This window comes from Stegostoma tigrinum, chromosome 44, assembly GCF_030684315.1.
Source record: "Stegostoma tigrinum isolate sSteTig4 chromosome 44, sSteTig4.hap1, whole genome shotgun sequence".
Classification (NCBI taxonomy): Eukaryota; Metazoa; Chordata; class Chondrichthyes; order Orectolobiformes; family Stegostomatidae; genus Stegostoma; species Stegostoma tigrinum.
In genome coordinates this window covers 3720473-3792561 of record NC_081397.1, presented here as the reverse complement: position 1 = coordinate 3792561, position 72089 = coordinate 3720473, and the positions used below count along the sequence as shown (strand labels likewise).

Genomic DNA, 72089 nt, shown 5'->3' with positions numbered 1-72089 from the left:
TTATCAATAGAATCGTGGAGTCACGAAGTTATAAAGCACGTACAAAGACCATCAGCCCAACTCGTCCATACCGATCAGAATTGGTGGCATTTGCCAGCATTTGGCCCGTATCCCTCTGAAAACGTCCTATTTTTCTAACCATCCATATACCTGTCAAATGTTGTAATTATCTGCATCTCAAGCATCTCCTCTGGGAACTGGATCCATACATGCCCCGCCCTCTGCATGAAGAAAGCTGCCCCTCCTGTCTCTTTTAAACCTTTCCCCTCTCACAATAAATCTATGCCCTATATTTTTGGAATCTGCTACCTTGGCTGCAAAAATAAACCTTGTCTGTTCAACTTTATCCATGTTTCTCATGATTTGATAAACCTCTATAAGGCCACCCCCAGCATCCAACACGTCAGAGAAACACCACCAGACTACTCAGTCTTTCCCTATTATTCCAAAAGAGGACAACAAGCATTTTTCGGCGTCCCTATACGTTTAAATACTATCGTCCTCCCCCATTCCATGTATGACTAACCTGCAATTCAGCAATTAATACAATTCCTGGCAGAATTAAAACAGAGGCCAGTCGATACAAAGATATACAATCCATCCGTGATTATATTCACGCACCGGGAACACCAATGAAAGCAATTAGCGTGTAGCATATCTTCAGGATACTGTCCGCCAGCTCATGCATTTTCGCAGTCAAGAGATGTATGTTTATTCTAAAAGCAACGCTGTTCTATTCAAATATGTGACAGTGGCATTCCGAGTACTTTAATTCATACCGAATGTATCACCAAGGGAAAGCTGAACTTGCGACTTAATTCGCCTTAATGAAAACTAAACTGGCAGTTTGCTGATTGGAGTTAACTCCCTGATGGAATACAAGCAACACAGCAGTGGGACTTGAATAATCATGTTAATTAAACAGGGGGGGAAATATCCACAACAGCGTCCTTTTATCACGTAAATTATTCCAGTTCAGTTTCTGGATCTGAAATTTTGTTTTCTTTTGTTCTTCTGTGAAATCCTTGCAGTACTTGCTGCACGGAAATTTATTGTTCATTACAAAGAATCCTTAAGAAGTTGTTGCCAAATTTCCTACCAGAACATTTCAGTGGTATATGTGCATGTGTAGTGCTGTAGGGAAGGATGGATTTTATATATTCTGTCCCGTTCTCGATTTTGACACTAACAATTTCTAACTATTCCTTTGTTTAATTTCCTACTGCCTTGGCTGTGCCTCTGCTTTGCGGTTTTCAGTATTCAGTAATGATTTTTTTTTTCAAAGGTAAAGCACGTTAGGCTCATTACTGGCATTTAAGAGGCAACCACATTGCTGTCGACCAGGAGGTACATGTCTAATAGACTGATAGAAACGGTAGATTTCCTCCCCTCGAAGGTATTCCTGAATCAGGTAAATTGAGACAACAGTCAATGAAATCTTTGTGATGAATATTGCTCTTACCTGATTCAAATCCCAGATTTATCAAGCACATTTAAGAACATAGAACATAGAACAGTACAGCACAGAACAGGCCCTTCAGCCCACGATGTTGTGCCGACCATTAATCCTCATGTATGCACCCTCAAATTTCTGTGACCATATGCATGTCCAGCAGTCTCTTAAATGACCCCAATGACCTTGCTTCCACAACTGCTGCTGGCAACACATTCCATGCTCTTACAACTCTCTGTGTAAAGAACCCGCCTCTGACATCCCCTCTGTACTTTCCTCTTTCCAGCTTAAAACTATGACCCCTCGTGTTAGCCTTTTCTGCCCTGGGAAATAGCGTCTGGCTATCAACTCTATCTATGCCTCTCATTATCTTGTATACCTCAATTAGGCCCCCTCTCCTCCTCCTTTTCTCCAATGAAAAAAGTCCAAGCTCATTCAACCTCTCTTCATAAGATAAGCCCTCTAGTCCAGGCAGCATCCTGGTAAACCTCCTCTGAACCCTCTCCAAAACATCCACATCTTTCCTATAATAGGACGACCAGAACTGGACGCAGTTTCCTTTTTGACATGAGTGTATTCAAAGTCAGTCTACCTTCAAAACTGAAGCAGACTTTAGAATTATTTTACAAGTTGAATACCAGCTTATTTTGTAATACTCTTTCAAGGGCTATCGAGTTCTGCTGATTTTCGCAATTAACCTTCCGAGGCAGCAGTGGTCACAGTCGTAAAAGACAATTGCATCTCAAACCCATACACTCTCCAAGGGGACACATATAACCCGGCATTCAGTGTAGCATCTGAACCTCATCGAATGGCACCAGCTCATTCAGTATCTTTGTCTTGTGTAATAGTTTAGGCTAATAATACACTTCAAACAAACTTCACCTTCTGGAAACATACGCTGAAAACACTATAGACCTTCTGACACTTGGAGCAGCTGTAAACAGCTCGATTGGCTCCAACTTGCTTCCAACCAAATCTGCCTCATTGCGTGGCCTGTACAACAGTGACAATTAGTTGACAAAGAATGCAGAAACATCAATCTGTCGGACTGTTCGCCGCCAGTCTCCTGTTGGGATCATCACGGGAGGTGTCCTCAAAAGTATTGTAACTTTTCAACTTCTACCATCCTGGCAGCGACGCTCTATTCCTGCAGAATCAACAGAGGCAAATATGCTAGAATGATCAAATCCTGCCCTACTTAGCCCGAGCATTGATGAGCCAGATCAGGGGATGTGTCTGAGATGACTGAATACACGTGAACTTGAGTGAGCAGAACTGAATAACAATGACATTTAAGGATTCAAATACATCTGAAAATCGTTCGAGCCAGCTAGAAAATTTCAGAACCGTCAGAGCTGGAAGAAAAGAAGATGATTGCGGTTGAGGGAAGCTAATGCTGTCAGTCACAACTTCCCAATTCAAGTATTCCTCAGCCACATGTGTTTGGCCTAATCACACTCAACTGATGGATCACATTCGTAGTAAACTTGGAAAGATCTCATCTGTCCATTTCAACTGAGGGCATTCAAATGTTGTCCGAAATGAATGGCATCTCGGATCGTGAATCAACCCATGCCTGTGTGCTTAATGAGCTGCACAACCTCCAGATTTGGACTGGTCCTTGTCGAGTAATTTTCACTCCAAAACATTGTAAAGAATTTGTGACAGGTGAATCATTTCCTCTTGTTAGACACATAGTGCTATAAATGTTAATTGTCTCACTTTGATCATTCTCATAGTGAATTAAGAGCATTACTCGAGACCTTTGTCTCCGTGAGCAACTGACTTCCTGAGCCGCTTCAAAGGACATTTCAGATTCGTATTGCTTATATTTCTGGAGTCATATGTAGACCAGTCCAGCTCAAATCAGGCAGATTTCCTTCTCAAAATCACATTCGTGTACAATGTGTCATTTAGATGAGCTTTCAACTGTTATCAATAACTCATTCAATTAATTTATATCTAATTAATTATGAATTTAATTCCAGACTTTACTGAATTCAATTTGACATTTTAAAAAACGTACTTGAGACTTATTTTGATTAGCGATGAGGCACTCAAAGGCGTCCAAGATCAGAACTCCCCGAAAGTGACAACACAAGGGGATAATGTGATAATGAAGGGGGATTGCACACTTGTTTTCATCGTTGGATCAATGATTAAAGCATTGGACCAGTTAATACTTGACACATAACTTGACACATCACTTATTCCAGGAAAGAATCATGAAATACAGATCTATTTCGGAAATCATTTTATCATCCATATAATTTCCTTGTAATTCCCTCCTTTTCCACATGAAACCGCATGTCTCTTCGACCCTATCAGGGCTGTTGTTTTGTCCTTCCCATCGTTTGTCTAGCTTCCTTGTGTTTGCAATTCCACACAAAAACTGGAACATCTCAATGCTTTGCCACTTGTGTTGTGTTTTGACGCAGCTGAAATGCAAGTCACCTATTTTAGCCGCAGTGGCCATGAGATTTACTTTGTTGGTCCAGCTAATTCAATTTGTTTTTAAATGTTCTACATCATCTTAAACTGACCTTCTCCTCATCCTTTGTGATGCAAGCCTCGAAATATGAATTTCATGTTAAATAATGCATTTTATACATTGAATATGAAATATTGAACACATTGGTATAAACAAGGGTCCCTGTGAGTTCAGTGAGCAACATTTTGATTTTCTGTGTCTCTGAGATGATAATTAAAACGTCATTTTCCTTTTTCTAATTGCGGTGATTACATGTAATCACAGAATGTTCCACTACAGCTTAAGCACTTTGGCTTTTCGAGTTTGCACCAGCAAAACTAAGGTTAATAACTCTCATTACACTTTACTGTAAGGTGTGCATAGGCTTCAATGTTCTGATGTTCATTTAAATATTGTGTCCGAAAATATGGGGTTACCCACCTCTGTTACATTACCACGAAGTGCATTTTCATCTCATCCACCCTCGCGATGAAAAATAACCCCAACTCCCCTCTTCTTGGTACATTATTCCATTAAATGTTTGTGCATTGTGAAAGAATTTTATTTATGTTTATCTCAGATGAACAGCAATATATAACTCAAGAGTCAAAAGTCAAAAGTTTGCACATACTTCTACATCGCCCTTTTGAGTTGAGCTTACACAATGCACCTACTACTCAGGAACGAAGTATTTAAGGACCAGTTGCACTTTGAGCTGGACCTTAAATTATGTGTTCCTGAGTTGTAGTTGCATTGAGCTGTCTCATGAAGTATCTGCATGGGAACAGTTGCTTCCATCCACGCTCATTCGAAAGGAAGAACACAGGGAAAATAGCATACCGTATGATTCTCTTATTTTATCATATTACGATTCTAAAAAAAACCGTTAAGCCCTGCACTTGACACTTCAACCAATAGTGCTACTGCTATTCAACACCAGTTGATATGGAATAAACCCGCTCAAAATTTCCCTGACACCGCAGACATCACACATTAGTTCAGTCACTCCGGCACATTTTATTCTTCCTTAAATCGGGAAACTAAAGTGGTTTTTTGGTTTCCCTGCGGCAAAAGCATAGCTAAATTAATTTGTTTCAAATTTTCTTCTTAATATACAATAACAATTCATTTGTATTTCAAATGAGTTGTTATACCGAGACACGAGGGTGCTGCAGATAACAAGGTGTAGAGCTGGATGAACACAGCAGGCCCAGTAGCATCAGAGGAGCAGGAAATCTGATGTTTTCGGCCTAGACCCTTCTTCAGAAAATGATTCTTCACATTATCTGGCGTGCAATGAATCTTTATAAATCAGAATGAAAGATTATTTCAATACAACATTTTTTTTTACGTTCAGTAGCTGGTATGGGTGGGTTCATGTAATCCACGAAAAGGGGAGATGAAGGGATATAAAACTATGGATCATAGGCACAAAAGTCTCATCACAAAGGTGGAAGTATAATTTTAATCTATTTTTCAGCTTCTTCCAACCCATGCAATGCCGACAGTGCTGAAAACGGCCATTTGGCCCATCAAATTTACCCTGACCCACTGAAGAGCATTGCTCCCTGTCTCAGGCTCCCAACTTCCCCTCAATTCACCTAACTAGTACATCTCTGCATAATGCTGGGTAGTTTATCCCCCTGTGCTGTGAGAAAGCAGTGCTAAACTCTGAACCACCGTGCCATCCTTCAATGACATACTCATTCACAGGGAAAATATAACTCTGATACAATGATTGCATCCATATGTAACCGACTTACACCATTTTCTATTCTTTCATTTAAAGAAAAAGTTCTTTGTTTCTGAGTCATTTGCATGAAACTCACAATTCTAATGGTCTGCAATTTCTCAGTACTGGGTCATTGCGACTGTTGGTAGGATTGGTGGGGAATTCAGGGCAAGCTTTACTCGTGCTGTTGAAGAGGGATGAAGCTAACATGGGAAGGAGGTGGGATCCTGAGAGAAGTGTCTGCAGCAGAGCTGCACTTGGAGTACTAGAAGTAATGATAAGTGAGTCAGGAAGACAGACAAAGTACAGCCAATGAAAGTAAAACCGCGATTGAGATCATCAAGGCTGAATGGTACATTCAGTGCTCAGTTTTGGAGTTGGGACACAATGTCTTTCACAAGGCGTTGGTGGAACAAGTTCTTGAATATTGTGGACAGTTCTGGTTGTTGAGCTAAAGGAAGGACATTATTAATCTGTAGACGATCCAGAGAAAATTTACAAGGATGTTACCGGAACTGGAGAGTTTGAGTTACAAGTAAAGGGTGGGTAGTCTGGGACATTTTTCTCTGGAGCATAAGGTGTTGAGTGAAGTCCTTCCAGCATTTATAGAACAATGAGGGACATCCACCGGTAAAATAACAAAGATCATTTCCCTACTGAAAGGGGAGGGGTGGTGTTCAAAACTGGAGGGATTTTGTCTTTTTTTCAGTTCATATTCAAAAGATTTGAAAAGGACCTGCTCGGCAACTTTTTTCTTCACACAGTGACTGGTTCTTGTTTGGAATGAACCGCCAGAGGAAGTGCTAGATGCAGGGACAGTTACAATATTTAAAAGGCATTTGTATAGTTACGTGAACCCTAAGGGTTTAGAGGGATATGGGCCATCTGCAGGCAAGTGGGACTAGTTTAGTTTTGAAAACTTGGTCGCCATGCGTGGTAACAACGTGTAGGGCTGGAAGAACACAGCAGGCCAAGCAGCATCATAGGAGAAGGGTTAGTTGGACCTAAGGGTCTGTTTGAGGGCTGTTTGACTCCATGGTGCTCTGTGACTCTCTGTGACTCTGAGTCTATCTTATTGCACCCAGTCTGAAGAACAAGGCAGATAAGTTGATGTCACAAGCGAGCACATGGAAATATATTCTATCACTCAGATGCGGTCAAGGTAGGAGAAGGATTTACAGATCAATAATGCAGAATATAAGGGTTCCAGGCAAAGCAAAGAACAGATGGCATCACATTATTGAGCAGCTTATCACTTTGGGCAATTAGAAAGGATGACATCCTGGAGATTTCCTCAAATAAAAGCACATGGGCAGAGCTAAGAAAAATGTAAGAATAAAAGAACAATTCTTCAACGGAAAATCCTGGTCTTGTTCATTTTTCATTTTGTTTTTGAATGGAGTTTAAATGGTTGGAGTTGAATGTAGGCCCCCAACTAGTCTGAGTGAAATAGGGTAGCAGATGCAGAGGCAAATTTCAGAGAAGTGTAAGTGTAAGTGTACAACTTTTCGGATGAAGGGTCTCGGCCCGAAGCGTCAACTTTTATGCTCCTGAGATGCTGTTCGACCTGCTGTGTTCATCCAGCTCCACACTTTGTTATCTTGGATTCTCCAGCATCTGCTGTTCCCATTATCTCCGACCACACCCTTCATTGCTGACTTCAGCTCCCTCGGACCCGACCCGCTGACCGCATTCCTTGCACTGGTGCGTAGATACGCACGGAATATGTAAACCCCAATCAGACAGTCACCTCAGGGTGGAATCGAGCCGAGGTCAAGAGCAGTGTTAGCCGGCATTGCTAACATTAGGGGCAACGAGCTGCTGGCTCTTTGTGGTCTTTGTACACACACTGTCTAACACAGATAAACACGAGGTGGTGTATGTTGGAAGAAGGAAACTTTCAGGGTAGTGTTGAATGTGACAAGACATGGTAAGCTCAGAGAATCTGTAAAGTGAGCTAGAAAGGATGATCAGGTAGTTTAGAAGGAAGACCAGACTATTGTATTTATCAATCGTGGCATTGATTATGCTGGAGCTGCAGTTGAAACTATAAACTTTGGTTCAATTATAGTTGGACTCTGTAGCCCTGGCCAGCACACTGCAGGAAGTAGGCGACAGCACTTTGAGGGAGTACACAGGAGCTTCACCAGGATGTTGCCTGGGAAGGAATAGTTTAGCTATGAAGCGAGTTTGGATAAGATCGGTTTGTTTTCATTGAATTTGCAGAATATTGAGGCAGACCTGATGCAAGTATAATACATTATGAGGGGTACGCACACAGTGAATAGACAACAGCATTTTCCTCAGTTGAATTATCAATAACAATGAATATTCAATCAAATATGAAAGGTTGAAAGTTTAGTGTGGAATTGAGAAAACAATTCTTATCACTGAAAGGGCGGTGGCTGTCCGGAATACACTGCTGATGAGGAAAGCTGAGTCGAGAGTCCTCATAACTTTTAAGAAGAACTTGGACATGTACTTGTAGTGAGGCAATGGGTGGAAAGTGGCCCTAATGTCTGCCATCATATTTATTATTCTTCAGCTGTTCAGACTTGATTCGTCTCCGTTGCAGTGTATGATCTGCAATTCTACACACAGCTTTCTCCAGATTGACCTACTATAAATATTGACAACTTGTACCTGACGCAATTTAATTTCAACACAATAGCGAGGCATTACCATTCACACTGATGTTGTCGTTTGGGGTTTCTGCGCAAGTATTGATGTATTCAGCTCGATCCTGCTTAATTATTGTCAAACTCCACTGGGGTTCCTGTAAATACAGACACATAATCTGTCAACTGAAGAAAACGTTAATACATCACCTGGTAAACAGGTCCTGGAAATCTCTGCATTTACAAACACACAGTACCACATGAGAATCTCACTCATATATTGACAAGTTGACTGCATAGGATCTAAAAAAAAAACAAAATCACACATTCAATAACAATATTCGACTGGACTCCTGCTGAAAATAATAGAAATGTCTGTTTGGTCTTGTTAAATCCTGAAAAATACCTGGAGCTGAAGAAATACAGACACACCATGAAAGACTCATATTGACTGACGCATTTCCACACTGCCTGTTAAATGGCCAGCAGAATGGGAAGGCAATGGCCGATTGGTATTATCGTTAGACTATTAATCCAGCGACCTGGGTAACATTCTGGGAACGCAGTATTGAATCCCACCATGGCAGATGGTGGAAATTGAATTGAATAAAATATCTGCAGTCAGAAGATTGTCAGGGAATACCCATTTGGTTCACTAATGTTGCCTAGAGAAGGACACTGCCATTTTCTATCTGGTCTCGCCTACATGTGACTCCAGACCGGCAGAAATGTTAAACCACTCTGGACAATTTGGGATAGATAGTAAATGCTGCCGAGCCAGTGACGCCCTCATCCTGTGAATGAAAAAAGGAATTCTGCAACAATGGACACATTCTTCACAGGCCCCTGTCAGTGCTGTTCCATTATCACCTGAAAGCATTGAGGGTTCATCTATTATAAGTTCCATAAGATTGCTTGGGATTCTCTGCAAGCAGTCATGCAACACAAAGAGGTTTTACTTGAATATTACTGAGGCTGGTAGCTTATTCTAAAATTAACGCTCTCATCTAATTACCCTTGTGCTGTGATAAAGCAGACAAAGTCGCCAGGGAATCTGCTCTGAGAAGAGACAAATAGCTGAGGCAAAATTGTCAGTATTCACGGTTGGAGTTGGGGGCAAGGGATGGGAGAGTGGGCTTTGGCTGGATCTCAACAAAGCGCATCTGTAAAGCCAACCCTGTATTCTTGGAGCCCAGGGTCAGGTTCTGATTTGGCAGATGCTGGAATAAGAATTCAATGAACATCTGGAATGAAGACTGTAATGTCGATTTCAAAACCATCATCGATTCATTGAAAAAAAACTTTCAACAATATTATCGAAAGTTTCCCAGCACGTGACTCCAGACCGAGCCTGACCTGTGAGACCTAAATTGCCATGTCAATTCATCTGCAAACTGCCCGAAAATATATTACATGGGGCACTGTCCTGGAATTACGCATTGACAATCCCTCACAGTTTTGGACTCTGTATAAAACTATCAAACCCGCTGCGTAAATGTGAGCACTGTCAACCCCGTGCATCATCGTACAGGGTTAAATGTGCAGTTGTCTCATGGAGATGCGGATACATTTCCAGTTGGATAGACAAGATAATGTGTTGGCCCTGCCTTACTGTTCGCAGCTTGTCTGCTTTGTCAAGGGCTGTTCACAAAATATCAGAGCCTCCAATAACAGCCTCTGACAATCACAAAACGTGAGCACACCCTCAAACCACTCCAACATCCTGTGTGTTCTCATTCTTTTTTTTATTTTAAGCAATGATCCTCTGATTATTTTTGTCTGTATTACAGAACAATGGCTATGGAGGCAAAGACAGCAGAAGAAAAGTGCAATGTAATGTCGTTCCCAAAATTTGTGAACGTGGGGATGCAGAGGGATAACTTTGCAGAGTACAGAATGTTCAGCATTGGAGAGCGGAAGTTTCGGACGGATGGTGAATACTCAATGGGATGTGGGGTTGCAGAGGAGATAAATTCAAAGGAAGGTGATGTGAGGAAGGTTCCAGATATCTGGATACCTCTGAGTTGTTGCATCTTATGGACCTTGATGCCTGAAAGGAAAAAGAAAATGGTTCTGGTTAGCCAAGTGAATGAGTCAGATGATGAAGTCAAACTGTGGCGTGATGCAGCGCTGATCCAGTATGATGCGGTGCTGTTGGGGGGAGAGGTGAAGTATGCATACGATGCTGGGTGGCACTGAGTGTGGATCTCAGGAAGTATCGGGAGCAGCTGTCTGTGGAAGGTTGAAAATTATGGATCCAAGGAGGATTCAAAGCAAAATGGATGAAATTTGAGTTGGGTGAGTCTGAGCCAGAGGCAATAACCGAGGCATGTGATATGTCTGTGGAAATGAGTTTTGGCAAGGAAAGCATTTGATAAACTGTTATTGGTTAATCCATTGAACTGTAAATGTGAACAAGTTGTGAACTTGGAGTGACTTAATCAAAACATGAACGTTTAATTCTCATGGAATGACTCAAAGGTGGTAAAAATTTAAGAATTGCCTAACACAATATGTTCAATTTCCCTTATGGTCAAATATCTGACCATTTCAAACTTAAAGATACATAAGGACTCGAACTGTAGCTTCCTGTGACAAGTTGTTCCAAAGACACTATTCTCTTAGAGAAGAAATTCCAATGATCTTAGTCTTAAATTGACTTGCCTTTATTCTGACACTGTCCGATGAAGGGAAATATCTCTCAGTGTTTCTCCCGTCAAGTCCCTTCATCATCCTACATGTTTCAATGCCTCTCACAATTCTAAACTCCAATGAACAGATTCCCAACCTCTTTAGCCTTTGCTCACATGGCAGTCCGTCCACACCAGGGATGGTGTATCTGACGCTTCTCTGAATTGCGTCTCAAGTAATTATATATTTGCTGAAGTGAGGAGACTGCAACTGCTGACAACACTCCAAATGTGGTCTCACCAGCACTCTGCAGGAATTGTTCTTCAGTCTTCTGAACCTACCTCTTTGAAATATCGGCCAAAGTTCAATTAGACTTCCTATTACATGTCACACCTTTTTGCCCATTTTCTGTGTTTCATGCACAAAAGCACCTATGTCTTTCTGTGCTGCATCTTTCCACATATCTTCGTCATTCAAAGAAGATTTTGTTTCCTTGCTCTCCCTTCCAAAATGAATGACTTCTCATATTTTCCACTTTGTTTGGCCATTGCTTGCCAATTTACTAAACCCATCTGTGCACCTCTCTGTAAACCAGGTGCATTCTTCTTGCATTCTGCCTTCTCACCTGTTATTTGGTCAGATGAAAAATTGTCAAAAGTGTATTTGCTTCCATTGATCGAATCATCAATACAGATTATGAATATTTGGGGTTCCAGCACTGAGCTCTGTTGAACCACTTTTGAAACAGTTCGCCAACCTGAAAAATAACTACACAGCACCATTTGTTACTTCCTGCCAATTATCAATTTCACAATCCATGCCAATGTGCTACCTCCAGCACTGCGGGCTCTTATATCTTAACCTTTTGTGAGGCACTTTCTGAAAAAGTCTTTTGGAATTATAGCGTTAATCTGATTATAATATTTTGACTTTTTTTTCAGTTCAGGCTTCCTCCAAAATGTAAAAAGAATTTTTCAGAAATGACTTCACTTCCATGAAGACATGCCAAATCTGTTTGATTGAATTATCATTTTCCAGTATGCTGCTAATGCCTCCTTAACAATTGTTTCTGTTTTTTTTTCAAATAGAGCTGTTCAGCTAATAAGCACAAAATAAACTTCTCTTTATGCCTTGCTGCCTTTTTTTTAACAGTATGACACTTTGGTTTTAGAATCCACTGATACTTCTCTTGAATTCACTCCTTGTTTTTTAGTAAAATTAATACCAATGCATCTATTATCGCTGGAGCTACTTTTTAAAGGATCCTACGATGCAAATCATCAGGGCCCTGATGATCAGGTTCTTCAAGACACAGCTTCCACTAGCCAAATTAGGTATGTTTTTTCAATACTACTTCTTGAGTGTTGATACTTAATTCCTCTCATATTCAGCAGCATTAAAGGTTTTCTTGAAGATAGTACAAGCTGCTTTGTGTTTTCTGGAAGAAACACATAAGTTTATTCAGGACTCTGTGTTCATACCCAGGCCCTCAGAGGAACAGATTTCCAACGTGTCTAGAAAGTGCCAATGTCTGGAAGGATGTTGATGGCATTTGTCAAGGCAACTTGGTGAAATTAAGTAAAATAAGGTTGGATGCGGAAAACATCTCCAAGATGGCAATCAATCTGTTAGAGTCCCCTCATCCATCATTCCTGAATAAGTATGTAATTTCAGAAAGTGGACAACTGTTAGAATGTGAAGAGCTCCCATACACGTGACAGATGTAACTATTGGCTATTGGGCAGAGTAGAGTAGAGTAGTTCAAGAGATTAGTGACAAACAAAAAAAAGCAGAGCTGATTCAACAGGCAGGTTGTTTAGTACAAAGCACAACAGTTTATATTCAGAAATAAGGTACTGTGCATGGCATTAGGATCCAGTGAATAGAGAAGACAATGAAAGCCTATGATGCCAAAGTCAGACCTTATTTTATTTAGTGTATTGTACAAAAGACAATTCTAAATTATCCTACCTAATTGTCAGAAGTAATCATTTGACATAATTATCTCTCTGGAGATCTGATGTATGTATTAATACAGATTACATTTCCTTAAATTAATCATACATTAGAACATAGAACATAGAACATAGAACAGTACAGCACAGAACAGGCCCTTCAGCCCACAATGTTGTGCCGACCATCATACATTAGTCACAGGCCTTCTGAGCCCACAAGTCATGTTTCCTCAGAAATGGTGAAACCACCGATATTGCTGTAGAAGGAGATTTACTATCCATTACTTGCCGCTTTTTGCCTTCCTGGTAAACCATTCAACCTACGTCTAGCTGGCTATAATTTATCTTTGTTAACACTACATACTGTATATTTCAAAATGTCAGTGTTACCAGAACAATGTGAAGAATGATGCCTAGACAGTTTGCATTTTTTTTTCCTTTGGCCTAGAAGTACTGCTGTTGTAACAATAATAATATTCCATAAATATCCTCTGCAAACATTTTTGCCGGCTGTCTGTCAGTCTGGCAATACGATTTGGAATGATGAACGCAGTAGCATGTTAAACGTTTGGGAAAGTTCTTGCTTTGTAATGTATTCAAATGCTTTTGATAAGTATCTTCACCTTGATTTCAATTATGCATTGCAATTTAACTGAACTTCTCTGTCCCTTTTTCAGCGAACCTGGTGACTGTTTTGATTAACTTATGAGGAAACTGTGGTCTTTCCAAGTGCATCTCTGCTTACATGGTGGCGATGGCAACTTCGGATTTATTGGTCATTATCAACTATAGTATAGTATATCGTATTTTGAGTTATTACTTTGCATTTTCCTTCCTTTCCCACACACCTGTGTGCAAGCTCATAGCATATATGATTGCCATGAGTTTCGATTTAACTGTTTGGTTCACCATTTCATTCACGTTTGACAGATTTGTGGTGGTCTGCTGCCAGAAGTTTAAAACAAAATATTGCACGAAAAGGACAGAGACCACAGTGCTAATAATCATCTCAGTCTTGATCTTGTTAAAGAATATCCCACTTTTGTTTGCATATGTGCCACAGCAAATCATTCACAAAATTCAGTGGGGCTGCCAATCCAGTGTAACTTCCTTGACTTCAACTCCAGGAATAGCGTTTGTCTGGTTCTACAGTGTCTAGATTGCTTGGCTTCCATTTCTCATGTTTTTGTTTAATTCTTTAACCATTCACTGTATTGTAATGGCAAATTGAACTCGCATTGAACTCTAGGGTCACAGAAATGAGAATCAAAGCAATTCAGAGTTGAAGAATCCGAGAAAGTCTATCATTTAATTGTTCTCAGTATCACTCAGTTTCATAATGCTTTGGTTGAGGTATTCCACGAGTTTGGTCATGACCAGACTTGATTATTACCGAGGTGATTTCAACAACCCTAAATATATCGCAATTGAAATAGGAAATATACTCAAGTTGTTGAGTTGTTTCCTGAACCCATGCATTTATGCAATCATCCAGAACAAATTCAGAGAAGAGCTTAAGACTGTGGTGAACTCTCTGTGGAAACAAATTCTCAGATCAGTTGAAAAACATGTTCATGAAACAAATCTATTTTAGGTGAAATTCTTTGTGACTGAGACTTAATTTCACATCGTTTTCCACAAAGGAATTTCCTTCATCCCCCCAGCTGCAAAAAAATGCTTTACACAGAAATTTCTGACAATTTCTATTGGACATTTTATGTGCGTGTTACTTTCTGTTATTCATGATCTTTTGTTTAAATTTTGCAGATAACATATCCATTTAAGGTATTTTCTTTTAAAAAATCAGGGACTAATTTTAAAAGAAGAGGCTTTAGTAATGGCATTTAATATGAAAATAAATGAACCTATTAGAGATACTGAGATCAAATGTGCCTGTTTATACTCGTGGTCAAGTTTATTACTGTCTGCAAACCACAAAAAAACACTTATTCAAACTTGGAAACTGCATGTTGTGTGTTAATATTGCACGAAATGAACCCGCGTCTCTGGCAAAATTACACAGCGAAACGCCATACACGAACCTTCAAGAAAGGTAAAACAAACTGCAAAGAACATGTCCTTTCTTGCTAAGAGACAGCAAGAATTGCAGGTGCTGGAGTTAGAGACAACAATGTGGAGCTCGAGGAACACAGCAGGCCAGGCAGCATCAGAGGCCCAGGGAAGTTAATGTTTCGGGTTGGGACCATTCTTCAGAATTTTCTTGGAATCCTGGTTGCTGTGCAATGCTGAGTAGGAGTGAGTTTATTGAACAGCCACAGGCAACAACATTTGTACATTCTGCTAAAGTGCACACAGTTATGGTGGCTAGAACATTCATTTATGGCTGCACTTATGAACCATAGATTGATGGAAATATCTCAAATTGGAGTGATCAGTTCATCGCAATACTTTTTTTCGCGTTTTTTTCCCCAAAACCCTTTCAGCACTGCAGCCCTCAGAAACACTTACATCTACTTCATGAATGCATTTAAAGTTTTTAATTCAACTGCTTTCTGTGCTTGAAACTCAACAGTCACTGTTTGAAAACATTGTAATCATCTAGGTCCCATACATCCGACCCGATGTTGTTAACCTCTGAACCATAATTCCAGTTGGCAGGAACATGGCTGAAAAACTCACCAGCTTGCTATGTTCTCACCCAGAAAACAAAACGTTCATCTCTACATCCTAACATTTCTATTTGATTCAGCAGGAGGAATTTTGAGTCTGGTCCTAACCAAAATACTTAATGCCCACCCATTGTTGCTCCACTGAAATTATAGTGTGCTATCTTATTTAATGTTTGCCATTTTTGTGGAAACACCAAATGTGCTAAAGCAGGGACTCGTGTTGGAGGAAGGTAGTTGGGGCTGCTCACGCACATTTTCATGCAGATACATTATCTGTGCACGCTTTCTCTCAGTTGATTAGAGCAGGGTCACGTGTCTACACCATGGAGTCATGGAATCATACCACACAGAAACAGGTCTTCTGTCCAACCAGCCCATGCTGAACACAATCCAAACCTAAACTAGTCCCACCTGTCTGTCAGTTGTCTGTTTTCCTCCAAAAAAATATTTTTCAAGTAATTATCTAAATGCCTTTTAAACCTTCATTGAACAGATGTAGCCGACAATATCTGTAAATTATCCTAAAGAACACATAGGTATGATGCCTAAAACATTCAGTGATGAGAGCGCTTATGAACTGAAGTTTCATGGAAACATTTAATGTAGGACTGATCAGATCAGCGCAGTACTACTTTTCCGCATTCGCCCCACGCCCATTCATCCCATTAGCCCTCAGAAATACACACAACTACTTCTTGAACGCATTCAATGTTTTGACCTCAATTTCTTTCTGTCCCAGTGAACCCAACATGCGCAGTTTTAAAACCCCCTCATCATCTCATTCCTAAACGTCTTAGCCGATGTATTAGATGGTGTACCATAGTTCCACTTCACAGTAACATGGTCGAAAATCTGATCAGCTTGTTATGTCCTCACCCCTTGCTGCAGACAGAAAGTGATATGTGCTGCCTTCTTTTACAGCCGCCATTCACGTTATCTATGCCCCTCACCATTTTAGAAATCTCTGTAAGGTCACTGTTCAGCCTTCCACGCTCCAGTGAAAAAGACTTCAAGCCGATCCAGTCTCTCCTTACAGCTCAAATTCTCCATTCCCCACAGCATCCTTGTTAATTTCAAACCTCTCCAGCTTGATAATGTCCTTCCTTTCACTGGGCACTGTGTTCTGTTCTCCAGGAAAGGCCTCATCAAACCCTATCCAACCCCATGGTAACATCCCAACTCCTTTACTCAATGGTCTGAGCAAATGAAGGCAAGTCTGCTAAATGCATTCCCAAGCAATCTATTTTTATGTGATGCAAACTGCAAAGAATTAAGTACCTGACTGTTTAAGAGTCTTTGTTCTACACTACCCAAGGCCCAACTTTTCATGGCATTTTCCTTGCCGTTTTTTTTTTACAAAAAATGCAAACTTTGCATGGATCCTAATGAAACTCAATCTGTCATTCTTCAGAAATTTTACACAATTAATCAATCTTTGGAGTCTTAACAGACCTTTTTCATAATCCACATTAACAGCAATCAGGGTGTCATCCCCAAACTCACAAACCATTCCTCTTATACACTTACTAAAATCATTTAAATAAAAGAAAAACAAAAGTGGTCTGTCACCAATCTGTCTGCTACACTGCTGGACATCGGTCCCCAGTCCAAAAATGAAACTGTCCGCAATTCTAAATACGTTATCACTTACTGAGTAAAATTCTGAACAAATCATTCTTTAGGATAGTTCATAATGCTCCTATTAAAAGTGGCAAGTTACATGTATTATCATCTCTCAAGCTAATCTTTCTTCCAGAAAATACATGATTCCAATGAGGGTTTGGGTAGACTCTACCCCACTGTTTCTTTCAATTATGAGGTTACTTTGAAAGAAGTGGGAGACGTCCAGAGTGAAAGGCCCAAAGGATGTTGGGTTTCGGTGTCTTCTAAAAAAGACAGGATTTTCCTCTAATTGTGTTGCAGCATGTCAACTTATTTATCACTGATTACTGCCGGGGTTTAAATTTGTAAAAAAAAATCCTAACATGGGAAAAAGAATAGAATAACCAAGAGAATCACAGTGGTCAGAATGCACATTGAAGTGCTGTCAAAAATTTTTGCAGTTAGAAATGTTCCCTCTTATCAGTGTGTCGGTTTCAAGAGAAAAATGCTTTTGCTCCATTAATGAGTGAAAATTAACCTTCAAGTGGAGGTAGCAAGGGGGAAATGGTTATCCAATTTTATGCGTGGTGGCCCTACTGCCACTGACAAAAACATTCAGGCAATTAATTGACACAGAGAAAGAACAACCTACCGAGAATTATGGGACTACATTATATGCTCATGCAAATAGGCATTTTGTGGGGTGGGGAGGAGGGGGGCGGGGAAAATTAACATGGTGAGGATCTTGTACCATCAGCGTTTATCAAATATCTCAGAGTGCAGTCTTCATCGAGTTGTGCTAATCAGATAGATGGAAGTCGGAACATTAGAAGTGAAGGACGACCCAGGGAAGAGTTATCTCACTGGACAACAATGAGAACATAAGATACAGGAATGGAATTGGGATTGTTTGGCACATCCAGTCCCCTCCATTAATCGATCATGGCTGATATGTTTCTCTATTCCATTAGTCTACCTTCTCTCAGTAAGGCCTGAATTAATTTCTGGTGTGAAAATTAACCGAAGTTACCTTTACTTTAAAAGAAATCTCACAGATAATCAAACAACGAAACATTTAATTCAACTTTTATTGCACAGAGCAAACGAAATAAGACCTCTCAAGTCAGCATGTTAAGCCTAACCACGCAATTTGGCTCTGATGAAATTGCTTGAAAAATCACTAGTGTTAGCCTCTGACTGTGCCTCCCGTTAGGCGCTTAGCCAGTGTTGTTCTCTGAAACCCGCAACTGAAGAATCCTGAAGTTGAATTCTAAAACAAGATTCTGACCTCAGAGTTTATGGTGTGAAATTTTATGGTTTATAGTCATGATCCCTTCAAATCTTCCATCCACTTTTCTGATGTCTCCAGATGAGACATCAAGTCTTGCACCTGCATTCATGTCAGAAGTCGTTCCCCTGATTTATTTTACATTAGGCATGAAGTGTGTGTTTGAAGCACAGGTTTTTTTTGCTGAAATTAACCCCTTTACCTCAGGACTTTCCTTCTACAGATTTTTTTTAAACTTTCTGTCACGAGGCAGCATGGTATCAAAACAAGGAAGGGTCAACAGACCCAAAAATGTTCATTTATTTTTCCTTTACAGATGTTGCCAGATCTGCTGAGGTTTTCCAGCAACTTTGTTTTTGTTCTGTTATTAAGTATTATCCCCTCTCTCCCAGCAAACAGCATGCCTACGCTAATCACAGAAATAGCCACTTGTTTTCAACGCCTGTACAACACTTTGTCCCTTTCCCTTAATTCTTTTGAAAAAAAACAGCACAGAGGATGGGTTCCATCATCAGGCACCCTTCATTTACCAGAGCACACTTTCGGCCAGCCCAGAGACGATTCTCGAGATTCTAATCTTCTGGTTATTTTGACCAGCCAATGCCCTCCTGATTGGGCAAGGTCAATAACCCCTCACGACCTTTGTCAGTCAAGTCGTCAGCCTAGTCCCAGTCATGACAGGTTTACCTTGAAAAGAGTTGCTTTAGAAATTTACCACAATCTGTCTTTAATTTGGCTGTGTATTAAGAAATTTCACATTACTGAGACAATTAACTTCAATTCTATTGCATATAGCAACAAAGTTGAGACGACTGAAGTCACCAAGTTAGGCCTCACAACCCAATGTGGCTCTGAACTAATTCATAGTGAATCTTCGCTCTGATTCCAACCAACAGTGTCTGTCTCTTGGTGCCCATTGATAGATGCTTGCAAAGTGTTGTTCTCCAGAGTTCTGCTGTCAAAGAGTTCATACAGATTTCTGTCCTTCAGGTCGATGGAGGTATACCATGGATGGTCATGTTAAATATTTTGTTCAAACTATTAATTACTATTTCAGCCTTCTCAAGTCTGCAATTTACTACCTCATCAGATGAAATGCCCCATCTCCTTTACACTTTTATTTATTTGTAGTATATATGCATTATTTATTCATGACCCATCCCAAGCTGCCCTTACTTAGTAACGTGGTGGTGAGCTATCTTCTTGAGCAGCTGCTCTCCCAATGGCATTGGGAAGGGCATTCCAGGATTCTGATGCAGGGAACGTGAAGGATCAGTGAAATATTTCCACGTCAGGATGCGGAGTGTCTTGATGAGGAACTTGAAGATGGTGGTGTTCGATTGCATTTGATGCCCTTGTCCCACAAATTTGAAACTGGTCATGGGTTTAGAATATGCTGGCTGAGGATCTTTGGTGAATTTCTGAAGTGCATCTTGTAGATGGTATTCAGTGCTGTGAGTCAGTGTTGGTGGGGGAGGGCGGGGCTGCATGTGGCTGTCGTGCCACTTCAGCAGAAGCTTTGCCCTGAGTGCCGTTGGAGCTGCACCCAGAAAAGAGAAGGGTTCCCCATCTGACTCCTGACTTGTGCATTGCAGGTGATGGAGAGGGATTGAGGAGTCAGGAGGTGATTTCATTGTCACAGTATTCCAAACCTCCCACATGATCATGTGGCCATCCTATTTATATGGCGATTCCCGTTCAGTTTCTGTTCAATGGTGAACACAAGGTGTCAATAATAGATGATTCAGTGATAGTAGCACCGTTGAATCTCAATGAGTGATACTGAAATATTCACTTATTGATGATCGTCATTGCTTATCATTTGTGTTGTGTGAACATATAATTGCCACTTGTCAGCCCAAGCCTGGATATGACCCAAACCAGGCCACATTCAGAATAAGACTGTGTTTTGAAGTCACAGATTCTTGCAAGTAACTCCTTATTTTTTGCTTCAGGGCAACCATTTGTTCTTGTTGCATAAGGTTAGCAGTCAGTGTGAAATGTGAGGAGGATGTTGTGAGAATACAGGGTGACTTGGACAGACTAGGTTAGTGGATGGATACATGGCAGATGCAGTTTAATGTGGATAAATGTGTGGTTATACACTTTGGCGGCAAGAACAGGAAGGCAGATTACTGTCTCAATGGAGTCAAGTTAGGTAAAGGGGAAGCACAACAAGATCTAGTTGTTCTTGAACATCAGTCAATGAAAACAAGCATGCAGGTACAGCAGGTAGTGCAAAAGGCTAACAGCATGCTGGCCTTCCTCACAAGAGGAATTGAGTATAGGAGCAAAGAGGTCCTTCTGCAGCTGTACAGGGCCGTGGTGAAACTCACCTGGAGTATTGTGAGCAGTTTTGGTCTCTCAATTTGAGGAAGGACATTCTTGCTATTGAGGGAGTGCAGCATAGGTTCACAAGGTCAATTCCCGGAATGGGGGGACTATCATATTTTGAAAGATTGGAGCGACTGGGCTTGTATACTCATGAGTTTAGAAGGATGAGAGGGGATCTGATTGAGACATAAGATTATTAAGGGATTGGACACTGTGGAGGCAGGAAGCATATTTCCGCTGATGGGTGAGTCCAGGGCCAGAGGACACAGTTTAAAAATAAGGGGTAGGCCATTTAGAACAGAGTTGAGGAAAAACTTCTTCACTCAGAGAGTGGTGGATATATGGAATGCTCTGCCCCAGAAGGCAGTGGAGGCCAACTCTCTGGATGCTTTCAAGAAAGAGATAGATGGAGCTCTTAAAGATAGTGGAAACAAGGGTTATGGGGATAAGGCAGGGACAGAGTACTGATTGTGGATGATCAGCCATGATCATAATGAATGGTGGTGCTGGCTCGAAGGGCCCAATGGCCTACTCCAGCATCTATTGTCTATTATCAAGCAAGTGTCGAGGTAATTTTGCTCACATATCTTATGCTCATTATTTGCAAGGCATGATCATTATTCTCAAACCCCGGTGTAATTTCTTGCCTTTGTTCCTTTACAGGTTATTCCAGACAATTAGTTTGATCCATAAATACTTAATACATCTGATTTTTTTTTAATATTACAGACTCCACTATTTAAATATGATAAATAGATTTGAGTGTAACTGGCCATTTTCCAGCATTTTGGTTTCTTTGAGTTGATTTGCTACACTATGTACATTTTGAAAGTGCATCATTTCATTATCTGTTACTGATATACACTGACTAATGAATCGATGAATTAGAGAGAAGTGGTTAATAAATAAAGCACAAAAGTGGTAATCATGTACAAAGTAATAAACATGGTCAGAACGTAAACAGATTAATAATCATGTTAATAAAGACATTAAACAATTACTGTGATATAAGACAAATTCCTAGTTATAAAATTAACACTTCTGAACAGAACTAATTCCCATTTCAAGTGCTGCACGTGTTGCTGACGTCAATGATGAAATGTGACAGAAATACACATCAAATCCACAACACAAATGAGAAAAAAACAAGACCTTCCGACCGTGCATATATTACCTCCCCAATTCCAGATGTCATTGTCACCAAGAACGTTACTGCATTTTTTCGACAGATCTGTCCTGATTCACTATCAAAGTGAAATTTAACATGCAATCTGTCTGCCTGTGTGATAACCTCTTTTACTTCTTTCAAATATTCCTCTCACGTGGGGCTTCTGGACCTCAGTTTTGCGAATTGTGAGAAGACAGAATCATTTCTCTACCTAAGTAAGTGTCGACAGAAATCATTTTTTTTCCTGTTCTTCACCAATTCCATTACTCCTCGGCACACGGGCATTTGAGAGTCAATGCAAAATGTCGACTCAGTGATCGGACATGTTATGAAAACAATTATCCATTAACGTTATTGACATACATTATATTCCCTCACCTGTATATTCAACTCCACTTTCATTTTTCTCTCTCCGTTGATATGTGAAACTTCAAGGGTACAGTTAAATGTCTCATTAGCGCTGGAATCAAAACTACATTTGTTTGTCCAGTTGTGTACAGTGGTTCGGGACAAAGTAGTTTTATCAATCTATTGGGATTCTCTAATGGCTGTCCCTACAAAGTCTCCCCTTATTCTACTGCATAAGGAAATCTTCCTAACTCTCATACAGGTTGTACTTTGGATCACTCTAAAAAATTCCAGCTATTGTAATATTTACTGGTTTACCATCTATACACATCAAATGTACCCCTAACCTATTGTGTTCCTGCCAAAGCACGGATTTTCAGTCTTCGCTTTTGTTAATCGCCAGAAATCACATACATTTTATTTAATGTTCTGACCTGACCATAAACTTCAGTATGATCATTTAGTCCGTCTAATATCCCTGAAAAGTGTGAAGTTAATTGAATTAATTGATCACTTGTCGCACCGTTGTCCATCCTGTTCATGCAGGAACGGTGAACCATTGGAGCCGCACCCAGAAACGAGAAGGGTTCCCCACCTGACTCCTGATGTGTGTCTGCAGCATCTCCGATCAACATTCTGCATTCTCTGTTACTTTCTTTCTCTCTGATTGTGTAAACCTCTTCGTTGAACAATATCTTGATCAATTCGGTATAAATGTTAGGTAAACGTTCTGGACACCACGTTGGTAACTGAATACCTGAGAGATACAAAACCACCGGCACCGATTCGTGCTGAACTTTCCAAACAATAAAAAACATATAACAATAAAAACAATAAAACCCGCGCTTCAAATAGCCATCCCTCCTTCGGGTCCTTCTTTTTCTGACAGGGCACTCCACAGGGTTTTCAGGCTCTTCCCGTGTAATAATGAGCGTGATTTAAAACTCTGTGCAATTGGCAGCGAATTTGGACTTGATTTCCATTTTGCAAGTAAAATTAAAGCATGAGATTGTGGTGGCTGGGAGCGGGGCAGGGAGGCTTCTCCCAGCTCCTCAGATCTGAACGCATCAACGTTTGATGAGTTCTGGAATTAGACACCTCATTATATACACAAGTACACAGGCTACAACTGGCTCTGCTGAAGGACTGGCTGAATACTTTGGCTCCTGTGTCCCTCACAAGACTGAGAGCGTCACGTCCGTATTAATATTGTGAACGCCACCAAGCCACGGAGGCACATTTGCTGATGTGTGACACATTACGTCAAGTGCGGATCTTTGTGTTTATTTTCGAGTTCCCAGTATGAATTGCTGACCTGCTGTCAATGCCCCGCTGCAAACTACAGCAGCTCCCCACATCATGCATGTGTTCACCCGAACTAAAGGCCCACTCCCTGCCATGGACAGGACCAGTGTCATCTACAAGATCCCTTGCAGAGACAGCGAGAAACACCACATCAGACAAACAGGAAGGAAACTAAGAACAAGAGTGCATGAACACCAACTGGCTACAAAAGGCACGACCAGTACTCACTCATCTCAATCCACATGGACAAGGAGAACCACAACTTCGACTGGGACAACACCAAGATCCTGGGACAGGCCAGGCAGAGGCAAGCGCCAGAATTCCTGGAAGCATGGCACTCCACAAAGCAGGCTGTGAATAAACACACTGAACTCGATCCCACATGCATTCCACTACAGAAGAAACCTGGATGTGAGGCGATCCATCACAACAGACCCCAGAGTTTAAAAGCCAGGCAGGAAAACCGACACTTCATCAGAGGCTGCATTGAGGATGCTTCTTTCATTTCCTTTACACAAAAAAAATACTTCCTCTGCACGTCATGGAGCAGACACCTCAGCACCTCTTTCACAACCACCTCGTGAAGAGAAACCAAGCAGAAGAAATCACTCTTAAAAGCAAGTATTTTCATACATGTCTCTCTCTTGCGCTCTCTTTGGACTCTATCACCACCACTTCTCACCCCTCCCCTTCTCCACCATACCACCCCAAATCCAGTCTCCAGGATAAATACCATTTATTCCTGACTGCTGTCAGTTGTGATGAAGAGTCACCAGACTCGAAGCAGGAACTCTTTTCTTCCTACAGATGGTGCCAGACCTGCTCAGTTTCGAGGGTTTACTTTAATAATTTTGAAGACAATTCGTGCTGGATAATTCAGAGTTGATTTAGCCAGCAAATACACCAGAACAAAAAGCTGAGCTTTCTCCACTGCTACTGCGGGGTTTCTGTCTGACTCCCTGCACTCTCATCCAGACATTGTACTATCTCTGATTACAGACAGAATCCAAAGTGCAGGACCAAGCTTACGCTTCTGCCTCCTGGAACACAGTTGCCAGATAATCACCCCCTGATTGAGACATTGGCTATTACATCGTCACTGAGCTGCTGATTCTTGACCTGCAGGCATTTGACATGACCTTGTCAAACCAGGTATTTAGAAATATAATGCCATGAATTCAGCAAGCTGCTTCAGAAAAAGAGGGAGGCAGTGAGGAGGAGACAGGCTGATACACAGTGAGTCAGAGAGATAGACAGGGAGCAAAAATTTTAAAAAGATAGATGCAAGACAAAGACACACAGAGAGGCAGAGAGTAGGGAGACAAATGGTGAAAGAAACAGTGTGTGTGTGAGAGACAGAGGGAGAAACAAAGTGTGAGAGAAAGAGAGGGAGACAGGGATTGAGACAGAGAGAATGATGTGTCTGTGAGAGACAAACAGAGAGAGAGAGAGAGAGAGAAATGTGTGTGAGAGAGAGGGAGTCAGTGAGTGAGAAATAGGTAGTGTGAGAGAGACACCATGAGGAAGAAAGATTGTGAGACAGAGTGTGTTTGAGGCAGGGCGAGACAGAAAGAAAGAGTCAGAGAGACAGTGAGACAGACATGGAGAGGGAAAGAATGAGAGACAGAGAGACAAGGAGAGAGCAATAGTGAGAAAGATGGTGAGAGAGAGAGAGAGGAGAGCGATACTGTGAGAGACAGAAAGAGAGACAGCGAGTCAGACAGCAGACACAGAGAGACACAAAGAGGCGGAGACAAGGAGAGAGAGATTGACAGAGAAACATGACAGAGAGGGAGAAAGAGCAAGAGGAACGGTGACAGAGAGAAAGAGAGTTCAACACAGACAATGAGAGATACAGAAAGAGGGAGAATGACAGTGAGTGAGAGACACAGAGAGGAAATGAGCGAGAAGTAGGACAAAGAGTGAGACAGACGGAAAATGTGTGTGAGGTAGTCAGTAAATGAATGAGACAGAGAGGGGGAGGCACTGAGACAGAAAGAATGAGAGAGAGACAAGAGAGCAAGAAAGAGGGAGGGAGAGTGGGAGAGAGTCAGATGGAGAGAGGAAGTGAGCAAACCGAATGGAGAAAAACAGCCAGACAGAGGCACAAGAAAAATTCACTGACCTGAAACACCTTTTCTCTGAGCTAATTAATGACTCTGCCCTTGAGTCCTCAATTTATGTCACTCCCCATGTTGTCCTACTTGTCATTTGGCCTGACGTTTACATCTTGGCAAAACAATCTTCGTGGCCAAATGAAATACAGCATGTCCATCCGTCTCTGAGGTCAACAGGCAGAGAATGTAAAGTGTAAAGCAATATTCAATTGTATTTGCATGTACCTTTGCTTTGTGTCCATTTGATGACTAAACTCTGGTGGCTGGTTCCAGCCTGTCCTCAAGGTGAGACATTTATTCAGTATTCAACATTTCAAACATGTGTTTAATTACTTAAAATCTACTTTTTAAATGTGGTAAATAGTTTCATGTGCAATGCTAATGCCATCTGACAAAATACTGCTAAGTGGAACTCCCCACTGGAAGCGTATCCTTCCCTCATGAGATCAGCAATACCATGCACTTGACTGAAAGGCACAAACCATTTGAAATCTGGCAAGTGGACAACCTGACAGTGAAGCATTGCCTCACCACTGCTCCTGGTAACGCGACAGTCTGTGTGCTCTGTGCTTTGGATATCTTGCGTTTAATAGAAGATTTTAACAATTTCATCATTTGTAACAAATTAAATTCCAGTCATGAGCAGAAATCCAACAAAACCTAATCATGGAACATAGGGGAAGGTAAAGATTGTTGTCAGTCAAAGGAAAAGATGTGTGAAGCTGAATTTGGGAGTGAGGGGGGACACCTTATCCTGCAATGGGAATGAGCAGGTGATTTGAAAAACAGGTTACTTGAAAACAATTTGTAGAAGGCTGACATTACACTTCAGGCCTGGAGATTCGGAACACTTTTGAATTCAGTCAAGTGGAATGAACAATATTTTGTGTGAAGAGAGAAAACAGCACGAAATTAAACTAGGAAGAGACATAAAAGCTTTCCCCTGTATTCCATGATTAGATGTTCTCGGACTTTTGATCATGATTAGAACATAAATTTGTCACAAATGATAAAACAATTAAAACCCTCAATTTAAAAGCAAGCTGTGCAGACACAGACTGTCCCATTACCAGGGGCAGTGGTGAGGCAATGCTTCACTGTCTGGTTGTCCACTTCACAGATTTCAGGTGGAATGAGTCAAATCACATGACTGGTGATCTTATGAGGGAAGGACATTGCTTCAAGTAGAGAGATCAACATGAGAGCATTTATTCAGATGACATGCTTCTAACAGTTGCATTGTACGTGAAATTATTCTCCTTGATAAAAAAAAGTTGAGTTTTTTGAAAACGTGTTGAATTGTTGGATGCTGAAGTACTGTCTCACCTTGAGGAGAGTCTGGATCCAGCCGCCAGCAAATCGTCATCAAATTAGTCTGAAGCAAAGGAACATGCAAACGCAATCAAATGTTTTGTTTTGCACTTTGCATTCTATCCCTGTTGGTGTATGAGATGGATGGGCAAGCTGTGGTGAAAATCGTTTGGCCAAGAGGCTGTCCTGCAAGATGAACTTGCTTGGAGGATGGCAAATTTTGACAGTGTGAGGCAAGAACTTCCAAAATCTGGCAGTGTATATTTGCTGGTAACGGGACAGCTGGAAAATGGGAAGGCTTCAAAAGTGAGACAGTGAGAATCCAGAAACAGTATGTTGCCGTGAGGGTGAAGGGCAAGGATGGCAGGGATAGGGAATGTTGGATGACTGCAGAAATTGAGGCTTTTTCTGAAACAAAGAAGGATACATAGGTCAGGAATAGACAGCAGGGATCAAGTGAATCCCGAGGAGAGTATAAAGCCACCAGAACTATACGGAAGGAAGAAAGCAGGGGGGCACAAGGTGACATGGAATAGCTTTGGCAAATGAGAGTAAGGAGAATCCAAAGGGATTCTACAAGTACATAAGGATAATAAAGTAACGAGGGAGAGAATACAGCTCATTAAAGATCAACTTACGTGTGGAATCGCTGGGGGGGGGGGGGGGGTAAGTACGAAATGAGCAGTTTGCTTCAGTTTTTTATTGTGTAGAAGGATATGGAATCTAGAAATCTTGGAGAAATAAAGAGTGATATGTTCACATCATCAATGCCACAGAGTCTGGCTGAAGTTGTCTCACTATTGAAGAAACATGGTAAAGGAAAGCCAGGGATCTATAGAAGGAGTGAGCCTGACATCAGTGGTGGGCACGATGTTGGAGGAAACCCTGAGGGACATGATTTGGATGTATTTGGAAAGGCCAGGACTGATTCGGGTTGGTCAGTATGGCTTTGTGCATGGAAATCGCATCTCACTAGCTGGATTGAGTGTTTTGAAGAAGTAACAAAGAGGATTGATGAAGGCAGAGCAGTTGGTGTGATCTACCTGGAGTTCAGTAAGGCATTCGACAAGGTCCTGCATGGTAGACTGGTTAGTGAGGTGAGATGATGTGGAATATAGCAGGAACTAGCCATTTGGATACAGATCTGGCTTGAAGGTCAAAGACAGAGAGAGGTGGTGGAAGGATTCAATTCAGATGATTGGAGACCTGTGACCAGTGGTGCGCCACAGGGATTGGTGCTGGGTCCGCTCCTTTTCCTTGTTTGGATGTGAGCGTATGACATGAAAATGAGTCATGCATTGGACACAGAAACATAGAAAATAGGAGCAGGGGAAGACCGTTCAGCCCTTCAAACTCTGGGGTGTTTTAATTGTTTAAAAGCCAAAAGAAAGCTGGTGAGGATTCTAGACAGGAGAGAGGGAGAGAAAGACCCTCCTCCCAGATACTCAGTGAACTGGATTAAAATGGCCAAACTGTGTCTTGCTTATGTCATTCCCAAGTTATATTGTCCTACCCCACAAACATCGCACATTACTCTGACATGAACAAGTCTTCCAGGAGAGTTTCATATTTAGGATTTTCATTTTCTCTTCTGGGGGACTCCTGTCTGTCATAGCTGCAGGTTTGTGTGTTTATGTCAAATCCCAAGGTCCCAGTTACTCCCAGGCTTCAAACCCGTTATAAAATGACAAGGCCACAATCCAACAGGACCCTGTTAACCAGTGGCCCATAAAAAAAAACAAGCAGGGACTCACAAAAAGAACAAACCTCGGGGTAATAACCATAAACAGCTCACATGGCCACCATGGAGTGTTGTGTGTTGTACAGGCCTCAGGCCTCAGAGCTATGGCCCCCCCTCTTGGAGGATGCTCTTGTGCAAAGATCACCCTGTCCCAAAGTCACTCTCTCTCTCTCTTTGGATCTTCTGAGTGAACAACAATCCCCATGGGAAGAACAAGACAGGATTAGTTAAAGGAGACAGTATGAACAGCAGATGCTGGAGACAGAATCAATACAGGGTGGGGCTGGAGGAACATAGCGGGTCCAGCAGCATCAGAGAAGCAGGAATGTCAACATTTCAGGTCGACAGCCCCCCACCAGGACTGGGGAGGGTGAAAGGAGCTGGGAAATAAATAGAGGGAGAAGGGGTTGGGCTGGGGAAGGTATGTGGGATCGTGATAGGTGAATGCAGGTAGGGGGCAGTGGGGATTGTGTCAGTGGGAAAGGAGGGATAGATACATGGGAACGAAGATGGACGGATTGTGTCAGGTCAAGGAGGTAGGGATGAGAGGGAGGGTTGGACAGGGGTGGGGAGATTTACAACTAGTGAATTCTACTTTGAGGCCATTGGGCTGCAGAGTCCCGATATGGAATTTGAGGTGTTGTTCCTCCAGTTTGTGTGTGGTGTCACTGTAGTACTGGAGGAGGCCTGAGATGGACATGACACCAGGGGAGTGGGAGGGGGAGTTAAAATGGTTGGCAACCGGAAGGTGTTGTTGATGATAGCGTACAGAGCAGAGATGCTCCATGAATTGGTCACAGAGTCTGCGCTTGGTCTCACTGGTCACATCGGGGGTACGGATACAGTAGACCAGTTTGGAGGATGTACTGGTAAACCCCTGTCAGAGAATGGAAAGTTTGTCTGTGGCCTTGGATAGAGGCGAGAGGGGAGGTGTAGGGGCAGGTGTAGCACCTTCCGCGGTGGGAGGGAAAGGTGTTGGGTGTGTTGGGGTTGGTGGGGAGTGTGGAGTGGACGAGGCGGTCGTGCAGTGAGTGGTCCCTATGAAAGGCAGATGGGGAAATATCTCTTTGGTGGTGGGGTCGGGATTGCAGATTCTGGCAGTGACAGAGGGTGGTGCACTGGTTGTGAATGTTGGTCGGACGGTATGTGAGGGCCAGGGGGATTCTGTCCTTATTTTTGTTGGGGGGAGTGGGTTTGAGGGCAGAATTGTGGAAATGCAAGTGACACATTTAAGGGCATTGTGAATCTTTGGGAGAGATTGCACAGCAAGATCCCAGCGATTCCATTCTCAACAGGACACCGACAATCACTCAGCAACATATCAGTAACAGTTTGAATTTTGACTAGAGTCCTTTCAAAAACGTCACAAACCCCACAAAGTTGCTCAGAAGAACACTCCCTTCCTGCAGCAATGGCATTGCAGCAATTGTGGCAAAGCAAGATCCCACTCTAACAAGATAACAGCTGCCAGCCCAATAGTCTAATTCCTTTATGCTTTGCATGTTAACTGCTTGCTGGAACTGCAGAAACAAACTCAACTCGAATGCCTCTGTCTCTCCCTCCCACTCTCATGCCCTCTTTCTATCTCTCTCTGTTCTCTGTGTGGTGCCTTCACCACACACACACGCACACGCGCACACGCACACACACAGAGGGACAGCTGCTCACTCCCTCGATACAGAGGAAAAACAGGATTTATAAATGAATCTGATGCATTCTTCTCCAGATTTATTCTCAGTGAGGGCTTTATTGTCTCCTCCCCCACCAAGAGCTCTCTATCCCTTTGAGATGTTAATGTCAGGACAGGATCCTTGTTGAATCTCCCACAACATTGGCATGTTAATTCTAGTGCAGAAAGCTTGATCATTCCTTGTTTTCTTTGACTTTTTTTTAAGCTTTGTTACTGTTATCAGTGCAGTTTGAAATGTTGAACATTGATCCCACCGTTGCCTCTAAAATTCTCTGACCCGAAAACCCCCAACATACACAAAAGTGACCAGACGATGGGGACATTTGCTGAGGTCCTCGCTCTGAGGATTTTAATGCTGTCAGTGTGATTCCTAGATATGGCTCTCACTCTCTCTCTCTCTCTCTCTCTCTTTCTGTTTCTGACTTTGTCTTTGTCCATCTCTCTTCCTGTACTGCACTCATTGCAGCCATTTCAAGCCTGAATTTCCAACCTCCCCAGGCAAAAGACCAGGTAATCTGTCTCACTTCAGCATCAGCAATTCCTACTTTCACTGACATGACTGATATTTGATCATCTCAAATGCACCTCTCTCTCTTTCTCATTTTCTCTCCCTCTCTTTCTACTGCCCCTCTCCCTTTTTCAAGTCTCTCTCTCTCTCTCAATGTCAATTTTAAATTTCTCATATTATTATCCTGAAATTACAGCAAGTCTTTAAGAGACAGTTTGACATTTCGGGTTTTAATTCCCTCTTTGGGGAGTCCTGTCTGTCAGACACTCACTGGGGATGGTTGGGGTGAACGAGTTTGTGCCAAATTCCAAGACCTTGGTTTTTTAACCCCAGGCTGCAATCCTGTTTTGAAATGACAGGGCCACAATCTGACAGGACCTAGTGATCCAGAGGCCCCTTTAAAAAAAACCAGGGTCCAACAGACAAAATCAAACTTTGGGGGAATAAAGAGACTAAACTCGTTTAGGCCGCAGGGAGGACAGCCTGTCGAATAGGCCTCAGGACTGTGTGCCCTTCTTAGAGGATGCTCTTGTTCAAAGATTACTTTGCCCCAAACTCTCTGACTCTCTTCAGATCTTCTGAGTGAGTAACAATTCCCTGGGAGAATACAGGCAGGACTAGAAAATCTGGGAGAGATAGCACAACAAGGTCCCAGGGATTTCCTCTCTCAGCAACATTGAAATATTAAACATGTCAGCAGGAAGTGGGGTTTTCAGACCAGACCCTTTTGAAAAATTTACAAAACAAATGAGTTCTCTGATTAGAAGACTCACTGCTTGCTAAGATGGCACGGTAGCAAATGATGCAGAGCAAGATCCCACATGGAACAACCAGATCATTTGATTCCTTTCTCCCCTGCAATGCTGCTTCAGTGTTAATCATTTTCCCTAATGACAGGACCCATCACTACTGCTGATTCTCAATCTCAAATATCTCTCCATCTCTCTCCTCCTGTGGAAAGGGTATTCACATTCCCTCCAGGGAAAAAATAATGAGCAAACTTATGGAGCTGCAGTTTTTCAGTGTTTCAATCCTGGAACAAAGAGAAGAAGAGAACAAAGACCAAATAGTAATGTAGCACAGAAACTGGTCCTTTGGCTTTTACACGTTCCCCCCTTCCCCTTCATATTCAACCTGTGGCCCCCAGTAATTGACATCTCCACCCTGGGAAAAAGCCTCACAGTTTACCACAGTAGTCATGCTATTCACAATCTTACAAAAATCTGTTTATTTAGCCCTCAACCTCCTGCATTCCAGTGAAATCAAACCCAGTCTATCCAACCTTTCTTCATAGCTAAAATACTCGACACGAGGCAACATCCTGGTAAACCCTTTCTGTACCCTCTTAAAAGCATCCACACCCTTCTGGTAGTGTGGTGACCAGAACTGTGTACAATATTCCAAGTGTGGCCTGGTTAAATTTCTCTAAAGCTGCAGCATAACTTGACCTTCGTTATACTCAGTGCCCCATCCAATGAAGGTAAGCATGCCATATACCTTTTTTACAACCTTACCTGCCTGTACTGACACCTTCAGTGATCTGTGGGCCTGCACACCCAGATCTCTGTGCATATCAATATTTTTTTTTTCCTTGATTCATTCACGGGACGAGGGCGTCATTAGCCCATTTATGGCCCATACTTAATTACCCAGAGGGCAGTTAAGAGTCAACCACATTGCTGTGGGTTTGGAGTCACAAGTAGGCAAGACCAGGTGAGGATGGAAATTTCCTTCCCTGAGGGACATGAGTGAACCAGATGGGTTTTTCTGAGAATCGGCAATGGATTCACAGTCATCATTAGATTGTTAATTCCAGATATTTATTGAATATAAATCCCAACATCTGCCGTGGTGATCTGAGTCCCTCAGTGCTGAACACCACTGACTGCAGCACTCCCTCAGTGAAGCATTCCCTCAGCCAGGAGTACTGCAGTAGGGGTGCTGCGCGGAGGGAGTGCAGCACTGAGGGAATGCTGCAGTAGCGGTGCTGCGCTGAGGGAGTGCTGCAGTTAGTGAGGTTCAGCACTGACGGACTCAGCACTGATGGCGGGGTCTCAGCACTCAGGGAATGATGCACTGAGGGGTATCAGCACTGAAGGGAGTGCTGCACAGTGTGGGGTCAGCACTGACAATGGATCAGCCCAGAGGGATGTCAGCACAGATGGAGTGCTGCACTGAGCGAGCGCTGCTCTGAGGTGCGGGTCAACATTGAGGGGATTCTACAGAAAGGGTGCTGCACTGAGGGGATGCTGCTATCGAGGGGCTGGTGGAGTCAGCATTGTGGGGGTGGTCAACACTGAGGGAGGGCAGAACTGAGGGAGGGTCAGCACTGAGGTGGGAGGGCTGAGCACTAAGGGAATGCTGCACTCAGTGGGGTCAGAACTGGGGGCATGTTGCACAGATTGGGGTAGCACTCAGTGGTGGGTCAGCACTGAGGGAGTGCTGTACTGTAGTGGGTCAGCTTTGGGGAGGTCAGCACAGCGGGAGTGCTGCACTGAGGCAGTGTGGCAATGAAGGAAAGCCAATTTTCAGGGAGTACCACACTGTCAGAGCATCAATAATAAGGGTGTGCTATGCTGTAGAAGGGTCAATAATAAAGGAATTCTGCACTGTCAGGGGGTTAATATTAAGGGAGTGCTACAGTTTCAGAAAGTTAATGTTGATGGGGGGGGCAGCATAGCGTGAAGTGGCGATGGCTAAGTGCTAAGTCAAGCGGCGCTACTGAAGGGTCAGGACTGAGAGAAAGCTACCCTCTCAGAGGGTCAGTATTAACAAACAGCTTCACTATCAGGAGGTCAATGTACACAGTGCTCCAGCATTGAGGCTCAATATTAAGTGGCTGCTATAGTGTCAGAGGGTCAATGTTGAGCCTGTGCAGAAGTGTTGCAGAATAAGTACTGAGGGAGTGCTGCATTGTCAGTTTCATCACTGAGTGAGATCCACACTGTCAGGAGGCCAATTTTTAAGGAGTGCTGCACTGTCAGAGGGTCATTACTGAGGGAGTACTGCACTGTCAGAACTGTCAGTCATCACAGAGGACTGCACTGTCAGAGGGTGAATGTTAATGGTACGCTAGACAGAATGGGGACAGCACTGAGGGAGTGCCACACTGAGGGGAGTCATTACTGAGGGAAACTGCCATCTCAGAGGGTCAACAGTTAGAGTGTGCCAGAGGGTCAGTGCTGAGGAATTACAGCACTGAGAGACAGTCAGCACACCCTCAGTCCTGACTCTGACGGTTTAGCTACTGCCTCAGAACTAACCATCTGGCAACAAGGTACCAACTCAGAACTGACCCTCTCTTTGTTTTGACACTTTACACATGAGGGTCTTCCTTTAATCATGAGGACGTTCAGCACTTCCTCAGTACTACTTCTCCCTCAATTCTTATCCCATTACAATGAGGCACTGCATGTATGGCCCTCTGACAAAGTAGCACAGCCTCAGAACTGACCCATTGATAATGAAGCTTTCCTCAGTACTGACCCTCAGAGTCTTGCTCTAACACAGCACTGACACTCCAATCCTGTAGCACTGTCTCAATTCTGACCCCTTTACAAGGAGGCAACATCTCTGTACTGACCCTCTGATAATTATGTGTGCCCACAGAGCTGACACTCTGACAGTGCTGCAAGACCTCAGTCCTGTCCCTCTCATGGTGAGGCATTTATTCAGATCTGACCCTGTTACATTGATCTTCCTCATTGTTGACCCTGTCGTGGTGCAGAATTCACTGACACTTACCCACTCCCAGTGTGGTGTACCTTTAATAATGAATGTCTGACAGTGCAGCATTCTCTCAGTGTTGACCCTCTGACAGTATTTAGGGGAGTGCTGCACTGTCAGAGAGTATGGACTGAGGACGACCTGCACTGTCAGAGGGCAAATATTAATGGAGTGCTCGGGTCAATTTTAATGGAGTTGTGCAGTGTCACAAATTCAATATTAAGAGAGTGCTGCACTGTGAGAGGGCCAATATGAAGTAAATGCTCCAGTCTCAGAGGGTCAATTTGAAGGGGGCATATCTCTCTGACACTGTCTTATTGGAGGGTCAGTACTCACGTAGTGCTGCTCCGTCCAAGTGTTCGTATAAAGGGAGTGACGCACTATCAGATATTCAGGGAGTGCTGAAATGAGGGGGCGTCAGCACTAAGTGGGTGAGCACTGATTGTGTGCTGCAGAGAGTGGGCTCAGCACTGAAGGAGTCCTGCACTGAGAGGCGGGGGGAGTCTGCACTGAGGGAAGCCAGCAATGAGAAAGTGCTGCATGGAGTAGGGTCGCACTGAGCAGGTGCTGCAGTGAGTGGGTGCTGCAGTGAGGGGGGTCAGCACTGATAGAAAGCTGTACTTTTAGGTGTTCAATATTAGTGTGTCCTGCACTGTGAAAGGGTCAATATGAAGGCAGACTGCATTATCAGAGAGGCAATGATGAGCGTATGCTGCACTGCTGAAGTGTTGCATTTGAAGGGGTGTTCCATGGTCAGTGTCAATGGTAAGGGACCGTGGCTTTCTCAGTGTTATTGCCGAGAGAATACCAGGATGTTGGAGGGTTAATACTGTGGCAGAGATGCACTGTCAGAGAATCAATCATCAGAGAGTACGCACTGATGGAGGGTCAGTACTGAGGGAGTGTCTCATAATCAGAGGGTCGGTTGTCTGGCAGTGCTGGAAAAGCTCAGCAGGTCTAGCAGCATCTGTGGAGGCAAAAACAGCATTAATGTTTCCTTCCTCAGAACTGTTCTGAGGAAGCTCCCTGGCAAAAAATGTTAACTCTGTTTTTCTCTGCACAGATGCTGCTGGGCCCGCTGAGCTTTACCAGCAACTTTGTTTTTGTTACTGATTTACAGTATCCACAGTTCTTTTGGGATTTTGTTGTCTGACAGTGCTTGTTTGTTTGTGCACCAATCTCTCAATGTGGATTGAATGAACCGTCTCACGGGACATAACCTCAGTTCATCAACCCCCAGAAAATGGACCTCTCAAAGTCTGCCATATCCTTTGTAGTAATCGTCGCAGCAGCTGCACTCCCTCAGTGTGGTCCCTCTGATAGTGCAGTGCTCCTTTAATATTGGACCTTCCGAAAGCACAGCACGCTCTTAATATTGGCCCTGTGACAGTGCAGCACTCCCTCAGTACTGATCCTCCAACAATGGAGCATTCCCTCAATACTGACCCCCAGTGTAGCACTCCATCAATAGTGACACTGCAGTACACCCTTAATATTACCCCCTATCAGTGTGAAACTCCCTCAGTGATGTCACTCTGACAGTACATCACTCCCTCCGACAGTGTTGCACACCCTGAGCATCAACCCATTGACAGTTTCAGCGTTCCCTTAATATTGACCAACTCACAGTGCAGCACTCCCCGAATGTGAAACCCCTGAAAGTGAAGCACTCCATCAATCTTGGCTATTGACAGTACAGCCAACCTCAGTGCTGACCCTCCGACAGTGCAGCACTCCCTCATTACTCACCCCTGATACTGTAACACGCCTTTAATAATGACGCTCTGACAGTGTCACACTCCCTTAATATCGACCCTTCAACAGTGCAGCACTCCCTCAATGATGACACTGTGGCAACGCAGGATTCCGTCAGTACTGGTTCTGCACGTTAAGATTGACCCTATGACAGTGCAGCATTCCCTGAATAGTGGTCATCCAAGAGAGTGGCAATTCCTCGATGGAGACAGTCTGACAATACAGTTTTCCCTCACTACTGATCTTCTGGCAGTGCAGCATTCTGTCATCACTGACTCCTTGATAGTGCAGGAACATGCTTCTAATTGATCCCACCGCCACCCATCACCACCCGAAGGTACAGGGCAGCACTCCCTCTGTACTGACTCAACATTAATATTGATTTCCTGACGGGCGGTTCCCTTTCATATTCACCCCCTCAAAGAGAAGCGCTCTCTCATGTTTAACCTTCTGACAATGCAGCACTCCTTTAATATTAACCCACTACCAGTGTGGCACTGCCTTACAGCTGATCTTCTGACAGTGCACAGCTCCAACAAAAAAATGCTCCTGGTGTTGCACACACTCAATATTGGCCCTCCAACAGTGCAGCACTCCCTCAATATTGGATTTCTGACAATACTGCACTACTGATCTTTTGACAGTGCCCCTTCATATCATTCTTCTGACGTTATCGCACTTCTTCAGTACTAACTCTCTGTAGGTGCAGCACCTTCTCAGGACTGCTTCTGTGATATTTCAGCATTCCCACATCATTAACCCACTGACAGTGCAGCCCTCCCTTTACATCAACCCTCCAACAGTGCATTATTTCCTTCATATTGGACCTCTCATTGTGTGATACTCCCTCAGTGTCAAACTTGACAATGCAGCACTCACTCAGAAATAACTCTCTGATTGAGCACATCCTCTGGACTAAACCTCTGAAAATGGAGCACTCTCTCATTACAGACCCTGACAGTGCTGCACTGCCTCAGTACTCACTCACCACAAGTGCAGCACTCCATTAATAGTGACCCTCCGACAGCGTGGTACTCCCCTAATATTGGTCCACTGACAGTGCGGCACTCCCTTCATACTGACCTGCTCGTGGTGCAGCACTGCCCTAATATCAAGCCTGCAGCTCTATCAGGGTGAGCAAGTGCCCCATTATCAGCATGTCAATTCTGAGGCAGTGCACAATGCCCTTGAATGTACGGGTCATCATCAATACATAGGTGTCAGATTCTGCGCTGTTGATACGGACATAGATATCAAACTGTACCTGTCAGTTCATGCTGTGTGACAGTGGGAGGGTTATTACCAAGCTGATCCTGTCAGTTTCTGCTATATGGATATGTGAAGTTAGTAATCAAAGTGAACCTGTGAGAATCTGTTTGTGAAAATTGGAGTGTAGTTATCACACTGCACCTCAGAATTTAAAAAAAAACTGTTTACTTGAATGCAGTGAGAAAATTGGACCTGTGAAGTTACACTGTGAAACTGGAGTGTTATTAACAATCTGATCTTCTCTGTTGCTACGATGTGGATACGCAAGTGTAGTTATCATTCAGGTCCTGGTAGTTTGATATGTGAGCATAGATATTAATTTGTACATATCAGTTTTCATAATGTGAATTTGAGAATGTTTTTAGCAAACTATACGTCAATATGTGAGCGTCAATCTGTTTTTGCCTGTTTCTACAGGGTGAATGATTGAGCAGAGGTAGCAACACATGCTTGTCAGTTTCTATTTGTCAATGTGGCTGAACTTTGGCAGCCAGTGACATTCTCTGAGAGGGTGCAATTTGTTATGTGGTAGCTGTTATTAGAATGATTTAATGCAGATTAGATTCAGTTCCTGAGTGTATATTTTGGATGAGTGTTCAGTTTCTCCATCTTCAAAATAAATGGCGTAAACGCCAACAGGCTATGAATGCCAAAATGTGACATTATTGACCTGATCTTCGAGCTGGCTTGTTTTTGTTCACACGTTTTGCCACCATGCCAGGTGACATCATCTGTGGAGCCTCTGATGATGCAACACTATTCTCCTCTGCTTGGAATTTACACTGTCAGGCCTGTTATGCTGAGTACTGCCATCTCAGTTTTCACTTGTATGGGTTTATACATGGGGTCATACGTGGGACCCAATTCTGTGTTTGTGTGGAGAACCATCTAGGAATTCCTGTACGTGTTTGTTAGGCTTAGGCTGCTACGGTTTCTTTATCCAACAAAAACAAAAAGGTGCTGGAAAAGCTCAGCAGGTCTGGCCACATCAGTGAAGGGAAAAACAGATCGCCTTTCAGGTTCAGTGATCTATCCTCGGAACCAGTCACTGCTGAGCTGCAGACTTTGTTTTTTTGTTCCTGATCTAGAGCATCCACAGTTCTTTGGTTTTATTTGGTTACTTTGTCCCATTTCAACTGATGGCCTTCGTTGACTGAATGTATCACATATTCAGACAATAAAGGCCATCAGGTTAATATGGGGACAAAGTAACCATGGTAGCCCAAGTCAAACACAGACACACAGGAATTCCTAGAGGCATGGTTTTCCATCCATTCTTCAATCAACAAGCATATAGAATCGGTCCCCATATATGAAAACTCAGATCAAAACCAGAAATGACAGTACTCACCATAGTGGACCAAAATAGCATAAATTCAACTCAAGCGTGGAATAACATTGACTCATTGGAAGCTCCACTGACGATGCCACTGAGCATGGTGTTGAACTGTATGGAAAAAAAAGCAAGCCAGCTCAACAAGCAAGTCAACATTATCCACTACCCGAGCTGCAGATCTGTGCCAAAAACTTTAAATGCTGAAATTTGTTCAAACTGGGCTGGTGTGCAGTGTGAATGTTGAAAAAAAAACAAAACTTGTATTTCCTCAGTGTTGTTTGAACAAATCTCACTGGAAATTGGCCTCAATGTGTGTCTGACTCAATCTGCTCTGTGACTGTGGAAAGGATGTTCTCTGCTCTGACAGCTGTAACATACCTTCGGTTTGTTAGACGCAGCTTGTCACACTTGGCTTTGTGCCGAGGGAATATTACTCTCTCTTAGTCACTGAAGTATTTGCCTGGAGGAAGACAGAAGAGAGCCCTCCTGTAAATCAACATCAGCCAACTTTGTTAATATTTCATTGATCAATGCAATGTTCAGTTAATAATCATGACAATATTTCATTTCGAGTCAGGAATCTGAACAGAATTAGGTGTTTGATGCCACTGTTGCTCTGAGCTGCTTCTTTGTCTTGTGATTTTTCGTTTTGTTAATTCCATACCAATTGAGTGAATTGCAGACACTAAGTGTCCAGATCCACGAAAGGGACTACACAATGCGAGTGTGTCTATGGATATGAGTTTTTGTTGATCTATTCATGTCTCACACAAGCTGAGCCTTTGTTAAATTACTTATGTATTCACACAGCAGAGACTGACAGGGACCTATGAGATTCTGCCCTGTGTTTATTTGAGAAGTCATCGAACTGTACTTGACTGTGGTTTTCTTCCCCCTTTGTGAATATGAGAATGTCGTTGTCAGTTTTTACCTGATTGTGTGTGATGTGGGAACGTTTGTGTCAGTGTCTGCAAGGTGAGTATACTTATCCATCTGTGCCAGTCGTTTTCTGCTATCTGAATGTAGGAGAGTAGGCTTCAATCTTTGCTTCTCAGTTTCTGCTATGTCAACAAGTGAGCTTGGTTTTTCATCTTTACCTGCAAGTTCCGAGCTTTGAACGTCTGGGTGCAATTGTTAACATAATCCTGAATGTTTCTGCTTGTAAAAATGAAACCACATTCATTCAATCGTACGTGTCATTTTCAGACAAGTGAATATGAAAATCAGACTGATAACTACGTTGTCAGTTTCTGTTCTGTAATTGAGTGTGCTTTTCAGTGTTTAATTAGTTATTAATTTGTATTATTCATTTGTTAATTTATTAACTTAGTTAAATTTATGAATTATTAATTATTTTATTAATAATATAATAATTATTATCCAGTTACTAATTTGTACCAATTTTTCTTGGTTTACAATGTCACTAGAGAGCTGATCTGTACCTGTCAGTTTCTGCTGTGAGTGCATTTATCAAATTGTTCCTGTCAGTTTCTGCTCTGTCAATCTGAGAGTGCAGTTATTAATCTATACCTGTCAGTTTCTGCAAGGTGAATGAGGGGGTTCTGTTATGAACATACACCATCAGATTCTGCTCAGAGAAGTGAGAGCAGTTATCATGCTGTCACCATCAACTTCTGCTCTGTAAATCTGAGTGCAGTTATTCATCTGCACTTGTCAGTTTCACGTTTGTGAATGTGAGTAATGTGTTCTCTCCCCATCTGTTTCTTTTCCTTGAATATCAGTTTAGTTATCATCCTGCCCTTGTGGAGGCTAGGGAACTTGGGGAAATAAATATGGATGTCTTGAAAATAGTCCGCATGACATTAACAGGAGTTGTTAGAGGCAGCAAGAGTAAAAACACAAAGTGGCTAAATCGACAGGACCCAAACAAGTTTTTGTCGATTTTCAGGATATCAGGATTTTGTGGGAAGCTGTGTTGATAATTTGAACAAATGACATTGTTTTCTTGCTTTCTTGTAATATTTTGAGAGAAGGATCATCCCATCCCTGTCACATATTGCAATACGAAGTGTGACTATGGTCATCAAATGTGTACACTCAGTTTCTGTTATGTGAATGTGACAGTGCAGTTATAAATCTCAGTTTCTGCAGTGATAATGAGAGTGTAATTATCAGTCTGTCAGTTTCTGCTATATCCATATGGGTTTAGTTATTATCAGTACATGTCAGTTTCTGTCATATAAATGTGAGAGTGTCATCAGCCTGCCCCTGACAGTTACTGTACTGAAGGTGCGTGACTGTAGTTACCAAGCTGTAGCTCTCCATTACTGCCATGTGAATGAGGGTAGTTGTGCACCTACACCTTGGCTTTCTAATGATCAATGTGTGAGTGTCGTTGTCATTTATATACCTGTTTGGATTTGCTTGTCAATCTGAGTTTAGTTATCGATCTGTACTTGTCAGATTCTGCTGAGAAAATGTATGATTAGTTATCAAACTGTACCTGTCAGTGTAAACAATGTGAAATCGGGAGTTTTATTATTAATCTGTTCCTGTCAGTTTTTGCTGTGTGGATATGATAGATGTGTTATCAAAAGTTCTGTCAGTAACTACCATGTGAGCATCTGAGTCTATTTACCGGTCAGTCCCTGTCCGTTTCGGCTCTGTATCCGAGTGTGCAGTTATTAGTCTGCAACTGGTAGTCTCTGCTACATGACTATTTCAGGGCATTCATCAAACTTTCCCTATCAGGGAAAGAGTGTGCTATGAATGTGCTTAGCAATTTGGACTTGCCAGTTACGGTATAGAAATGTAAATAACAATTTCTCCTTGTCAGTTTCTGCTCTATGTGTTAATGAGTGGAGTTAGAAATCTGTACACATGTTTGTACCACACAAATACAGGTACAGATGTTACTCTTTCTCTGTATGTTTCTGCTACGTGAATATCTAAGCATGGTTACCAATCGGTACATGCCAGCTGCTGCTTTGTGAATCTGTGAATTTAGTTGTCAGTCTATGCCTATCAGTTTCTGCTTTAAGAATGTATGAGTGCAGTTATCAACATGTACCTGTCAGTTATTGCTCCATCTATTTGTTTTGTGCAATGGATTGTGTAGAAGCAAAAGGTTTTGTAACTCCAACAGTGCAGAGTCTAACTGGGAGAAGTTATCAAGGGCTGTTCATCAGGATAACATCAGCTTTTCTGATTGCATAGAAACATAATTCTGTGAGTAATGCTGTGGAATAGACAGATGTGGCATTCCTTTCTTCGAGTCTAAAGGAAAAGGGCAACAAACAAATCAACTGTATTCAGCTGAATGACCACGATATCCCTTCTACAGGGAAGGGTATTGGCTAATTCACTTCATTATTCTCATGAATATTACATAACCCTGCTCTGTGGCGTGACGGTGCACGGCAGCAGCAATACTCTTATGATGTGCTGTGGTGGGGATGAAGAAAGCAAAAGGACTTGTATTTTCTGTCTTACAGTGGAGAAGATTTAAACTTATTGAACATGGTCAAACTCTTTGCCAAAAAATAATTGACAATTACAAGATTTAATTAAGTGGTTCATTCTTCATTACTTTAAATGGTGATTACGTCATTAATGTGAAGAAACAGCATTCTGTTTTCTGGCTTTTTTTGTAATTTCATTTGGAGGGGCAAGTGACACATAGAAAACTGTTTAACCTAGTCGCCAAATTCACTTGCATGCTTCCCCACCGACGCCACCCCGCCCGCGACCCAAAAAGAAATTTTGCAAGCCAGATGGGAAATATGGTTTCTATTCCTGAAGGTGAACATGTTGAGAATCACGTTGTGATGAAGTTGGGGTTGGCAAATCATATACTGCCATGGCACACTTATTGAAATGGAATGCTGGTTGAATGGGATTAGAATTGTCAGGTGCTTGTTTTTGTCTGCTATCAACCTGATGGGCTGAAAGGTCTTTTATTCTGTCCTGTAGACACCTCCTCTGCTTATATAAAAAAGCCGTAAACATTTTGTATGTATCCACTTGTTACCTGTAGTGTGTATGGTTATACATTGTTGTTAGTCTTTGTATGTTACGTGTTGATACAGTGGGCATATTTGGGACTCAATGTGAATCAGTCAGCAGCTTTGTGTGAGTGTCTGCATGTGCTCAGTAGTGATTTCCTATTTGCCAGTAACACTACTTGTCACACGTGGTTGTTTGAACTATGTAACATGTCGTCTTTCTTTGAGGGGGTCACAAGGTGTAGAGTTGGATCAACAAAGCAGGTCAGGCAGCAGAGGAACAGGAAAGCTGACATTTTGGGACTGTTAGAAATCAGGGAAGAGAAAGAGACTCTGCAATAAATAGACAGAAGTGAGGAGATGATGATGAAAGGTGGATAATGACCAGATAGGTGGAGAGAAGATGGACAGGTCAAGGAGGCAGGGCTGGAGCCAGTAAAGGTAAGTGTAGGGAGGGAGTTTGGATGTGGGTTGGTCAGTTGAGGTAAGATGGACTGGTCAGGGAGGTAGGGATAATACTAGTAGGCCAGAAGTGCAGGTGTGGGTTGGTCAGTGAAGTGGGAGGAGTGGATTGGTCAGAGAAAAGATGTACAGGTCAAAGAGGCAGGGACCTGCTGGATGGGTGGGGGGGGGGGGGGGGGGGGGGTAGATTTTGAAGCTTACATTGAGAACATTGGGTTGCAGGGCTCTCAAGCGAAATATGAGGTGCTGTTTGTGCAGCCTTCTAGTGCAACATTGTGGCACTAGAGGCAGCGTGGAATGGATACGATGTCCAAGGAGTGGAAGGGGGTACTGAAGTGGTTCACAACTGGGAGTTGCAGTCATTTGTCAAGATGAGAGCGTAGGTGTTCAACAAGCAGTCTCCAAGCCTCTGTTGGTTTCCCCGATGTAGAGGGGGCAACATCGGGAACAGCGGATAAAATGCACCGCATTAGTGGACATGTAGATGAACATCTGTTTCATGTGTAAGGTTTTCTATGGGGCTTGGGATGGGGATAAGGGAAGAGATGTTGCGGCAGGTTTTGCACTTCCTGCTGTTGCAATGAAAAGTGCCAGGGTGGTGGGGCTAGTGGGAGTGTGGAGTGGACGAGGGAGTCAGAGAGAGCAGTACCTCTGGGAGGCAGATAAGGGTGGGGAGGGGAAAAAAGTGTCCTTGGGAGTGGAGTGAGATTGAAGGTGGCAGAAGTGGTGGAGGTTCATGCCTTGAGTGCAGAGTTTGATGGAGTGATACTTGATGACAAAAGGATACTGTCTTTGTCTTTGAGAGATAATGGGAACTGCAGATGCTGGAGAATCCAAGATAAAAGTGTGAAGCTGGATGAACACAGCAGGCCAAGCAGCATCTCAGGGGCACAAAAGCTAACGTTTCGGGCCTAGGCCCTTCAGAGGGGGATGTGGAATAAATAGGGAGCAAGGGGGAGGCGGTCCAAAGATGGAGAGAAAAGATGATAGGTGGAGAGGAGAGCATAGGTGGGGAGGTAGGGAGGGGATAGGTCAATCCAGGGAAGACGGACAGGTCAAGGAGATGGGATGAGGTGGTAGGTAGGAAATGGAGATGTGGCTTGAGGTGGGAGGAAGGGATGGGTGAGAGGAAGAACAGGTTAGGGAGGCAGAGATAGGTTGGGCTGGTTTTGGGATGCAGTGGGGCAAAGGGGAAGAACTGGGCTGGTTTTGGGATGCGGTGGGAGAAGGGGAGATTTTGAAGCTGGTGGAGTCCACATTGGGAACCCTGCAGCCCAAGGGCGTCAAGAGGAATGAGTTGCTGTTCCTGCAACCTTCAGGTGGCATCATTGTGGAACTGCGGGAGGCCCATGATGGACATGTTGTCTAAAGAATGGGAGGGAGTTAAAACGGTTCACAACTGGGAGGTGCAGTTGTTTGTTGCGAACTGAGCAGACGTGTTCTGCAAGCGGTCCCCAAGCCTCCGCTTGGTTTCCCCAATGTACAGGAGGCCACACTGGGTACAATGGATACAGTATGCCACATTGGCAGATGTGCAGGTGAACCTCTGCTTCATATGGAAGGTCATATTGGGGCCTGGGATCGGGGGTGAGGGAGGTGTGTGGGCAAGTGTGGCACTTCTTGCAGTTGCAGGGCAAGGTGCCAGGTGTGGTGGGGTTGGAGGGGAGTGTGGAGTGAACAAGGGAGTCACGGAGAGAGTGGTCTCTCCGGAAGGCAGACAAGGGTTGGGATGGAAAAAGGTCTTGGGTGGTGGGGTCGGATTGTAGTTGGTGGAAGTGTCGGAGGATGATACGTTGTGTCCGGAGCTAGGAGGATGGTGTGAGAGAATGAGGGGGCGGTTGTGGTGGGGGCGGGGTGTGAGGGATGTGTTGCGGGAAATGCAGGAGACGCGGTCAAGGGCATTCTCGACCATTATGGGGGTAGTTTCGGTCCTTGAAGAACTTGGGCATCTGGGATGTGCGGGAGTGGAATGCCTTATCCTGGGAGCAGATGAGGCAGAGGCAGAGGAAGTGGGAGTAGGGGATGGAATTTTTGCAGGAGGGTGGGTGGGAGGAGGTGTATTCTAGGTAGCTGTGGGAGTCGGTGGGCTTGAAATGAACATCAGTTTCTCGCTGGTTACCTGAGAGGTCCAGGAAGGTGAGGGTTGTGTTGGAGATGGCCCAGGTAAACTTGAAGTTTGGGTGGAAGGTGTTAGCAGAGTGGATGAACTCTGAGCTCCTCATGGGAGCACAAGGCAGCATCGATATAATGGTGGAAGTGGGGTGGGGGTGGGGCCAGTGTAGCTGTAAAAGATGGGCTGGTCCATGTATCCTACAAAGAGACAGGAATAGCTTGGGTCCATGCGGGTACCCATGGTCACCCTCTTTGACTGTAGGGAGTGGGAGTAGTTGAAGGAGAAGATGTGGGTGGTGTCACAGACATAGGTGGGAGTTCCTGGACTTGGGGAGTGGGGTGGGTGGGTGTAGAAAAGGGAGTTGAGATAATTGGAGATAAAAGTTTGGTGGGGCGGGGTCATGCAGAGGCAATGGGTCAACAGGGGCAGACGGGTTTGTGGATTTTGGGAATGAGGCAGAAACAGTTAACATGGCGTTGGGGAAAGATGAGGTTGGAGGCTGTTGGCAGGAGGTAACCTGAGGGGTCGAGGTTGTGGATGGTCTGGGGGATGATGTTTTGGTGATCAGGGCAGGGTCATGATCAAGGGGGTGGTAGGAGGAGTCTCTCTCTATCCAGTTTGAGGCAAAGTACATTTCCTAAATGTAAACTGGATTCAGTTCCTGTTTGAGGACTTTCAACAAAGAGTCACCTGTTAACATTTCAAAGATGTGAATGTTGATGGACTATGAATGATGTTAATTGGAACTAGCGGGATGTCAATTGGCAATGGAAACATTACAAAGAGAAACTTGCCTTTTCTCAGTTGGGATTGGGTGGTTGTTTCCTTGGTCAAGTCTCTGGAAATCGAGCTCAATGTAAGTCTGATTCAATCCGCTCTGACTATGGGAAAGATATTCTCCATTCTGATCACAGGAACGTGCCTACTGTTAGTTGGAAGCAACTGCACACACTCGGCTTTGTACCGAGGAAATATTGCATCAACTGGTTTCTTCAAGTATTTTGCCTGGAGGAAGACAGAAGAGATATCTCTCGTAAATCAACATCAGCCAACTTTGACAATATCAAACAGATTAACATATTCAGGTACCAGTTATTAGGATGTTTCTATTCTTGAACTTCACCTCCCAAAGCAGCAGAACTCCAAAAGCTTATGATTTTTAAATAAGCCTGTTGGACCACAACATTGTGTCATGAGAGTTGTGTCTGTTCTTTAAAAGGCATCAATTTAAACACAAGTCTGACTCAATTCTTACATCGAGCTGCTCCTTGGCTGAGGATTGTGTTTTTAAATATGTAATTCGATACCAAGTGAGTGAGATTCAGAAACTGAGCAATAATTGCACAGCTCCATCTAAGGTGCTACCTGAAGATGCTGCACTGTTGTCACAGCTCATGTTACCAGATCCCAACACACTGTTGAAAGAACAACAGCCGCTATTCCAAATATTTTTCCCGAGACGTATGATCTGTTAACTCCAATCTGCGTCCTTTACAGGTCTTCCACTCCACGTCCAACCGCCCAAACCCCGCTCCCGGCAACTCGCAACGAACAGCGTAAAACAGCTGCCAAACAGTGAATTGTCAGTGTTTACAAGTCTAAAAGCTACAAGACTGACCCCCAGCAGCTTCTTGCCGCTGTGTCTCCCTCAGCAGGCCCACACACAGCCCGAGAAAGGCCTCTCTCTCCCCGCCCCCAGGATGCTCTCTCTCCAAGTTCCGGGACCAGTTCCTGCCCCGCTCGGCCTCTTACCAACAGCCCCCGGTTCTCCCTGAACTGGGCCCGAATCAATGCCGGTCTCGGAGCCCCCCTCTGTGTCCCAGACTCACATCTCGATGCGCTGCCGGAAGGAGCCTGCTGCTCCCTCGCTTCCCTGGGCGCTGGTCTCTCCATTGCGGTCTGTTTCAAACAAACCTCTTCCACTCACTGAGTAAATGCCCCTCAATGGCAGCGCAGGGGGAGGGCCTCACGCATGCGCTCCCCTGGTCATCAAAAAGCAACATTGGGGGCAGGGCCAGCCTCACGCATGCGCTGTTAACCCCATTTTTTTAAAACCGAATTTGCAGGCAGCGCGGACGGGACACGGGATCATTGCCTGATCTGTATGTCCCAGTCAGGAGGGAAGCGCGGGGTTTAATACAGCCCAGGCAAACTGATCAACCGGCTGGGTAACCGTGGTTAATCACTCTTATCAAACCCGCCAATTTAAACAACTTCAAAGCGATTAATTACAGAATCCCTTTTTTTTCGGGGCATTGTTAATTTGTAATTGCAATTGCTGCCTGAAATGCATTTCGCAGGCAAATGGAAGGAATAACCGTTAAAACATCGCCAGAGATCGTAGCATCAAAGTTAGATAAAATATCATTCCTGGAAGGGTTATACTGCAATATGCGACATTAGTGCCTGGGCAGAATTACAATCCGTGGGAGGAAATAACCAGATGCAGTTCCAGTGACTCTCCCGACATGATACCATCCTCATTTTCAGTCTCCGCTCTAGGAAATGTGATATTTGAGTTACTAGAATCAATTCAAGTTTATGCTCTGTCTGCACTCGGAACCGGGACAGGGATAATTTGACTTATAGACGGAGCTGCAGATGCTGGACAATCTGACATAAGGTGTAGAGTTGGATGGACAGAGCGAGCCGAGCAGCATCAGGGGAGCAGGAAGAAGGATCTAGGTCCGAAACGTCAGCTTTCCTGCTCCTCTGATGCTGCTTGGCCTGTTATGTCCAGCCAGCTCTCCACCTTGTTCTCTCAGGGATCATTTGATCCGGGCTCAGCTCTTTCCTGGAGAGATGTGGGTGGCTCTGAGAAGAGCCTTTGGGTTCAGGTGGTGACACGTTACACCGACTGCTTCATTTCTTTGCTGCTTTCTTGGTCACTTTCGCTTTGGCCTTCGCCTTCGTTCTCACCGATTTCGGGTCCGGTTTTGCGGCCTTGGGGCTCTTGGTCTTTTTCACCTTCTTCACGGGAGTCTTTTTCTGAGGCGCTGCTTTCTTCGCCGCTTTCTTTGGCGTTGCTGCCTTCTTGCCGGCCGCTTTCTTTCCTGTTGCTTTCTTGGCTGGGGATTTCTTCGCTGCCACCTTCTTGGCCGTTGTTTTCTTCACGGCTGCGTTCTTGGCGGCTGCTGCGGGTCTCGCCTTCTTTCCCACTTTTGCCTTGACCTGATTCTTTGGGAGTTTGAAGGAGCCGGAGACGCCCTGGCCCTTCACCAGAACCAGGGAGCCTTTCGCCAGGCACCTCTTGGTAGCCATCCTGATCTGTGCATTCTGCTTCTCCACATTGACCCCGCTTCTCTGCAGCGCCTTCTTTATAGCGGCCAGAGACGTCCCCTTCCGATCGCTGTTCTCCCCGACAATCTTCACAATCCGCTCGCCCAAGCCGGGACCGGCTGGTTTTTTCCTGGGGGCCGCCGCCTTCTTCTTCTTGGGAGCCTTGGGTTTGGTGCTGGCGGAGGCTGGAGGAGCCGTTTCGGCGGCTGCACTGTCGCTCATGTCGGGAACTCTGCGCTGAATCTCTCTCTGTCAGACTGAGCTGGGTCAGCAATGAAGCTGCTGGTGGCGGCACTGAGCAACTTAAAGGCAGCGAGCGGACGGCGCGGAGACAACCTGCCCTCAGTTCCCTGCTCCTGCTGCCTCTCTGTGTTTCTCTCTCGGCAGAAACTCTCCAATTCCTCTGCAATTCCGCATCTCCAGAGAGCCAGGTTCGATCGTTCCTGACCATGACACGGGAAGGTTTGCGGCCAAAAAGTTTTCACTCGAATTGACGGCTCCGTTGTCGAGTTACACGCATTTTGCTGTTGCACTGATCGCGCTCTCTGAGCTGAGCGCTGGCATTATCCTCACTTTTGGACTGAAATCTTGAAATCAACAAATACACAGCTTTGAATTCTAGCTTTCGGGTTTAGTGGGGGAGCAGGTGGACAAATGGAATTGAAAATATTTTCGATCTGCACAAGAGAGATTCGGAAATATCATGATATGAGTGGACAGACAAACACAGTGACGTTAGACTAACCCGCCCGCCCTTTTCCCACAGTCTCTCTGATTCAATATTCACATTCACACAGTCACAGGCCAGAAATATGGCCAGATGTAAATATGGAAGGATATAATTTGTTTTCCTTTCAGCTTTTGCTCGGATATCAGGGAGTTGTTGGAGATTTTCCCCTCAGTAACTCTTAAACTCTCTGAGGCCGGTTTGCCGGAGATTCGCTCTTCTCCACATTCATCTGCAAAAGCCAATCATCTGGTTTGAAGTTATATTGATCACCCAGATCAGTTTTTATTTAATTTTCATTCCGGTGACAATACTCAACATCGGTTCTGGGAGTAATCAGACATAGAAACACATATAATGGCAACTTGGCCTGACCAATCGGCCCTTCAAACCATTCCTCCAACTCATGAAAATGGCAGGTCATCTAACTCAATAGCCTGTGTCCGTTCTTCTCTCATATTGGAGTCGTTCAGCAAGGATGCATAACCTTCAGTCCAACCATAACATGCCGAATATAATGCCAAACTGAACTAGTTCCACCTGCCTGTCCCTTACCTGTTTCCTTTCAAACCTGTCATATTTACCTACTTATCCAAACGCCGTTTCAAGGCTGTATTTGTAGGCACATGGGCCGTTTCCTCAGGAAGTTCATTCCACTTGCAGCCGGCTCTGTGACAATAAAACCCTCGTGTCTTTTGTTTTAATATCTCTCCTGTCACTGTAAAAATGTTCACGCCGCTCCTCAATTACCGCCATCCCAGGCAAAAGACAGCTGCCATTAACTCTGTCTCACCCCCTCATTATTTTATGAACTTCTATAAGCTGACTTTCAACATGCTACACTCGAATGAAAAATAAACTCCCAGCCTTTCCATCCTCCCTTTATAACTCGAAAACTACATACTCGGCAATTACTGGTGAGCCTCTTTTGAACCGCCTCCACCTTAACACTGTCCTTCCTCTAACTGGCCAACTGGCCTCACCCAATGCCCTGTGTAACGTCAATGTGATTGTCACCTCCTAAACTCAAAGGACTCAGCAGTGAAGGAAAGCGTGCCAAACACCTTCTTCGCCTTCCTGTTGAGGTGTGATGCAGACTGAAAAGAATTCTCGGCCCTTCTGTTCTGCAACACTACCCATTAATTGTACAAGGCCTACACTTGTATGTTGCACCAAAATGCAAAACCTCACAGTTATCCAGTTGAGCGCCATTTTGCAGCCCAACCGATTGGATCAGGATCCCTTTGCAATCTCAGAAAACCTTCTCCACTCACTGTGCTACTAACTTTGCCAGCATTCACAAACGTGCTTACCATGCCTTCTATATTCTGATTCCAATCATTTTTATAAATGGCAAACAAAAACAGAGCCAGTACCAATCCCTGTGGAAACCACTGGTGACAGGCCCCCAGGGTTAAAAACAAACAGACCTCCACCTCACTCTCTCTCTATTGCCATTAAGCCAATTATACCTAGATTCCCTTTAGTCACAATTGCTACACCCTATAACATTTTGAAATCATATATAGTGTGTTGGATGTAGCTGATTTCTGCAGTAGAGAATTCCAGAGGCATACCGCACTCTGTATGAAGAAATCTCTCACTTTCTCAGCCCTAAATGCCCTATCCCATCTCTGAAAAATGTCATTCACACCTTCAGGAATATTTTTCCAGCATTTACATTGTTTATGTCTGCCAGTTTCTTACAGATTTCTAAGAAAATCCCTTATTATTCAGAATCTAAGTACGTAAGTTCACAAACAATTCAATCTCTCCTTCCATCCCAGCAATCTGCCCACTAATGCTACCTTTATAGTAACACCATCCTTCCACAGATAAGGAGGCCACACCTGCTGTCAGTATTCTCGATGTTGTCTCACAGATGCTCTGTTAAATTGTTACAATTTCTACTTTTCTCCTGTACTCTAATTCTCTCTCCATGAAGGAAAACATACCTGTTGCTTTTCTCACTGCCTTCTACACCGACATGCTTAATTTCAGTGATTGATTTGTGAGGGCACCCTGGTCTCATTGCAAATTCCACTGTGTTCATTTATCGACGTCCAGAAAATAAAGTGCCTTCCTTTTATTTTGCAACCAATGTGTATAACCTTACATTTATGCACATTACACAGTGCCTTCCTGGGTGAAATTGAGGACACAGTAATGAGAAGGGGAGTTGAACTGGTCGCGACTGGGAGGTGCAGTTGTTTACTGCGAGCGTAGATGTTCTGCAAAGCAGTTCCCAAGCCTTCGCTTGGTTTCCCCAATGTACAGAAAGCCACACCGTGTACAGCGGATGCAGTACACCACATTGGCGGACATGCAGGTGAACATCTGCTTGATGTGGAAAGTCAACTTGTGGCCTGGGATGGGAGTGAAGGAGGAGGTGTGGGGGCAAGTGTAGCTTGTGTAGCAAGTGTAGCAAGTGCAACCGCTTCCTGTGGTTGCAGGGCGTGGTGGGATTGGACAAGCAAGTCATGGAGAGAGTGGCCTCTCCAGAAGGCATGCAAGGGTAGGGTGGGAAAAATGTCTTTGGTGGCTGAGTCGGATTGTAGATGGCAGAAGTGTCGCATTGTATTGGAGGTTGGTGGGGTGGTAATGAACATAGAACAATACAGCGTAGAACAGGCCCTTCGGCCCTCAATATTGCTCCGAACTGCAAACTAATCTAAACCCCTCCCCCTACACTATCCCATCATTATTCATATGCTTATCCAAGGACTGTTTAAATGCCCCTAATGTGGCTGAGTTAACTACATTGGCAGGCAGGGTTTTCCACGCCCTTACCACTCTGAGTAAAGAGACTACCTCTGGCATCTGTCTTAAATCTATCACTCTTCAATTTGTAGCTATGCCCCCTTGTACAAACTGAAGTCATCATCCTCGGAAAAAGACTCTCACTATCTAATCCACTGATCATCTTGTATGTCTCTATTAAATCACCTCTTAGCCTCCTTCTCTCCAATGAGAACTGACCCAAGTCCCTCAGCCTTTCTTCATAGGGCCTGCGCTCCAGACCAGGCATCATCCTGGTAAATCTCCTTTTCACCTTTTCCAATGCTTCCACATCCTTCCTGTAATGGGGGGGTGGGGGGGGGGGGGACCAGAACTGCATGCAATATTCCAAATGAGGCCGCACGAGCGTTTTGTAAAATTGCATCATGTCATCACAGCTCCGGAACGCAATCCCTCTACCAATAAAACCTATCACACCATAAGCTTTCTTAACAGCACTATCAACCTGGGTGGCAACTTGCATGGATCTATGTACATGGACAACATGATCCAAAGCACATCCGCACTACCAAGAATCTTTCCATTGATCCAGTATTCTACCTTTCTATTATTCCTCCCAAAGTGAATCACCTCACATTTATCCATATTCAACTCCATTTGCCAACTTTTGGCCCAATTCTGCAGTTTATCCAAGTCTCCCTGCAACCTGCAACATTCTTCCACACTCTCCACAACTCCACCGACTTCAGAGTCATCTGCAAACTTACTACCCATCCACCAATGACTGCATCCAAGTCATTAATAAAAATGACAAACAGCAGTGGTCCCAAAACAGATCCTTGAGGCGCAACACTAGTGATCGGATTCCAGGCTGAATGTTTTCCATCAACCACAACTTGTTGCCTTCTTACAGAAAGCCAGAGGACTTTGGGATTCGCTTGGGGCAATTATTGCGACGGCGTGGTGTGAGGGATGAGGTACGGAAAATGAGGGAGACACGGTCGACGGTGTTCTCGATCGCTGCGGGGGTGATGTTGCGGCCCTTGAAGAACGAGGACATCTGGGATGTGCAGGAGTGGATTGCCTCATCCTGGGAGCAGATGCGGCAGAGGCAAAGGAATTGGGAATAGGGGATGGAATTTTTGCAGGAAGGTGGGTGGGAGGAGGTGTATACCTGGTAGCTGTGTGAGTCGGTGGGCTTGAAATGGACATCGGTTATAGGTGGTCGCCTGAGATGGAGACAGAAAGGTCCTGGAAGGTAAGGGATGTGTTGGAGATGGTCCAGGTGAACTTGAGGTTGGGATGGAAGATGTTGGTGAAATGGATGAACTGTTTGAGCTCCTCTTGGGAGCATGAGGCAGCGCCGATACATTCATCAATGTGACGGAAGAAGAGGTGGGGTTTGGGGCCAGTGTCGGTGCGGAAGAGGGACTGTTCCACATAAGCCACAAAGAGGCAGGCATAGCTTGGGCCGATTCCTCAGACGACATGACCATCCTGGGCATCTTGCAGTGCCATAATGATGCCACCGGTAGTTGCATGAACATCAATTCATATTCCGCTGGGGAACCCTGCAGCCCAATAGCATCAATGTGGATTTTACCAGCTTCAAAATCTCCGCTCCCACCACTGCATCTAAAAACAAGCCCAGCTCGTACCAGCCTGCCTAACCTGTTCTTCCTCTCACCTATCCCCTCCTCCCACCTCAAGCTGCACCTCCGTTTCGGACCTGCTAACCTCGTCCCGCCCACTTGATCTGTCCGTCCTCCCCGGACTGACCTATCCCTTCCCTACCTCCCAACCCATACTCTCCTCTGCACCTATCTTCTCCTCTGTCCACCTTCGGTCCGCCTCCCCCTCTCTCCGTATTTATTTCAAAATCCTCTCCCCCTCCCCTTTTCTGTGGAAGCGCCTCGGCCCGAAACGCCAGCTTTTTGTGTTCCTCAGATGCTGCTTGTCAGCTGTGCCCATTCAGCCCCACACTTTGTTATCATAAGATTAGGCGTGATGTTTTGAATTAGGGAGCACATCTAACGGGCCGAATGGCCGTTAGCTACTCCACTTGCCCACCAGATTGTGAGAGCCGGAGGGAGGGAGTTATTAACATGGTCCGGGAAACGATCGAAACTCATCGTTCAGCTTCTGTTTCACGCTCTTTTTTTTGCGAATTTGTATTGAATCGTGGGAAAGAAAAGTCATTATATACAAACGGTCTCTGCTCTTTCCCCCACAGCCCCCAGTTGCTTTGCTGAAACTGGGTGTAAAGTGAATTGGGGAAATGATCAATTGATCACTGTTTCTGGGAATTACTTGGAAAAGTAGCGCATGCGCGACATTCCCCCCGAAAACGAGGTGCAATTGGCTGTTGAGAGGAGCGCATGCGTGAGGCCCTCCCCCTGCGCTGCCATTGACGGGCATTTACTCAGTGAGTGGAAGAGGTTTGTTTGAAACAGACCGCAATGGAGAGACCAGCGCCCAGGGAAGCGAGGGAGCAGCGGGCTCCTTCCGGCAGCGCATCGAGATGTGAGTCTGGGACACAGAGGGGGGCTCCGAGACCGGCATTGATTCGGGCTCAGTTCAGGGAGAACCGGGGACTGTTGGTAAGAGGCCGAGCGGGGCAGGAACTGGTCCCGGAACTTGGAGAGAGAGCGGCCTGGGGGCGGGGATAGAGAGAGGCCTTTCTCGGGCTGTGTGTGGGCCTGCTGAGGGAGACACAGCGGCAAGAAGCTGCTGGGGGTCAGTCTTGTGGTTTTCAAATCCCCAACCACTGATGGAAATTCCTTGTTTGGATTCTGTTTCATGCGGTTTGTTGACATTGTGCTGTCAAAGTCGAAACACGGACAAGACTGGAAATATAAGAACCCTGTAAAGGACATGGATTAGAGTCAATATATTCTACAGTCAGTGCATTGGGATTTGGTAACATGAGCTGCGCAGACATTGCAGTGGCTCTGGGTAGCACCTTACGTGGAGCTGTACAATTATCGTTCCATTTCTAGATTTTACCCAATTGCTATCGAAGCAGATAATAAAATGTGAGGCTGGATGAACACAGCAGGCCAAGCAGCATCTCAGGAGCACAAAAGCTGACGTTTCGGGCCTAGACCCTTCATCAGAGAGGGGGATGGGGGGAGGGAACTGGAATAAATAGGGAGAGAGGGGGAGGCGGACCGAAGATGGAGAGTAAAGAAGATAGGTGGAGAGGGTGTAGGTGGGGAGGTAGGGAGGGGATAGGTCAGTCCAGGGAAGACGGACAGGTCAAGGAGGTGGGATGAGGTTAGTAGGTAGCTGGGGGTGCGGCTTGGGGTGGGAGGAAGGAATGGGTGAGAGGAAGAACCGGTTAGGGAGGCAGAGACAGGTTGGACTGGTTTTGGGATGCAGTGGGTCGGGGGGAAGAGCTGGGCTGGTTGTGTGGTGCAGTGGGGGGAGGGGATGAACTGGGCTGGTTTAGGGATGCAGTAGGGGAAGGGGAGATTTTGAAACTGGTGAAGTCCACATTGATACCATATGGCTGCAGGGTTCCCAGGCGGAATATGAGTTGCTGTTCCTGCAACCTTCGGGTGGCATCATTGTGGCAGTGCAGGAGGCCCATGATGGACATGTCATCAAGAGAATGGGAGGGGGAGTGGAAATGGTTTGCGACTGGGAGGTGCAGGTGCTTTGCAGAACACCTCCGCTCAGTTCGCAACAAACAACTGCACCTCCCAGTCGCAAACCATTTCCACTCCCCCTCCCATTCTCTTGATGACATGTCCATCATGGGCCTCCTGCACTGCCACAATGATGCCACCCGAAGGTTGCAGGAACAGCAACTCATATTCCGCCTGGGAACCCTGCAGCCATATGGTATCAATGTGGACTTCACCAGTTTCAAAATCTCCCCTTCCCCCACTGCATCCCTAAACCAGCCCAGTTCATCCCCTCCCCCCACTGCACCACACAACCAGCCCAGCTCTTCCCCCCCCACCCACTGCATCCCAAAACCAGTCCAACCTGTCTCTGCCTCCCTAACCGGTTCTTCCTCTCACCCATCCCTTCCTCCCACCCCAAGCCGCACCCCCAGCTACCTACTAACCTCATCCCACCTCCTTGACCTGTCCGTCTTCCCTGGACTGACCTATCCCCTCCCTACCTCCCCACCTACACCCTCTCCACCTATCTTCTTTACTCTCCATCTTCGGTCCGCCTCCCCCTCTCTCCCTATTTATTCCAGTTCCCTCCCCCCATCCCCCTCTCTGATGAAGGGTCTAGGCCCGAAACGTCAGCTTTTGTGCTCCTGAGATGCTGCTTGGCCTGCTGTGTTCATCCAGCCTCACATTTTATTATCTTGGAATCTCCAGCATCTGCAGTTCCCATTATCTCTGATGCTATCGAAGCAGATATATTTTTTAAAAAATCCTCAGAAAAGTCGCAGCTGAAAGTTAAAATGGAATCAGACCTGCATTTGAATTGATGACCTTAAAGAAAAGGTAGATGTCTCATGACACTGTCATCATCTCTCAGGTTCTTTTGAAATGACAGGCTTTTGGAGCACCGTTCTTCAGAAGAAGTTAAAGAAAAGAAACATCCTAATAATTATTACCTGAGTATTACAGTAATCTTTTTGACATTTTAAAACTTAATTGATGTTGATTTACAGGAGTAAACTCTGCTGTCTTCCCCCAGGAAAACGCTTGCAGGAACAAGACGATGTAATGTGTGCTTGGTACGAAGCCAAGGGTGACCAGCTGCTTTGAACAACCAACAGGTATGTTACCATGTCCAAGCAGAGAACATCCTTTCCACAGGCACAGAGCAAATTGAGTCAGAGATACATTAAACTCCATTTCTGGTGACATGCGTGCAAGCCAACAGTCAAGCACAAACAACGAAATAAAAAGTTTTTTTTTCCCCCTCTGTTTTCTCAATACACCACCCTGCTTCAAAAAAGTTCATTTGTAGCCTATTGGCATTTAAGGCATTTTTGAAAGTGAATAGACTGAATTTTCATCTGAAATAGACACAAAAGAATGGCAGTAAACCTACATTTAGTAAGCATGTTTTCAAATTTACTGTCAAGGTGAAGAAATCTTTCATGCTGTTACATAGTTACACCAACCAAACATATAGCAGATAATGAGGACAGATATGCAAGAAAACGTTGACGTTATCATCAGTAACTGAGCAGGACAGCATTATTTTGTCAAATAGATGTCCCAGGCACAGCCAGAACAGTTAATTAATGTGCCTTCCAAATGCACATCCTGTCCCAAAGCCTGACGTAGAATGCCAGCAGAGTGTATGCAACACACTTTCTGGCACACACGCACTCCACTGAGTTGTAAATATATACACTATCCCCATCACACGTGTCACACCATCTAACAGCCATGAAGATCATGTATATTGCAAACCTCACAGTGTAACAATGAAGATGATTTCCACTCACGGATTTCAGGTCAGAGAGCTAGCCTTTCATGATAAGTGACAAATAGAAAAGAATGTGAGCTAAATACTTCAATCCTCGTGTGGACATGCACTCCCATGTTCATAATGTGAATATCACTCATTCACTGTATTTGGGGAAAAAAGGACAAATTTTGAGGAGTTCAGTTCAGGCAAATGCGAGGTGATGCATTTTGAAAGATCCACTTCAAGAGCGAATTATGTGGTAAATGGCAAAGCCCCAGCAAAAGTTGATGCCCAGAGAGATCTGGGTGTTCAGGTCCATTGCACCCTGAAGGTGGCAACGCATGTCGATAGAGTGGTCAAGAAGACATAGTGCATTCTTTCCTTCATCAGATGTGTCATTTAGTGCAAGAGTTGGCAGGTCATGTTACAGTTGTCTAGGGCTTTGATTTGAACACATTTGGAATATTGTTTTCGGTTCAGGTCACCACATTACCAAAAGGATGTTGATGCTTTGGAGAAGGTGCAGAGGAGGTTCACCAGGATGTTGCCTGGTATGGAGGGTGCTAGTTATGAAGAGAGTTTGAGTAGATTAGGATTATTTATATTGGAAAGATGGAGGTTGAGGGGGAACTTGATTGAGGCCTACACAGTCATGAGATGAATTGACGGGGTGGATAGCAAGAAGCTTTTTCCAAGAGTGTGGAACTCTCTGACTACGCGTCATGATTTCAAGGTGAGGGGCAAAAGTTTAAGGATGATATGCATGGAAAATTCTTTACACAGAAGGCTTTGGGTGCCTGGAATGCGTTGCCAGCGGAGGTGGTAGAGGCATGCGTTATAGTGTCCCTTAGTATGTATGTAGACAGATAGGTGACTGGACAGGGAGCAGAGGGATACAGATCCTTGGAAAATAGGTGACAGGTTGAGATAGGGGATATGGATCAGCACAGGCTTGGAGGGCCAAAGAGCCTGTTCCTCTGCTGAAATGTTTTTTTTTGTTCTTTGACACACTGAATTCCCAAGAAGTAGTCCGAGAAATATATCGAACAAGAGATTAATTTCACCTCTCTGTGTCACCATCTCATCGACTTAGAGATAATTAAAGTATCATTTCCTTTTGTACAAACTGGAGAAATTGCATATCAGCATAACTTTCAGATTGAAATTGAAATTGAAATTGATATTGTCATTGCATTTGTTTGCATAAAACTACAAACTGAACAGTGAAAACCATCTGATACACTTCCAATGAATATAAACTTTGCGATTAAATGGACCTGAAATGATACAGAGAATAACCTACACTCAAGCAGATAACCTAGATTGTTGACTGTACAATTAAGTATGTCTCATACAGTGAGCTTGCAACAACAAATGAACATTAAACTCTATATGTATCCAGACCAGAGACAGAGCAAGCCGAAATAAAAGACAGAAACCCTACCCTAGAAATTATACATGGAGAGAATGATAAATGCATTCACAAACCTGATAATGTCAGGCATAGCCTAAAAACTCATCTGTCAGATTTACAGGACAGGATCTGACAGGGCCAAATGGTTAAATACACTTGCACGGCCAGAGAGAAGAAACTGACAGGCACGTATTGATAACGGCATACTCATATTCACATATCAGAAAATGACAGGGACAGAAAGATAATTACACACACATTCAGACTACAAAAACTGACAGGTACAGTCTGATAAATACATGCATACATGACAGGACAGCAAAAGCATAAGCATATGTAGATTGATAACTACATTTGCGTATTCACAGACAAATTTGACAGGGACATATTTGTAACACTTTGACATTCACGCAAGAGGAATTGATGGATATAGGTTGATAACGAAACTCACATATTTCACAGCAGAAACTGAGAGGGACAGTTTGATGATTACGCTCATATCTTCACGTGACAGCTACCGACAAGTACGAAGCGATGATTACCACTCTCACACACACAAATTCATAGACGTCTGCAGCACAGGAAACAGTCCTTTCTCTCACTGAATCTGCACTGTTCAGAAACAACCAGCCGACAATTCTACATCAATTCAGCCAGTATTCAAATTCCATAAATGTGTCATGTTGGCAGAGGAAGTATCATCCTCACCTTTATCAGTTGTCAATTTCTTCACCAAGCATGATCAGATTTTTTTTATTCTATGTTAAGCAAGAGGACTTTATAATCAGAGACCTTTTGTTTTCAAATTAGCTTAAAATTTGTTCAAATAGCTCTGTTCCTCTTGACAATCCACCTGAATTTTTACATAAAACACAAGAAAGCTTCATGCCGTTTTTTTCAAACAAGCAAGATCACAATAGAACCGCCCTCACTTATAATTTTGCAAACATTGTTCAACAGTGTTTATTCTTCAGTAAATTCAGTTTGACGGTTCCAGTTGTGCCCAGTGAATGACAGAAAACAAAAGTTCAACACCGAGCATGTTAATGTCCGCGCCATAAAACGAGATCCAAGTAAGAAGGCTAATTTTCTTTCCTGCACAAGCAACATTGTGGTCAGTCAGCCGCAATGCAGTTGATTTGTTCATTGCACTTCCTCTTTGGCAATAACATACTAAATTAACATCTTTACTTTAGCAGCATTCCAAGACTTGTGTCACTATGCAATGTTGAATAATATTAATCTCATCCTGAAAATATCCTTTGATATCACCACAGCGGTTAGACTCTGCAATGTATCCTTGGCAAAGGTCGATTGCTTCTCTGTCCTCAACTCTAAAGAAAGGCACAGACTCATTTCAGTTGCAATGCCTTGCATTTTCACTTGCTTATAAATGCTGGAGGCACAAACAACTGAAGAATATAGGCTGTTTCACATTTGCGAAAGAAGAAATGAACCGAAAACTCTGTCCTCTGCCATGGTGGTAATTGGCTCTCCACTTTGCAAGAAATACTTAATCTGCTCAGTAACGCAATACAGGAAGATAGAAATAGGATCAATTGAGTGTATCTGTCTGTCTTGTTTCATAACAGCAGCTCTTGTGCCAATACACCGTAGGTACAGAATAACTTAGAAAGCGTGGAGATGCTGCCAGGTTAGTAGATACCCAGGCAAAAACAAAAGAAAATGCCATTTCTCTTAAATATCACATGGGTGGGAAAGCTCCCCTTTCATTACGCATTAATAGGACAGGGTAAGAGCGAAGTACTTCAATCCCAGGATGTGAATACTTTCCTTGAGGATTAAGTATGAGGTATAAGCTTGGCATAAAGTAAATTCGTCATGTTCACTACATCAGAAAATACTGAATCGATTGCATGATCAATGATGAATTCTACTGAAACAGCTCAAGAAGTAAATTGAAATCCAGATTAAATATGCTTCCAAATATCACACCATGCCTTTGATTTGGACACGTAACTAGTGCAACAATTTTCTTTGTTGAAACTGAAGGAAATATATATTAGGCCAAGTTTAAAATGAAATAAACATTCCAATTTAATTTGCTTCCAAAGAGGTACAAATTAAAAAGCAGCTCTCATCTCGTGCAGAAGTACTGCATAAAGATGTTGTTAAATGGACCAAAGAAGAAAGCAAATGGGGTCGTGAACAGATACAGATAACTGGAGTTTATTGGAAATAGATTGAAGAAACGCTGATCTCATGATCTTGTTACAGGAGGAATAAATACACATTCAGTTTTTGAGTGACTGACCAATCCCGAACGAAACTTACTATCATAAACCGGACAGTGACCAAACTGTATCCACAGAGTCGGAGACTGACAAAGGTATTAAAAGTTTAATTTACATGATCTGATTATTTGGCATTGGGTAAAATCTCATTCATGTTGAGCAGCAGAGATTTGAACAATAGAAGAATGTCAGCAGTTCCTACAAGTAACTTGTTCAATGCAACATTACCCACTCGTTACCCATGTGAAATATGAAGACAACGCATGAGGAATACATTGACACACAATGCCAGAGACTGAGTCGATCCCATGCTGACTGTCAGCCCGATGCTGATGAAAACCAGCAGTAACCACGCTTATAATCTGAGTGGGAGACTGACTATTTCAGAAGAATGCCCACACTCTCTTTGTGATTAATGTATTATAAATTAGTGTTATAATGATATAATAATTTATAATACACCTCATAAAGGGAATCCAATCATACATGCAGAGCTGGAAACACAAGCAGACATTTGGAAAAGGACAGTGTCACTTAGCCCAATAGCCATCTTTAATTCAGATTGGCACCTCATTAGAAATCTCCCTCTCATACAACAAACAGATGCTGAAAGGAAAGGAATGAAATTGATCCCTCTGGTCGGCATGGACTGTTGGACCAAAGGTCTGTTTCCCAGATGTACTTTGACAATATTTCTGCACTCTCATATTCACAAAGCAGAAACTGATCAGAAGAAACTCACAGTAACACTCCCAAGCCGCATGAGGCATAAAATGGCATAACAAGGCAGTTATATTCACAGAGTAGAATCTGATAGGGGGAAATAACAATTATATTTCCATATTCAAATCACAGAAACTGATTGGAAAAGGTTTACAACTGCACTTCAACATTCACACTGCAGGTAATGACAGGGACAGATTGATAACAATGTCCGTATATGCACATAGCTGGGAATGATAGGTCGAAATAGATAACTGTATTCTCGTATTCATGGAGAGGAAAGCATTACAAATTCATAACTACATTTATATATTCACATCACAAAAACTGATAGTTGCAGATGAATAACTACATTCTCAGGTTCCCAGAGCAGACGTGGACAGATACAGATGGAAATTTGCTCTCAAATATTCACGTTGCATGTTCACACATCATTATCAACAGATTAATTACAAAACTCACATCTGTATAACAGAAATAGACACTGATTGCTGTGTGAAGGTGCAATTGTATTTTTCAATCAGTCCCTGTCAGTTTTCACAATGTGGATGTGTGATTTTAGTTATCAATCAATACCTGTCAGTGAATGCCACGTGAATGTGTGAGGATAGTGTAATGCACGTTAACTACAGGGATTTTAGGAAGACATTTGATAAAATACCATGCAGCAGATGAATCAGAAATGGAAAGGCTTTTGGGATACAGAGCAATGTGCTAAATTGGAAGCAAAGTTTGCTTTGCAACAGGAATCAAATGGTCAATGGCTGCCGTTGTAAACCGAAAGCTGTTTCAAGTGGTGTTTCTCATAGCTCAGTGTTGGGACATCTGCTGTTTGTTTTATGTGATAACAACTTTAACTTGAACATGGGGATACAATTGGGAAATTTTCAGCCAGCACAAAAATTTAACAGTGTACTGGTAGTGCAGAGGATAGCTGTCAGCTCCAAAATGATATAGAAGTTTTAGTGGAAGGGGCAGATGAGTGGCAGATGGAGTTCAACTCTGATAAATGTGAGGTAATGCATTTCAGGAGGTGCAAGGACACAAAATAGGAATACATGAGGTGGTGTGGAAATAGTACATAAAGTGAGTGGTTTGGTGTGCAAGTGAAATGGAGTATGAAAATAGCAGTACAGGTGGATAAGATTGTGAAACTAGGTATATAGAATGCTGTCCTTTTTTGGCAGAGGTATACAACACAAAAGTAGGGCTATAACGGTGAAAGTATTTAAGACACTGGTGAGGCTGGAACTGATGTATTGTGCGCCACGATGGTCACCACATTACAGGAAAACGTTATTGCTCTGGATATATTGCAGAGAAGATTTACTGGAATGTTGCCAGGGCTGGAGAGTTATAGCTATGAGGAGTGATTGCAGAGGTTGGAGCTGTATTATTTTGAACAGTGAAAGCTGGGAGTGCCATGATTCAGGCAATTGGGATGGGCAGAGATAGAGTCGACAGGGGGAATCTGTTTCCCTTGGCATAGAGTTTAAAAACCATTGGGTGTGGATTAAGTGAAGTGGCAAGACGATGAGAGATGATGGGAGGAAAACCATTTTTATGAGAGGGTGCTTATCTCAAATACGCTCCCTGAGTTGCTGATAGCAGAGATTCTCAACTCTTGTAAGAACATACCTGGACCTCCACATTAAGTCTGCAAGCTGCAGGGCTATGGGATGTATGCAAGAAGATCATATTTTATGATGGCCATTTTGGGGTGTTTGGGTCAGCATGGATATAATGAGCCAAATGGCCACCTTCTGTGCTGCATAATTTAAATGGATCAATAGTTCCTGATCATTCTGTCCCTGTCAGCCTCTGCTGTGCAATACATGAATAATTACCAAAGACCTTGAGGGACACATTGATAACTACACTCACACATTCACCAAGTAGCAACTGACATGAATAGATCAATAACTAAACTCGCATCCACTGACAAGCTTCCACTGGGTGGTTCCAGTCATGGAGCTGTACAGGTATCATTTACTTTCAGGAGCTCATTCAAATGGTGTTGAAGTTTTTAGAAATGATCAGACAAGGAGCAGCTCGGGCAAGATTGGATCAAAACCCATAGTTATGCAAGAATTCCTAGTAATATTAGTATATCCAAATGATTATTAATGAAATGTTGTGTTGATCAGTTAAACATTGTCAAACCCAATTGATGTTGCTTTACACGAACTATCTCTTCTGTCTTCCCGCAGAAAAAAAGAAAACACTTGAATGACCAAGACAAAGTAAGATTTCTTCAGTGCAGAGGCAAGTGTGACCAGATCCTTCTGATAAACAGCAGGTATGTTCCCACTGTCAGAGCAGAGAACATCCTTTTCGCAGTCACAGAGCAGATTGAGTCGGACACACAGTGAGCTTAATTTCCAACAGATATGTTCAAATTTTTCCAACAGGAGAACAACGTTGGAGAAATTAAACTTTATTTTTCTTATCTCTCCATTCCACATACACAGTTCCAACAAATTTCAGCATTCATCACCCATAGACTTTTACACCATTTTTGAAGATGGATAAACTGAAATTATACACTCAGTATCTGAATGAAATCTACGTAAAATACTCTACTAGCAATTATCACATAATGAATCACACCTCCACTAAGAATATTACTGGCTGCTGACAATTAAGCCACTTTTACAAGTAGAAAATGACCAGTATGGATTGATGCCTAACCTCACTCATTTGTGTTGCAAATGCATACAAAAGAGAAAGGATGACGAGACTCACATATTGACATTGCAGAAACCGACCGCTAAAGATTAATAAAGATATTCACACATTCACATCATAGAAACTGGTATACACAGGTTAGTAAACAACACTCACATTCACATAGCAAACTGACAGCAACTGAACGATAACTACTTTCACATATCCACACAGCAGAAACTGGCAGCTACATATTGATGACAACTCCCAATTTCACAGACCATAAAGTGACAGGTACAGTTTTATAACTGCATACCCACAGACTTAAAAAATACCGACGGGTACAGTTTGATAACTATACTCAAATATTCACAAAGTAGATTCCCACAGGTACATATTGATAACTTTACTTGCAAATTATGAGGGACTGATAGGTACAGGGTGCTCTACATGCACATATCCATACAGAAGAAATTCGTGGAACTGATTGACGATCACTTTAGAGATAGCAAGAGCTGCAGATTCTGGAGTCAGCCTTCCCAGTTTCACAAAGCATTAGCTGACAGATACAGTTTGGTAACTACTCTCATATTCACAGAGCAGAAGCTGACAGGCCGTTATTGATAACTGCACTCACATGGTCACCAAGAAGAAACTCAGAGATTGATAACAGTGACATTCAAATTGCAGAAACTGGCGGCTACACAATGATAGCTGCTGTCACACTTGCATTGCATGAACCGTTGGGGTCAGATTAATAACTATGCTGTTGTTGAATTGCTCAACAAGCTTCTTGCTTGTTTAGAGACATTTTGTCACCATCTACATAATACCTTCAGTGCACCTCTGGTGATGTGTTGCTGTTGTGTCCTGCTGGCTGTTCATGTGCTGCAGTTTGCTGGCGTGGCTGACATCACTTCTGGATTTGTTTCTCAGTGGTTGGTGTATGGGATCCTGCTCTACGCATTTGTTAATGGCATTCCAGTTTGAATGTCAGGCCTCCAGGAATTCTCGTGCATGTCTTTGGTTGGCTTTTCCTCAGATGACTAAGTTGTCCCAGTCAAATTGGTGTCCCTCTTTGTCCATGCGTATTGAGATGAGTGATAGTTGGCCATGTCTCTTGGTAGCTAGTTTGTGTTTTCGAATCATAATGGCTAGTTTCCTACCAGTTTGGCCTTTGTACTGCTTTTGGCATCTGTGCACGATATCGTGCAAATAACGTTGGTTCTGTCAGTTCTGGTTGTTGGCTCGGGGCAATATGGTGCTCATTTCTGATATGTTTTTCATGTTTGGTCAGGTGACTAGTGTCTCTGGACGTGCTGTGTAATCCATTTGTCGTCTGTTGTGCAGGTGTCGAAGGACAATGCTTTTCAGGTAACCTTCGTTTCTCTAGTCACTGTATCGTGTTCTTCCTCAGCTTTACGCAGCTCTGGATGCTGCAGTGTGTTGTGGCTCACTTGAACAGTGTTTTGGTGCAGCTCCATGAGTAGATGTTGGGATGATTGCTATTGTAGTTGAGTATCTGATCAGAATGTATTAAAACATGTAATAACTACACTCTCAGGCTCTCCTAATTGACATTGATGGAGAGCGATTGATAACTAAACATTCACATAGCAAAACAGTGTCATGGACAGACTGATAATTTCAGACACATATTCACTGAGTAGAAACTGACTGACAGAGAATGACATCTATACTCAGGTACCCGGATAGCAGAAACTGACAGGAACAGGTTGATGATAACACGGACATGTACATGATACCTACATCCCTCATTCCACTTGCATTAACTGATTGGTACAGATTGATTCCTGCACTCTCACATTCACACAACAGAAAGTGGCAGAGACAGATATATAACTGCATTCATTCACACAGCACAAACTGTGAGGACGAGGTTGTCAACTACGCTCTCACATTTCCAGAGCAGAAACTGACAGGTACAAAGTAAATTTGCACTCATACATCCACAAATCAGAAACTGAAAGGCCCACATAGATACCCACACTCAGTGTTTCACACAGCATAAACGGACAATATAAAAACCGAAAGAACTGCGGATGTTCCCCCCGCAGCAGTCGGCAATGCCCTCAACCGTGTCTTCCACATTTCCCTTGCCTCATCCCTCACACCCTGACCCCGCAATAACCGCCAAAACAGAACCCCCTTGGTCCTCACATCCCACCCTACCAACCTCTGGATACAATGCATCATCCTCCGACACTTGTGCCATCTACAATTCAACCCGACCACCGAAGACATTTTTACTACCCGACCCTTGTCTGCTTTCAGATGAGACCACTCTCTCCACAACTCCCTTGTCCGCTCCACACTGCCCTCCAACCCCAGCACACCCGGCACCTTCCCCTGCAACCGGAGGAAGTGCTACACTTGCCCTCACACCTCCTCCCTAACCCCAATCCTAGGCCCCAAGATGACTTTCCACATCAAGCAGATGTTCCCCTGCACATCCGCCAATGTGGTATACTGCATCCGCTGTACGCGGTGTGGTTTTCTCTACATTGGCGAAACCAAGCGGAGCCTTGGGGACTGCTTTGCAGAACACCTCCGCTTGGTTCGCCATAAACAACTGCACCTCCCAGTCGCGAACCATTTCAACTCTCCCTCCCATTCCTCAGACAACATGTCCATCCTGGGCATCCTGCAGTGTCATAATGATCCCACCCGTAGGTTGCAGGAACAGCAACTCATATTCCGCTTGGGAACCCTGCAGCCTCAAGGTATCGATGTGGATTTCACCAGCTTCAAAATCTCCCTTCCCCCCGCTGCATCCCAAACCAGCCCAGCTCTTCCCCACCTGCCTAACCTGTTCTTCCCCTCACCTATCCCGTCTTCCCACGTCAAGCCGCACCTCCATTTCCTACCTCCTAACCTCAGCCTGCCCCCTTGACCGGTCCATCCTCCCCAGACTGACCTATTCCCTCCCTACCTCCCCACCCATACTCTCCTCTCCACCTGTCTTCTCCTCTGCCCATCTTCAGTCCACCTCCCTCTCTCTACCTATTTATTTCAAAATCCTCTCCCCCTCCCCCTTTTTATGATGAAGGGTCTCGGCCGAAAACGTCAGCTATTATGCTCCTAAGATGCTGTTTGTCCTGCTGTGTTCATCCACCCCCATGCCTTGTTATCTGCGGAAGCTGTAAATCAGGAACAAAAACAAAGTTGCTGGAAAAGCTCAGCAGGTCCAGCAGCATCTGTGAGGGAGAAAACAGAGTTAACATTTCAGGTCCGGTGTACAGATCCATAACTAAACTCACGTATTCACATTGAGGAATCTTTGAGCTAGAGACTGATAATCACAGTCATACATTCAGAGAACAGGAACACACAGGCATAGACTGATAACTAACTTCTGTATTAACATAGCAGAAACTGACTCGCATTGACTGGTAACTGCATTCATGTTATCTTGTCAGGTGCAACAAACAGGTACGGATAGATAACTACACTCACACATTCACACCGTAAATACTGACAATGACAAACAGCTTCAATCCCACCTATTGCATAGCAGAGACTGTCAAGAACAGATTGATAACAAAGTGTGGAGCTGGACAATCACAGCAGGCCAAGCAGCTCCTGAGACGCTGCTTGGCCTGCTGTGTTCATCCAGCTCCACACTTTGTTATCTTGGATTCTCCAGCATCTGCAGTTCCCGTTATCACAGGAACAGATTGATAACTGCACTCAAATATTGACACATCAGAAGCTGGCAGGCGCTGTTTAATATCCAAACTCTCATATTCACATACCAGAAAATGGCAGGTATAAATTGACAACCACACTCACATACACACAGTCGCAGAAACTGACAGTGAAAGAACTGATAACAGCGTTCAGACGTTGACATCACAGAGCCTGGCAGAAACAGAGTGATAACTAAACCCTCACATTCTTATAACAGAAACTGCCATGGATAGACTGGAAATTTAATCATCAAGCAGAACCTGACAGATACAGAGTGATATGATAATGGGAACTGCAGATGCTGGAGAATCCAAGACAACAAAGTGTGGAGGTGGATGAACACAGCAGGCCAAGCAGCATCTCAGGAGCACAAAAGCTGACGTTTCGGGCCGAGACCCTTCATCAGAGGGGGGGGATGGGGAGAGGGAACTGGAATAAATAGGGAGAGAGGGGGAGGCGGACCCAAGATGGAGAGAAAACAAGATAGGTAGAGAGGAGCCTACAGGTGGGGAGGTGGGGAGGGGTAGTTCAGTCCAGGGAAGATGGATAGGTCAAGGAGGCGGGATGAGGGGTAGGTAGGAAATGGAGGTGCGGCTTGAGGTGGGAGGAAGGGATTGGTGAGAGGAAGAACAGGTTAGGGAAGCAGAAACAAGCTGGGCTGGTTTTGGGATGCAGTGGGGGGAGAGGAAGAACTGGGCTGGTTTTGGGATGCAGTAGGGTGACCCCAGAGGATCCCCCTCATCCTCACATACCAGCCCACCTACCTCTGGATACAACATATCATCCTCCGACTCTACCGCCATCTACAATCCGTCCCCACCACCCAAGCCATTTTTCCATTCCCACCCTTGTCTCTTTCCGGAGAGATCACTCTCTCCACGACTCCCTTGTCCACTCCACACTCCCCTCCAACCACACCACAGCAGACACCTTCCCCTGCAACCGCAGGAAGTGCTACACTTGTCCCACACACCTCCCTCACCCCCATCCCAGGCCCCAGGATGACCTTCCATATCAAACAGATGTTCACCTGCACATCTGCCAATGTGGTATATTGTATCCATTGCACCCAGTGTGGCTTGCTCTGCATTGGAGAAACCAAGCGGAGGCTTGGGGACTGCTTTGCAGAACACCTCCGCTCGGTTTGCAACAAACAACTGCACCTCCCAGTCGCGCAACATTTCAGCTCCCCCTCCCATTCCTCAGGCGACATGGGCCTACTGCATTGCCACAATGATGCCACCCGAAGGTTGCAGGAACAGCAACTCATATTCCGCTTGGGAACCCTGCAGCCCAGTAGTATCAACGTGGACTTCACAAGCTTCAAAATCTCCCCTTCCCCTACTGCATCCCAAAACCAGCCCAGTTCTTCCCCTCCCACCACTGCATCACAAAACCAGCCCAACCTGTGTCTGCTTCCCTAACCTGTTCGTCCTCTCACCAATCCCTTCCTCCCACCTCAAGCCACACCTCCATTTCCAACCGATCACGTCCTCCCGCCTCCTTGACCTGTCCATCTTCCCTGGACTGACCTATCCCCTCCCGACCTCACCACCTATACCCTCCTCTCTACCTATCTTCTTTTCTCTCCATCTTCAGCCCGTCTCCCCCTCTCTCCCTATTTATTCCAGTTCCCTCTCCCCATCCCCCTCTCTGATGAAGGGTCTAGGCCCGAAACATCAGATTTTGTGCTCCTGAGATAGTGATAACTGCTGCCAAACATTCGCAGAGCATGGATGAAAATAAACAGATTGATAACTAAACACCCGTTTTCACAAGACAGAAGACTGATGGGGAAAAATTAGTACATCCTCTCATAATTTCACACAGCAAAGACTGATATGGACGGAATGATAACTACAATTACACATTCATGCAACAGAATCTTGCAGGAATGTACTGATAATTGTACAAACAAACTCACTTAGGAGAAACTGACAGTCTCAGATTTAAAACCACACTCTCTTTGTCACAAACTAAAAACTGGGAGGTGCAGTGTGACAACTGAACTCAATAGTCACAGAACAAAGTCTCCCAGGTACAGTGTGATAACTACCTTCTCACATCTGCCTAACAGAAACTAAACTCGCATATTGACGGAGCAGAAATTGGCATGTGCAGACTAATGCCTGCACTCTTACATTGATACCACCGAATGGACATGTAGGTACGAGTAACAACACTCATGCATTTTCTTGGAGAAACTGTCAGGCATGGATTGAGAACTACACCCACACATTCACAGAGCACACATTGAAAGGTACAGACTAATAATGCCACACTTTTGGACAACAGAAATGACAGAGGTAGATGACCTGAAATATCAAGCGACGTTGAAGATCTGGTCAGGAAAGGGAAGAAGGCATACATTGGGTTTAAACTATCAGGCTCAAGTGAATCCCTAGATAACTATAAAAAGTGGAGAAGCACACAAGAGGGAAATCAGAAGAGCAAAAAGATGTCATGAAATGGATCTGGCAGAAAAGGTTACAGATAATCCCCAGAGGCTCATTAGTTATAATAAGAGTAAAAGGTTGGCTGTGGAGAGGACGACCTCTTTAAGATCAGGATGGTGGTCCATGTGTGGAGCCACAGCAGAAGGGGAGGATTTTTAATGGATATTTCTCCTCAGTGTTTGCTGAGGAGAGAATCATGGATGCTAAGGAAATGAGATTAATTCCCTACAGTGTGGAAACAGGCGCCTCGGCTCAACAAGTCCACACCACCCCTTCAAGCTTCCCACCCAGACCCATACCCCTGTAACCCACACACCCCTGAACAGTACAGGCAATTTAGCATGTCCGATCCACCTAACCTGCACATCTTTGGGCTGTGGGAGGAAACCGGAGCACCCGGAGGAAACCCACGCAGACACAGGGAGAATGTGTAAACTCCATACAGACAGTCGCCCGAGGCTGGAATCGAATCTGGGTCCCTGGTGCTGTGAGGCTGCAGTGCTAGCCACTGTGCCACCCTATAATCCCTATTAGAAATAAGGGAAGGAAGTAGAGATATTTTGGACTGCATATGTATGAACAGAAAGGGTGTCTTTGCAGCCTTAGATCATACAAAGGTGGATGAATTTCTGAGTTCTGATAGTGTCCATCTCGGATTTTGTGGGAAGCCAGTAAAGAAATTGCAGAGGCCCTTCCTTTGCAGAGATTTTAGCTTCATTTTTAGCCACTGGCGAGGTTCCAGAAGACTGGAGGGTGGCTAAAGTTGTTACATTGTTTATGAAAGGGAGGAAAGACAAGCCAGGGAACTTCCAGCCAGTGAGCCTAACACCAGCAGTAAGCAAGTTATTGGAAAGGATGCTGAGTGACAGGATCAATGAACATTTGGATATTCAAGGTATGATTACGGATAGTCGGCATGGATTTGTGTGCGGAAAGGCACATGTGACAAATCTTTGAGTTTTTCAAAGAAGTAACCAAGTGAATAGATGAGGGGAGGGCAGTAGATGCAGTCTGTGTGGACTTTAGTAAGGCCTTTGACAAGGTCCTGCACGCAGACTAGCAATGAAGGTTAGGTTGCAAGGGATCCAGGGAGAGCTAGCTAATTTGATTCAAAAATGGCTCGATGGTAGAAAGCAGAGTGTGATGGTTGAAGCTTGTTTCTCGGACTGGAGGCCTGTGACTCGTGGTGTGCCACAG

The 72089-nt window shown here is 43.9% G+C and overlaps 2 protein-coding genes across 7 annotated transcripts in view; one reads left to right on the top strand and one right to left on the bottom strand.

The window, feature by feature from the left end:
- Window positions 1-17752: 17752 nt before the first annotated feature.
- On the bottom strand, window positions 17753-49031 carry LOC132206949 (histone H1-like). Of its 2 annotated transcripts, XM_059642059.1 has the most exons (6): window positions 48450-49031; window positions 46325-46535; window positions 39369-39476; window positions 39006-39101; window positions 23766-25818; window positions 17753-22989 (listed from the first exon to the last, which is right to left on the bottom strand). In XM_059642059.1, exons 1-2 carry the CDS (start codon window positions 49029-49031, stop codon window positions 46398-46400), a joined length of 720 nt encoding a protein of 239 aa, XP_059498042.1. In that variant the 3' UTR covers window positions 17753-22989; window positions 23766-25818; window positions 39006-39101; window positions 39369-39476; window positions 46325-46397. The 2 variants fall into 2 exon arrangements, with proteins under 2 accessions (XP_059498042.1, XP_059498041.1); XM_059642058.1 differs by lacking the exons at window positions 23766-25818; window positions 39006-39101.
- A 5722-nt stretch (window positions 49032-54753) lies between these two features.
- Window positions 54754-72089, top strand: part of LOC132206924 (late histone H2B.L4-like) — a 21435-nt gene continuing 4099 nt past the window's right edge. The window contains exons 1-5 of one of the 5 annotated variants that reach the window (XM_059642024.1): window positions 54755-54798; window positions 56941-57022; window positions 61319-61430; window positions 64269-64357; window positions 66023-66099. The gene's annotated coding sequence lies outside the window, so the exon portion shown is untranslated. Of the gene's footprint in view, window positions 54799-56940; window positions 57023-61318; window positions 61431-64268; window positions 64358-66022; window positions 66100-72089 lie in introns of all 5 variants that reach the window. The other 4 variants (XM_059642027.1, XM_059642026.1, XM_059642023.1 and 1 more) reach the window with 4 other exon arrangements.

What these genes read in the sequence shown, in the direction of transcription:
- LOC132206949 (XM_059642059.1), bottom strand. Translation starts at nt 49,031, where the DNA reads ATGAGCGACAGTGCAGCCGCCGAAACGGCTCCTCCAGCCTCCGCCAGC. An exon ending in CAAAACCGGACCCGAAATCG is followed by an intron (nt 46,536 to 48,449) that starts GTGAGAACGAAG and finishes GTCTTCCTCCAG; the next exon opens with GCAAAATACTTGAAGAAACC.